The sequence below is a fragment of the Acipenser ruthenus genome, chromosome 36, assembly GCF_902713425.1.
Source record: "Acipenser ruthenus chromosome 36, fAciRut3.2 maternal haplotype, whole genome shotgun sequence".
In the NCBI taxonomy this organism is placed as follows: Eukaryota; Metazoa; Chordata; class Actinopteri; order Acipenseriformes; family Acipenseridae; genus Acipenser; species Acipenser ruthenus.
Window position 1 is genome coordinate 6,726,575 of NC_081224.1, and position 72,089 is coordinate 6,798,663.

A 72,089-nucleotide genomic window follows, 5' to 3' on the forward strand; every position below is an offset into this window, starting at 1 on the left:
AGGAGCCTGAGCGTCCACAGCCCAAGCGGGAGGAGCCTGAGTGTCCACAGCCCAAGCGGGAGGAGCCTGAGCGTCCACAGCCCAAGCGGGAGGAGCCCGAACGTCCTACGCCTGAGTGGGAGGAGCCCGAACGTCCTACGCCTGAGTGGGAGGAACCCGAACGTCCTACGCCTGAGTGGGGGGAGCCCGAACATCCACAGCCCAAGAGGGGGGAGTCGGTGCATCCACAGCCCAAGAGGGGGGAGTCGGTGCGTCCACAGCCCAAAAGGGAGGAGTCAGTGCGTCCACAGCCCAAAAGGGAGGAGTCGGTGCGTCCACAGCCCGAAGAGAGGGAAGTCGGGGCTTCCACAGCCCTAGGACCCAAGCTGCCAGCAGAGGGAGAATGCCTGCTGGTTCCACCTCCACCAGCAGAGGAAGAATGCCTGCTGTACCCATCTCCACCAGCAGAGGAAGAATGCCTGCTGTTTTCCCATTCAGAGGCAGAGCCGCACCAGTCCCCTGCAAGAGAGGCAGAGCAGCACCAGTCCCCTGAAAAAGGGGGAGACTACACGCTGCTCCCACCTCCGTCGCCAGGAGACTACACGCTGCTCCCACCTCCATCGCCAGGAGACTACACGCTGCTCCCACCTTCACCGGCAGGAGCAGAGCAGCCGGAGCTGCCTCTGCCTCTGCCACCTTCACCGGCAGGAGCAGAGCAGCAGGAGCTGCCTCTGCCTCCGTCACCTTCACCAGCAGGAGCAGAGCAGCAGGAGCTGCCTCTACCTCCGCCACCTTCACCGGCAGGAGCAGAGCAGCAGGAGCTGCCTCTGCCTCTGCCACCTCCACCGCTTCCTCCACTAGGAGCAGAGCAGCAGGAGCTGCCTCTTCCTCCGCCACCTCCACCAGCAGAGGGTGAATACCTGCTGGTTCCACCTTCATTGTTGTGGGAGGACTGCTTGCCCCTCCCACCTCCACCAGCAGAGGGTGAATACCTGCTGGTTCCGTCTTCACCGCTGTGGGAGGACTGCTGGCCCCTCCCACCTCCACCAGCAGAGGGTGAATACCTGCTGGTTCCGACACCACCAGGAGCAGAGGAGCAGGAGCTGCCTCTGCCTCCGCCACTGCCAGGAGCAGAACAGCAGGAGCTGTCTCTGCTTCCCGCACCTCCACCACAGGGAGTACGGTGGCCGGAGCCCCAGAAAGGGGAGCTACCGGCTACGAAGAAAGGGGGAGAGGTCAGGAGACCAGCATCCCCCACAGCAATTTCGCTGCAGGCGTGGACTAGCATGCTGTCAGCCACTACCGGCAGGGGTGCTGACAGCATGGCCAGCCATGGGCCCACTGAAGCCTCCCTTCCCAGCCCGAGACTTTGTCCTGGACTGCTGGGTTTTTAAGGGGGCAGGTGGCCGTTGAGGCCATGTGTGCTGCGCACGAGGGGGGGTATATGTGGCAATGTGCCCCGCCTCTGTGCATTTGTGTGTTATGTGTTGTATGTTGCGTGTGCTGTGTTAATGTTGGTGTATAGGCATTGGTACACGGGATATAAACGGGTCTGTGTTTCACGTGTGATTTAAAATGTATAATTGTATTTAGGCACGGGATTGCACATCACTTCACGTGCATTTAAAGTATATAATATGTGAGCACGAGGTTGCACGTAATTAATTCACGTGCTGGGATTCAAGTGAATAATTAATTAGTAATTGAATCCCAGCACAACAGTATATATAGATGCACGTTTGACTCACTCGGGGTTGGGTGTTCGGTGAGTGGAGAACGGGATTGGAGACGGAGGTAAAGTTAAAGTTAAAAAGAATAGATAAAATATCTGCTCACCGTGTTTGTCTGTCTAGTCCATTTTTGTTTGTCTTTTTATTTTGGCGTGAAGTGCCGTGTCCTGTGTTTTTGTGTTCTCTTATTTTGTTTATTAAATGCTGAGCACAACCAAGTGCTCAGCTTCACCAACCTCACTGTCTCTGTCTGTTGTGTGTTACTTCCTGTTTCTGGTCTGACGCCACCCACTCCGGCCGTCTTTGTGACACTAACTTAAAATAAAATAGTAAACGAACAAAAAAAGATCGATAGCAACAGAATTGATATCGATTATGTTAAAAGTTGTCGGAGCACCTATGTTTTATGACTACTCCATTTCTAGCCCCCATGAACTCAGAACTGGCACTTTGTTGGCATCCTCCTCACTGTCACTGCTGCTGGAAGATTCATCTTCGCAAACCCAGTTTGCTTCAGAGCCAGATTCGTCAATGTCCGTCCCTGCTGCATCAGAATCGTTGTTTCGCTGTCCTGCGTCTTCCGTGATCCATTTTCAATGTGTATTGGGGTAACAATAAATTTCTTAGAAAAACGAGTGACTTGTATAGAAACCAGAGTGCAGACAGACAGTCGGGCGCCATGAGCTGTCAAGGCTGATTGATGGGCTATCAGGAGGCTCATTGAAACAATAGAAATGTCAGAAGACCGCTCACTTAAGGAATGCAGATTGATATAATCAAACTTCAATACATGGCGGCATGTCCCGACTGATAAATACAAATAATGCTGCAACATTTAATTGTTATATGTTTTATATGTATCGGTCAATTTGACCGCTCCTGGTTGGAATAGGTATGACAGGACTTTATCTCCGTAATTTTTGCAGCTATGCAATTCTTTCTTTGTCAGGGTAATTAGTACATATATTTAGCAAAAGTCAGGAATGCACAGTTCTGTATCTTAAACACATGCACTGCAATTTCCTGTCCAACCACTCTCTGCTCGACCCTCTCCAATCTGGCTTCCGCTCTGCACACTCCACTGAAACCGCCCTCCTGTCTGTCACTAACTCACTAAACTCTGCCCGAGCTGCCTCTCTCTCCTCTATCCTAATTCTCCTCGACCTCTCTGCTGCCTTTGACACTGTCGATCACTCTATTCTACTATCCTCTCTCGCTGACCTGGGAATCTCTGGCACTGCTCTGGCCTGGTTCTCCTCCTACCTCTCCAACCGCACTTACCAGGTAACCTGGCATGGAGCAACCTCCACACCTCGCCCTCTCTCAACAAGAGTCCTCCAAGGGTCAGTCTTGGGTCCTCTCCTGTTCTCTCTCTACACCCGCTCCCTGGGCCCCCTCATCGCGTCCTATGGTTTCTCATACCATTTCTATGCTGATGATGCTCAGATTTTCCTCTCCTTCCCCACCTCTGACTCCACCATCCCCTCCTGTATCTCTACCGGTCTGTCTGCTATCTCCTTCTGGATGCACTCGCATCACCTCAAACTCAACCTCTCTAAATCTGACCTTTTCTTTCCCTCCTCCTCCTCCTCCCCCTCCTCTGATCTCTCTATCTCCATTCCTCTGGAATCTACCACACTCTCTCCCTCCTCCTCAGCTAAGAACCTCAGTCACCCTGGACCCCTGCCTCTCTTATTCCCAGCACATCTCCACTCTGGCACACACTTGCCGATTCTTCCTGAGCAACATACAAAGAATCCGACCCTTCCTCACCAACTACGCCACCCAGCTCCTGGTCCAGGCCCTGGTACTCTCCTGCCTAGACTACTGCAACTCCCTACTGGTTGGCCTCCCTGCGTCCACCACCCGTCCGCTCTAGCTCATCCAGAACTCCACTGCTCGCCTTGTGTTCTCTCTGCCTCGCTTCTCCCACACAACTCCACTGCTCCGCTCACTCCACTGGTTCCCGATCACCACTCACATCCAGTTCAAGACTCTTGTACTCGCCTACAGATGCCTTGACCAGACTGCACCCAGCTACCTCCAGACCCTCATCTCTCCCTACACCCCCACTCGATCTCTCCTCTCCTCCTGCATTAGAAGACTGGCTGTACCTCCTCTACGCTCCCCTGCCTCCAGAGCATGCTCCTTCTCCACCCTCGCCCCGCAGTGGTGGAATGACCATCCTACAGATGTCAGGACTGCCCAGTCCCTGACCACCTTCCGGCGCCTCCTCAAGACTCACCTCTTCAGACAGCACAAATATATATATATATATATATATATATATATATACAGTATATATACTTGTAAAAGTTGAATGGCTTCCCGCAATATATCTCAGTCTTCGGTAGATTGGAATCTCTACACAACATGCAATTGGATACAAATGTCACCTGACCCTGCCCTGACTTTCATTGCACATTCCACAGTACCAGCACTGCCTTAGGGAATGAAACCTGAAATGCTAGCCTGAGAAACCTCTCATAGAATACAATGGGAAACTTGACATACGCAGGTACGGCATGGTACTGTAAGTGGGTTTTCATTTGACGTACATGCGTACGTTGTGGTGTTGAAGTGGTTAAACTATTACCTTATTAAGGCTCCAACCACATTCCCACAATCTTTAACCCCATCCATTCCGACTACATTTGACAAGACCGGCATACCCGAAACGAATCCCTTGCAGTCGGCTACGGGGCAGGCAGCGATTGGAGAAAGGCTGTTGCCGGGCTGATTGCAGGGAGGAGCTGGGTAGTACAAAGGGGACGCTGCTACATGAGTACTGCCCCTTACGCTGAATGTTTATTACGAGGCCGGAGCCTGCATTTGTTTTGTTTTTTTTGTTGCAGAGGAGTAGGAGTAGAACGGAGCTGCACTGACCCTGACTCACCGCTTTCACTGCACAGCACAACAAAGCACCACCCGCACTCGAGCTGCTGCACTGACCCTGACTCACCGCTTTCACTGCACAGCACAGCAAACCACCACCCGCACTCAAGCTGCTGCACTGACCCTGACTCACCGCTTTCACTGCACAGCACAGCAAACCACCACCCAATGGTTCCAATGGTTTTTTCTTAAAATGCATTTGAGTGTGACTCAGTGTGGGAATGCTAATGCAGTTACTCAACATGTTACCAATCACAAGGACTATGATTTCCCAGTGTTATGTCCCTTATGGCCAGTCTTCGGGGAGAATTTGTCATGTGCTTAGTGATGTCATTGCCGATGTCATTGATGATGTCATATGTGATGTCAAGTGTGACAGGAAACATACATATAAACTTGCAATTTCCTAACCTTTTAGACAACAAAACCTTAACATTACTTTAACGAAGTTTTTGCCATTGAATATATATATATATATATATATATATATATATATATATATATATATATATATATATATATACACATACAGTATATACTGTAACCAACATTCCATAAGAGTGCTTTTTACTATTCCTATTTTACTATGTATTATTTGACTGCATATATACATATTTTACATATAAAATATATACAAGGTTTCCTACAGAAGGGTAGCTACAGTAATTCTGATCTTTATGGTATACAAAACAAATCCAGCACTTCAGGTTAACCCTTTGCGGTCCTATGTTGGACCTGGTCCAACATTGCAATTTTCCCTTTCCGGTCCAATGTCGGACCCTGTCCGACATCATCAAAAAGATGTAAAAAACAGGTCTCTAGTCGTTTTTTCTCCGGAAAAAGCCGAGAAAACCATTCAATGGCCGAGTGAGACCGATAGGAGCAGAGAGAAGCCGAAAAAAAAGAAAAAAAGAATATCACAGACATTTGCAGAGCTTTTTTTAGATTTTATAGTAATAAAATAACGACTTGGATCGCATTATTGAGGAGTTTGGTGATAAAACGAGTGATCAGGAGATGATTTATCGGTATGCACTGCTATGTAGAGGTATGTAAAAAATACAGCGAACAAGGGGTGGGGCAGGGCTGGAGATGCAGTACTGAGTGTCCTGTTGATATGCAGTGCCTTTTAAACCTGTTTTACTGTGAAAAAAATACTTTTAAACAGCGCATCTAAAATAAACTGCGCGTGTGAAAATAAATTGGACCTGACGCGCCTGAGACGCGCTGAATAAATGGACCGGAAAGGGTTAATGATATAAAAAATATCCAGTCAAAATGTTTAGTAGAGTACATTTTCAAAATACTGGTAGTAGGTCTACAATAGGCTACCCTACTCACTCACATTTCCCACTTCACAGGGCGGGAGCAAGGCCACCCGAGGTGATGTTTAACAACATGGAGTTAGTAACAAATGAAACATAGAAAGAGAGGGGCTCTGCCTCTTCGATGGCCCAACACATAGAAGGGGGGTTCTGTCACTGAGGAGACCCAACAAGCAAGAGAGGGGTCACCGCCTCTGAGGAGACCTGACATAAGAAGAGGCTCGCGAGCCAGAAAGGAATAAATATGGAGTCAGTAAATATTAAAACATATAAAGAGAGGGGCTCCGTCTCTTCCAAGGTCAAACATATAGCAGGGGGGTTCCGTCGTTGAGGAGACCCGACAAACAGGAGAGGGGTCACCGTCACTGAGGAGACCCGACAAACAGGAGAAGGGTCACCGTCACTGAGGAGACCCGACAAACAGGAGAAGGGTCATCTTCTCTGAGGAGACCCGACAAATAGGAGAGGGGTCACCTTCTCTGAGGAGACCCGACAAACAGGAGAGGGGTCATCTTCTCTGAGGAGACCCAACAAACAGGAGAGGGGTCACCTTCTCTGAGGAGACCCGACAAACAGGAGAGGGGTCACTGTCACTAAGGAGACCCGACATACGAAGAGGGGTTCCACCGCTTGGGGGCCTACACATAAATAGAGGCTTCAGAACTTGAAAGAGAGGAAGAAAAGATCATGTGATGCTGAAAGGTGGGGTTTGGCCGGGGGTCCCCTCTGACTCGAGTAGAACCCTCCTCTTAGAGGTAAATGAAGCACAGCTTAACAAAGGGTTGGAGAAAGTGGAATCACTAACCCCCCAAAGGATGGACCCCTGGCTCCCCACTAAATACTCCTACATGTGTAGACAGACAAAGAACCGCCAATGCATATAGAAAACAAAGAAAAAGAGAAAACATTTAACACAAGTAGAAAAGAAAACATTTAACACAACAAAGAGGTTAGTAAGTTGCTCCCTACTAACTATGTGTAGACCATCTGCACAGTGGAATGGGAAAACCCCCTTTCTTTTTAGGGGGAAACCTGTGGTGGCCCTGGCAGAAAGAACAAATGTAAGCTCAACTGCTGATGAGGTCCAGCGCCCCATATTTTTGATTAGGTGCTGGTTAATTTTCGCTCGTGTTGCTGATGTGGCTGCCCCAATTCTGAATGAATGAGGAGTGTAGAATTGCAGGGGAAGTCCTGTTCTGGAAACCAAAGTGGAGAGTTGAGAAGTGAACCAATGCCTTGATACAACAGACCGGCTTGAATTGATGAACAGGGTGTCAAAAGATGAAATGGGTTTGCGCTCTACATGGAAGCATATGGGCATAGAGGATAGTCCATTTTTTATTTATTTTTTGATGCATTATTATAGATGCCCAGTAGATGGCAAGCTTGTATTAGAAAATTATTAGATACTGAAATCCATATTAGCCGCCGTAATAATTGCATGATAAGATGGGAACAGGATTGTCCTTTGTTGATAATATGCACTGTAAATATGTTATTGCAGTAGAATAATATTGATTTCTTAGACCAAAGATGACCCCATAGCTGAGCTGCCGAGACTATTGGATACATTTTGAGAAGAGCTGTGGATGTTTGATGCAGTTTTCGATTTCTGTAGGCCATACACTGGAAAACCATTGTTTGTTCAAGAGACCTCCAAAACCCAAAAATGAGGCGTCCATAAGCATAGACCGGCCGTTCCAATTCTGAATAAGAGCGGACCACATTTTAATGTATTTCATAGCTTCTGATGAAATATTGATGTAGGAGTCCAAGTTTTTTGCTGACGATGCAAGAGCAAGTAATCGAGATATAAACGTCTGCCCCTGGGGGGATAATGTGAATTGCAAAGTTGAAATGACCCAGCAAAGAGAGCAGTGCACATTTCCTGATTGTTTTACTGATCTGGAAGTTCTGGATAAGAAAACAAATGTGATTGAGTTTAGATACGGGGAGGCTGGCTTCGAACTTTCCTGCGTTCAGTATGATTCCTAGAAATTCTAGAGAATGAAGGGGGGCGATTTGTTTTTTCTTCTAAAATCAGGACACCAACTTCTTTAAATAAACTCTTAGGATTAGTGATTGCTTCTGCTGGTGGATCTGAGGGAGAGATCAAAAGAAAATCATCAAGTAGGTGGAGCAAAAATTGAACATGGTATGCATTAAGAAGTATCCAGCATAACGCTCCTGAAATATTGTGAAATATCTTCAGGCTGCTGCGGCAGCCGAAAGTTGAATGAGTAGCAAAATAAAACTTTCCTTCCCAACATATACCAAACAGGTGGCAAAGAGAAGGATGGATTGGCATTACTTTAAATGTGTCTGATATATCTGCTTTTGCTAACCATGAACTGCTAATTTAATTGTATAAATTGCGTCTGATTGCATGAATTGCATCTGAGATGATAATGTAATGAAGAGAGAATTGATCATGAGGGATGAGCGATTTGATGATGCTGGTGCTTGATCCCCCAGGTGCTGATAAATCGATGATGAGACACTTTTTTCCTGACATTTTCAGAGCGGCAATGCCAGTAGGATTAATCCTGTAGATTGGAAATGGGGGAGCCTTAAATGGGCCGACTATAAATCCTTTTTTTATTTCTTTTTCAATGAGAAATTGAACTGACTCTAGTTCTTGATTAGCAGAATGGAGGTTTTTGCTTTGAAAGGAGGAAGAAGGAATTTGAGTCCGTTTGAAAAGCCGTTTTCCAGTCCACCGATTAAGTAACTGGTGAAAATCTTGTCTGGATGATTCAGAAGTTTTTGTGATAATACCTTAATGTTTATGGGAGTGGAGACTGTGATCATTGAGCATTGTCAATTTGGAGCTACTGGGCAGATTGCTTAGAGTGAGCATCCCTGCAAGTACTGCACATGTGAATATAATTGCGTTGTCTGTTTGAACAGAAACCGGTATTGAAATTTTTGCAGATTTGTCTTCCTCCTGCAAATCTGATTCTGCGCCCATATTTGCCTTGCCTTGTGGATTACCCGGGGGGGGGGTGAAGAGTGTATGGAGTTGGGGATGGAGATTCTGTTTGAATAGTGAGGAGGAGTGATGTTGACTGCTGATCTGGAGGAGGATGATGCTATGGCCCGAAATGTCCTGTTAGGTGACTTCAATATCCATCTCTCCAACCCCAGCCACTGTGCCGGATTCCTCCCTCTCCTTTACTCCTTCGACTTCTGTCTCTCTCCACCCCCTCTACTCACAAAGCTGGCCGTCAACTGGACCTCACCTTCTCCAGGGCCTGCTGCCCCTCCACCCTCTCTGTCACCCCCCTGGACCTCCCTGATCACTATTTCATCTCTTTTTCTCTGTCTCACCCTGCTCCTCCTACCCCCACTGTTACCTCTCGTCGTAACCTCCGCTCTCTCTCCCCCCGTCCTGCCTCCACCGCTCTCTCACCTCCCTCCTATCGACTCCTTCTACCAACTCTCTGTAGACTATGCTACCTCCACCCTCTTCTCCTCCTTCACCTCCTCCCTCGACTCCCTCTGTCCCCTCACCTCCCCAACCCTGGCTCTCCTCTGCGCTCCGCAAGAGCGGAGGGCTTTGTTATTTATTTATGGATTACATTTTTTGCAAAGGGGCTGTGTTTTTTTACTTTGTCGTAGTTTCAGTAGTTTTTTTTTTTATAACATTGCTTATGAAACTGCTAAATTATAACATACTATCATTATATGAGTTACCTGCAAATGGCAGTAATTTGAAACGTTGAATAAATGTTGTCAAATAAAAAAAATGAAGAGTTCTCTAAACCCCTTGTACTGTGTGATTCTATTTGGTCAATGAAGCTTGCCAGGGCTACTTTCAACGTATCTCAGTTGTTAATAAAGAACTGCTTGGTATAGCATATAGATCTTTTTTATCACTTAAGAATAAATACAGCAAATGTTTGCCTTATTGACGCACTACCTGTTACACTGCTAGGAACTTGGCAGCTGGTTTAGTTTGCTTCCGGTAAATGATTGAACACACTGCATAGAGCTGCATGATTTCTTTAAACGAAAAAGACACCAGCTGCATCAAAGACTGGAAACATTTCTGCTAAAAATCGCTCTGTCCAGTAGAAGAAGGGAACATTTCACATGCCCGTTGTTATTTTTACATATATTTTTGTTTTTATTTCGTTTGATAATTCACTGATTGTGAGAATAGCATGTCTTTAAAACTTGGACATAAAAATCTAAATATTCTACAATGAAGCATTTACTGTTTTTCAGGTAAGCATTTCAACATTTAGGAACAACTGTTGTATAATAACTCTAGAGAAAATTATGAATTTTGAAATATTATGTTTAATCATTCAATATCTTGAAATACCTATTTTTAGACTGAAATGCCGTGAAATAAGTCAATGTTTACAGTGAAAAAATACAGCACTAATTATACATTAGTCTAACACTGTCAGAAAGTAAACAAAATCATATACATTAAATGTTAATCAATTTCTTTTGATGTTTTTTTTTCTCGATCTGGTCGGCTACGGCGAGAGCCCCGGTCTTTTGTACTGAATGCTGGGGTAGAGCGTGGCTGCATTGGACTGCGTATGAAAAAACTAAATAAAAAACAAGTTGGTTCCAATTTTAAAGTCAGTGAAGGAAGTAATAAAGTAAACCACAGTACAGTAATTGCAGGCATCAGTGTGTATTAAAATGCATAAACAGATCTGTTTGTGTTGAGTGACAGCCAGCAAGCAAGTCAGCAAGCCTCCCTGTCTGAGCCTAACTGGTGGTGAAAACAAACGAAGGCTTGGCATTTGAAATTCAAAGGTGCAGAGCATCATTAATGTAAACATCAAGTTGGTAAGCAGTTTTATTCTACATTTTTGTATTTTTCAGAAAAAGCAATACATCAACTGAAGTATAAACATAAATAAGTTAATAAATGTGCCTATCTTGTACAAAAATAAATGAACAATGACTTCACCAGTAATAAATTCTTCAAGTCACTTTGTTGTCTCCACAGCCAAGGTATATGGCACTGTTGCAAATATTTTTGTTTAAAATCTTATTATGTTTTTTTTTTCTTTTTACAAAATAAACAGAACAATTTTCTAAGCATTATAACCCACAACAGAGTGTGCGTTAAGACATTCTTACCAGTATATGTTGTAAATATTACTGTCATTTTAGATTTCACATTAGTGGAGCTGAGAATTGGAAATGTTATAATTTGCACTGTTGCACAGTTGAGAATCCTCAGGCAAAGCGCACCAGCTTGAGGGCGGGGGAAGGGATTTGCATTGGAACATCACATCAGCTGCAAAGCTTAGGTGCAGACAGAAGTAAGACATCACTTAAAGCTTGATCTCTATTAGATTACATCATCCCCACCTGCAGGGGCAGTGTATACATTTGAGGAGGTCAAGCCTTTAGTCCAAGCACGTTCAGTGCTTACACATTCCTACAGAACAATGTGTGCAATTATTTAAAAAAAAACACACACATAATGAAATAGATATATTAACATCACTCTTGGATTGATACCCTAATGAACCAGTTGATTCAACTCTAAAATTGTGATTGACTATATTAAAAACAATGACAATAAAGTGTCTTAATGAATTATTAGTGCTTTAGAATGTAAAGCCTATAATTACCCAAAGCCTGCAAAGGATCGGTGCCATGAAGGAGGGCATGTAATGGAGACATTCGCATTTTGTGGATAGGCAGCTTATCACAATGTGACCTTATGTTACCACCTTTAAAAAATCAGCTTGGTTCAAAACAGAGACAAGTAAAAAATATTGCAAATTTGGGCAAAAAACATGGTTTGATTTTTTCAGAAATATATAAAACCTCTTAGATTTTTGCCTAAAATTTTAGAAGGGCAATTTCCCACTCATTCTTTAACAGTGATGTCTATTGACTTTCTTTACTCCATTGCACATGTACTCCCCTGAGCTTAGAGCTGCAATTATTGCTCAGTCTCTGTTGTGGTTCCATCCTGAAGAAGACAAATAAAGATGAGTTAGTCCAGACGATACTGTCAGACAATGGACCTTGAAGAATTGGGGTATTATAGTGTGCTAATGTACTAGAGTGGAGACGGACACACACTTCCCAGAGTGTCTAACCACTGCACTGGAGAGCCAGGCTGGTTCACAAGAACAGCGTCAGAGCTCGTCTCACCTGTAGGGTTCAGAATCATCACAGCAGATGCAAAGCATGTTGGGAGTTCTGGTTTGATTGCTGTGACTCTGGGAATAGCAGTGGATTCATTACGTTGTTTTATGTTATTAGAATTGTTATTGTGTATTAACTGTTATTGGTTATGATGGATGATACTTGAAAAGTTATTTTGAAAAACTTGACTATTTTGGGTGATCCTGATCATGTTTGTTGCCCTGAACAGGTGAAGCCGAAACATCTGTAACAGTTTTTGAAGACACCAAAAGAGTTCTTGGCATGTTCAAGTCCAGAAAATACTACAGTTTTTTTACTATGGTGTTGTCTGAACCCATCACTATCTCTTACCAGCTTATAATGGTCTTTACGCCATGGATAGATGGAGAGATAGACTGAAAGAAACTACATGGATATTTCAATTTTGGGTGTTTGTGATGCCTCAACAAAAGAGCCGGGAGTCTAGCTGTGGGAGTCCAGCAAGGGGAGTCCAGCGCTAAGACACTGGTCGAATAGATCCACACCTAACAGCGCTCTGGAAGAAGCCATCTACTAGTCAGGTCTGTATCCTCCACCCCACTGCTCCTACTGTGCCTTTTGTCTTGCTTGTCCTGCTATGACTGTCTCTCACATCCCTGTTCTGTCCTCCCATCCTCGTCCTCTGCCCTCCCTCCGCTGTTGCTCCTCCAACCCCTCTAACCTCATTTCTCTGCCTCTCCCCCCCTCCCGCACACTCTCTGGTGCACTCTGGAACTGTCACTCTTCTGCTAACAAAGCTGATTTCATTTCTGCCTTTGCCTCCCACCTCTCGCTCGATTTCCTTGCTCTCACTGAAACCTGGCTGTCCCCTGATAACACTGTTACTCCTGCTGCCCTGTCCTCTCTCTACGTCCTGTCCCATACCCCGCGTCTCATCGGACGGGGAGGTGGGACGGGTCTTCTCCTCTCTCCCTCCTTACTCTTTTCTGTCCCCTCCGATCTCACCTCCCTCTCTGTCACTACCTTTGAATTTCATGCAGTCCAACTAACCTCTCCCTGTCAACTCCTGCTCATTGTTCTGTACCGCCCCCCTGGGCCTCTCACTCACTTTCTGGATGAACTCGACTATCTACTCTCCGCCCTCCCCTCTCTGTCTACCCCGACTGTCCTGTTGGGTGACTTCAACATCCATCTCTCCAACCCCAGCCACTCTGCTGGATTCCTCCCTCTCCTTCACTCCTTCAACTTCTGTCTCTCTCCATCCCCTCCTACCCACAAAGCTGGCCGTCAACTGGACCTCACCTTCTCCAGGGCCTGCTGCCCCTCCAACCTCTCTGTCACCCCCCTGGACCTCTCTGATCACTATTTCATCTCTTTTTCTCTGTCTCTCCCCCCTCTCCCTGCTCCTCCTACCCCCACTGTCACCTCTCGCCGTAACCTCCGCTCTCTCTCCCCCTCTGTCCTTGCCTCCACTGCTCTCTCTCACCTCCCTCCTATCGACTCCTTTTCACAACTCTCCGTAGACTCTGCTACCTCCACCCTCTTCTCCTCGCTCACCTCCTCCCTCGACTCCCTCTGTCCCCTCACCTCCCGACCTGCTCGCCCCTCCCCTCCCCATCCCTGGCTCTCCTCTGTGCTCCGCTCGGCAAGAATCACACTGCGATCTGCTGAAAAGAAATGGAAGAGAACCAAACTCCCTGCTGCCCTAGACCTTTACCGCACTCTCCTCTCCTCCTTCTCCTCTACTCTCTCCTCTGCTAAATGTGCTTATTTCCAATCTGTAATCCAAGCCTCCACTAACAACCCACGTAAACTATTCTCTACCTTCTCCTCCCTCCTAAACCCTCCCTCCTCCTCCTCCCTCCTCTATCTCCCCTGACGACTTTGCCTCCTTCTTCTCTTCTAAAATCTCAGATATCCGCAAACTCTTTAACACCTCTCCCTCCCCCGCACCCCCTCCTGCTCCAACCCCTACACCCACTACATCCCCTACTAACTCGCCCTCCCTCTCCACCTTCTTGCCCCTCTCAGACTCTGACCTCTCCTCCCTGCTCCAGGGTCACAAACCCACCACGTGTGCCTTGGACCCCCTCCCCACTCACCTCTTTCAAGCTGCTGCTCCTGCTCTACTCCCCTTCATCTCCTCCCTCCTCAACACCTCTCTACTTTCTGGCATCTTCCCCTCTGCCTTCAAAAAAGCCTCTATCACTCCCCTCCTCAAAAAACCTACCCTCGACCCCACCTCCCTCCAGAGCTACCGTCCTGTCTCCCTCCTACCCTTCCTCTCCAAAACCCTCGAGCGGACTGTACACCGCCAGCTCTCTGCTTTCCTGTCCAACCACTCTCTGCTTGACCCTCTCCAATCTGGCTTCCGCTCTGCTCACTCCACTGAAACCGCCCTCCTGTCTGTCACCAACTCACTTAAGTGTGCCCGAGCTGCCTCTCTCTCCTCTGTCCTAATTCTCCTCGACCTCTCTGCTGCCTTTGACACTGTTGATCACTCTATTCTACTATCATCTCTTGCTGACCTGGGGATCTCTGGCACTGCTCTGGCCTGGTTCTCCTCCTACCTCTCCAACCGCACTTACCAGGTAACCTGGCGTGGAGCAACCTCCACACCTCACCCTCTCTTAACTGGAGTCCCCCAAGGGTCAGTCTTGGGTCCTCTCCTGTTCTCTCTCTACACCCGCTCCCTGGGCCCCCTCATCGCATCCTACGGTTTCTCATACCATTTCTATGCTGATGATGCTCGGATTTTCCTCTCCTTCCCCACCTCTGACTCCACCATCTCCTCCCGTATCTCTACCTGTCTGTCTGCTATTTCCTCCTGGATGCACTCGCATCACCTCAAACTCAACCTCTCTAAATCTGACCTCCTTTTCTTTCCCTCCTCCTCCCCCTCCTCTGATCTCTCTATCTCTGTTCCTCTGGAATCTACCACACTCTCTCCCTCTTCCTCAGCTAAGAACCTTGGAGTCACCCTGGACCCCTGCCTCTCTTATTCCCAGCACATCTCCACTCTGGCACGCACTTGCAGATTCTTCCTGAGCAACATCCGAAGAATCCGACCCTTCCTCACCAACTATGCTACCCAGCTCCTGGTCCAGGCCCTGGTACTCTCCCGCCTAGACTACTGCAACTCCCTCCTGGCTGGCCTCCCTGCGTCCGCCACCCGTCCGCTCCAGCTCATCCAGAACTCTGCCGCTCGCCTGGTGTTCTCTCTACCTCGCTTCGCCCACGCTACTCCACTACTCCGCTCGCTCCACTGGCTCCCGATCACCGCTCGCATCCAGTTCAAGACTCTTGTACTAGCCTACAGATGCCTTGATCAGACTGCACCCAGCTACCTCCAGACCCTCATCTCTCCCTACACCCCCACTCGACCTCTCCGCTCCGCCTGCACTAGAAGACTGGCTCCACCTCCGCTACGCTCCCCTACCTCCCGAGCCCGCTCCTTCTCCACCCTTGCTCCGCAGTGGTGGAACGACCTTCCTACAGATGTCAGGACTGCCCAGTCCCTGACCACATTCCGGCGCCTCCTTAAGACTCACCTCTTCAAACAGCACCTGTAGAACTCCTCTGTTGTATCCTGGGACACTATCACCCTTCATTTAAATATGCTTTATTTTGCTCTTATCTGCCCCCTATTTTACTGCATTTAATCCTGTACCTCAGAATATTGTAATCTGCCAAGTGTTTAATCTGTAGTATTTTGTACTTAATCATATCCTGATGTAACTATCACTATTTAATCATATCCTGATGTAACTTTCACTATTATCTGCTGTATTATTGAATTGTGGTTTGTCACACTTGAGAATTATTGTATTTCTTGTTTTTATTGTTGACTTATATTGTAACACTTGAATGTATTTGTATTTGCTTGCGATTGTAAGTCGCCCTGGATAAGGGCGTCTGCTAAGAAATAAATAATAATAATAATAATGCCTGTATTCATGTCTCACCATTAGGTTTCCCTTTGGAACTGCAGAAGATGTAAGCTCTGAGCTGTCCTTCTGTTTGTAGATGCATCCAAACCATTTCCTATACTCCATTCTCACCTGGTGATAATGAAAAAGAATCAACAATATGCCAGCGTGACGTTCAGTCCCTAGGCTGGGGAATATGGGTTTCTATAACGTTGACTGAAAAGACTGATATTGTATTGACTGTGGTACCAGTATTACCAGTCACTCTGCAGAAACCCATTCAGCGTGCTTCCTGTCTTGGCAGTCATCATTGCGCAAACCATTTTTGGGGATATAATGAAAAACAAATTACATGGCCGTTAATAGATACTTTGTGGGCTACTTACGGCCCAATGAAATGGGATGGGATGGAAAGACTATCTATTCCAATTGCCCGTAGATGCCTCACTTCCAATGCATTTATTCATTAGTCCCAGTAATAGTTGCAGAGCAGTATATAATGGTCATTGCAACTTGCAGGACCAGTGATCCAACTCAAGGATATCCCTGCAAAATACTGGATAGTAGCATGGCATAGGTAGATGCGGACAATGGCTTCTTACCTGCTGGTTTAGCACACAGTGCACCAGGAAAATAAAGGGACCCTGCAGTGAGTTAATAATGACAAACGCAAATCTGAAGAACTCCAATCCTTGAAAGAATCCCAGGATCCAGCTGCAGCCCATGATGAAGCACTGTGCAATGGCTTTGAAAGTCAGCAGTCTAAAGAAACACAAATCCACAGAATTAGTTTTTTATAATACAGATTGTTTTAACTTTCAACCAAGCTGAGACTATTCATCCCATTCATATGGGAGAGAAGGAATCTGCGATGTAAATCTCCCTCCTGACCAGCAAAGGCACTGTGTAAGGGGGGTAGTACGCTTCCCCATAGATGGGTGGACTCGACGGAAGGTGGTAACCGGAAGTCGGCCATTTTGGGGCAAGCACGTAGCTGCAAAATTGCTGAACAACTCCATTGTGGTCATTTGTGGGATAGGCGGCGATTGGATAAACCCTGGTGCCAGGCTGATCACGGGGAGTACAAAGGGAATGCAGTTACGTGAGTACAGCCCCTTACGCTGAGACGTGATTCTCAACTGGAGCGTGTGCATGTTTGTTTTGTTATTGTTTGTGTTTGTCTTGTTACGGAGGAGGATTGAGGAGTTTGAGAGCTACTGCCACTGAGCCAGCACGTACCCCCAGATCACTATCCCATTGCACAGCACAGCATGGACCCAAGCACCACTTTCCCCGTGAGTCTAGGAGCACAGTTTTTGTGCTGAGGATTGTGGATTAAGGAGTGTGCAACCTGCTGCATTGGTTTCCCCTATACCATTGCTGGTATAGGGGCGACTTCTTATATTTGTGTGTAACTTAAATAAATACGAACGTTCTTTTGGTAGATAAACTACTGTGCGGACATTCACTTATTCACAGAGCACATGTCATCCTGCCACAGGGTGTATAATACTAACGAAGACTAGTATCAATGACTAGAACAATTATTAATGCCCACTTTAAAGGTGCACTAACATTATCCCTGATGTTGTACTGTAGATCTTTTAGTTCTGAATATATATATTTTTCAAGGACAGCGCTAAAAATTCCTGTGCGCTAGGTTACATAGTTCAGATTTATGCAGTTCTAGTGAAGGTGGCGCTGGGTCGCACGGTCCAGCAGAATGCAGTTCTAGTGAAGGTGGAGCTGGGTCACACGGTCCAGCAGAATGCAGTTCTAGTGAAGGTGGCGCTGGGTCACACGGTCCAGCAGAATGCAGTTCTAGTGAAGGTGGAGCTGGGTCGCGCACTCCAGCAGAATGCGGTTCTAGTGAAGGTGGAGCTGGGTCGCGCACTCCAGCAGAATGCAGTTCTAGTGAAGGTGGAGCTGGGTCGCGCACTCCAGCAGAATGCGGTTCTAGTGAAGGTGGCGCTGAGTCACGCAGTCCATCAGAATGGAGTTCTAGTGAAGGTGACGCTGGGTTGCACAGTCCAGCAGAATGCAGTTCTAGTGAAGGTGGCGCTGGGTCATGCAGTCCAGCAGAATGCAGCTCTAGTGAATGTGACGCTGGGTCACGCAGTCCAATAGAACGCAGTTCTAGTGAATGTGACTGTCACACAGCTGAGTTGCAGGGATGTGGTGGGTGGATCGAGACAGTGAAAATGGTGGACTTCCACAACCTTTTACAGGGCGTATAGTACAAAGAATAGATACATTCATTAAAGGTAAACACAATAGAATGTGGCACCCAAAAGAATATGAATCACTGAAGCAACAAAACTATTTACAGTAGGGTACCTTAGTGTGGTAAGTAAGGGGTAATATGTCTTTAAGGCAGGGAAAAAAAGAGATTTTAGGGAACCACCTTTAGCCCCGAGGTGGGGGGGGGGGGGGAAGTGGTTACATTTTTTTAAAAAATAAAAGGCAGTTGGTACCCTAGAGTCGGCCTGTGTTGTTAGTATATCTGTCAATGGCCCTGTATTACATAACATAAAAGGGTGCCCCCATTACATTAGTAGCATGCATCTCCCAGCTCTGTGTAGCTTTGTATTGTTCAGAGTCCCATTTTAAGGTTGTTGTTTCTACGAAAAAGAAGGTTCAATATTGATGATGTACGGAACAGAATTCAGCAGCGTACTTCAGAAGTAGACAGAGATACCCACCTGGTGTCTTTCACTTTGGACACGTCCGCGTTGAGGCCACACATTTGCGATCTCAAAGTCCAGAGAATTGCAATGAAGAGAATGGTGTTTACCTGCAGGGCAAAGATGCATACAGTTTAAATCTCTGCAACACCTGTTCATTTTACAAAACTAGAACAAGCAATTATAATAACAGAATTCAAAGGGTCTATTCAATTCAAGGGGTCTTATCAGATGTACTGTGAATACCACCATTGTTTAAATATTAAATAAGGATACATGGAGTCTTGAGAGAAGCTTTCATTGAACGCTGGATGAGCACGATGGTGCACAGGGGCTGGGCTCAGGGACGGGTGCTCATTTTCTTCTTGGCTCAAGTTTCTTGTTTATTTTTTCAGTGTGAAATAGTGGAGGTGGACGTCCATACTGTATGCCACTCTTTGTCTGTCCAGTTGTGATTAAAGTTGCTCTGGACATTCTTTGACACAGGGTTATAGAGAGCGCCTGTATTTCTTGCTCTTATTGTATTACTTGTATTGTAACACTTGAAATGTATTTGCTTACGATTGTAAGTCGCCCTGGATAAGGGCGTCTGCTAAGAAATAAATAATAATAATAATAATAATAATCTGTGGGTATGTGGAGGCTGTCTGTCACACTTGAGATTGTGCATACATCATGAGCACGGCATGGATATCTACTTACAGCGATTGTGACACAAACAGGACCAAGAAAACTCCAGACAAATCCTCTGTCACGACTCAGCCAGCAACTGAGGAGCACAATAACAGTAACGATTACACCTACACTACTTTCCCTTGTAAACGTTTATTTTTGCACTTTTACCATGGGTTTCCTATCATTATACTATGCACTTATAATAGTTTACACTGTTTTTTAATATGCTTTGCCATGCTTTCACTGTGCTTTATTACACTGCTGTGCTTTTATAAGAGTTAGTTGCCAACAACAGGAACTGGAGCACAGTTTATACAAGAAAATCAAAGTGCACTACAAACAAAAACAATTATTACGTCAAAAAATAAAAAGCTATAACATTTGCGGCTGGTTTCACAGGCCCTGCTTAGCACTCATCTTGGACGACCTACTGTATTGTTATTTTAGGTCAGGTAGTCCACAATCAGTACTAACTGGGGTCTGTGTAACCAGCCGTTAGATTGTTTGCTAGCTTGTAATAGACACCACTTCTCTGTATAGTCTCTGTACATTCAACACACACATTTTGAACAATGCTAAACCAATTTGTAAACATTAAGAGAGTTGTGAGAATCGTATGCTAATGATGGAGTTTAGGCAATATAATGTTTGGTTATTACATTATCACACAGCACCTGTTAAAAATAAAGAGGTTGAATTAATACTCACAATGTGTCGGTCCCATACCCCTCCTTAAAGACTCCAGCAGACACAGCCACGATGAGAGCAGGAGAGCCGTACCCAGCCAGCAGCAGGTACCTCCTTCGCAGCCCCTGCCTGCTGCTGTACTTCACCACATTCAGGTTTCTCACCAGCAGGTAGAGCTGCACTCCCTCCAGGCACATCCAGGCAAAACTGGCTGTGAAGAGGTAGTGCAGGAGCCCAGCTATGACTGCACACAGCACCTGAGAAAGGACAGGCAGTGGGGCAGGTCAGCTGAGGGTTAAGAGATATACAGCATCCCGCGTGATGATACCATAGACTGCAGAAAGGCAGGAGTGACTAGTTTCAATGTGGGACAAACACAGGTGGTGAGACACGTTGGTTGATAGAAGTGAACGCATCCAGAAAAAGTCTCTCATTTTAAAACAAAACTGAGAGTTTCATTACAAAACTAATCATTTCAGGGGATCAGCCTGATTGCCCTTCTCTGCTCCTTTAAGTGTCTTCTTTTATTCATAGTGAGGTGAACTGAATAACACTCAGTATTCTAGCATGGTCTAACTAAAACTACCTAGGCTTGAATACTGCTATTTTGTCCATGTAACCTAACATTCTGTTTGCCTTTTTGTTCTCCATGCTGGTGAGATCGTATGAAGTTTTCAGACCACAACCCCCAGATTCACAAAGGTAACCACGTCAGGTTACCTTTCATTTGAGTGTTGTTGCAGGTTGAGGCAATGCTAAATCTGGAAAGCTATGTTCCCTGTTTCTCCAAGTTTTTGTCATTCATTACAAGTTATTCATTGTAGATGCTGATGTACTGTAACAGCAGACACTCAAGCAGGAAAACACCACATCAGCTTTATGTGGAAAAGTAAACTAACCTTTAACCTGGCATTGCTACAAACTATACCGTTAAAGTGTGTGCTTTTTAAAGTCTTCTATTGTTCTGTTTCCCATTTGTTTTGTAACTTGAAAACCCCTCTATATCAACACAACCTCAACCCTGCACTGCAGGCAGTGACTCACCTTATTTTCGGTTCTGGACACCCCAACTAGAAACAGGAAGTGAGCCAGGAAGAGACAGACACTCAGGTGCAGGTGAATGGTGGTGTTGGCTTTCTGGATCGAACGGCAGAATAGGAATGTAAAGATAGCCAGGCTGAGGCAGACCAGGGATGCGATCACTGCAATGTAGTTGATCACTGTCAAGGCAACATTTTCTTGCATCTGAAAAAAAAATGTGGTGATTAGGACGTAATGTCTTCTCAGTGTTATGTCTTTTACATGGAATTTTCTCTTTAAAAAAAAAATAGTATGGAACAATGTGTCTCAACTATCAGTTACATTACTGATAAAACCTGTTGTTTTTGTATCGAACCGATTTTAATTATTACTAGTAAGTACACACTTGGTTACTTTTGACTTTCAAGGTTGTGCAGTTGCTGTGAAAATGATTTCTGTGTAAGGTAACTGGCTACAGACTCTAGAATACAGATTACATTTGCTGCTTCTTGCGATAATGAATGGGTTTCTTCTTCTAAACACGTACCTGTTGGAATATTAATATTTATCCAAGAACTACTGTTTCATTTGTGTGATGTAAATACCTGTGATTCGTCTAGTGCCATTAATACAGCGAAGCTGGAGAGGTGGTCACAGCTGCACACAGTGTGTGTTTGGTTGGAGTGTAACTTTGTGCAGCCTTCGGTGGACCAAGAGCTTTCCTTCCCTTTATATTTCCAGTAGACACATATCACCTCCTCTTTGGTTTTCCTTAACTAGAAAAAAACATTGCAAAACTGTTAAACCACAAACTGTGTACATTATGTGTCCACAAGGGCTTCCATGATTACAAATATTTGTGAACTTCAGTAAACCTAACAGTACACTTTACACAAAGAACCAACTCAAAGATGTAACATTTACATTCAGAAATTGTGTAATTAACCTCTGTAGTAATAAAAGTGTGCTCTCCATCTAATAAGCAACACAGAATGCTCTAAAAACTGTTTAAGTGACAACAAAGCAAATTTTAATAGAGTGCCAAATTAACTTAGTGGGTGGTGTCTGAGTTTAGCACAGAGAAACTAGATTCATTTCTATTGCTTTTTTTATATTTCATTTACCAAAGTATGATGTTTGCCTGGCCCGTGCCGAGCACCAAGTACAAATGAGTACTTGTAACAAGTACTTTCCTGAGTTCAATTAATACAGCATTTCTTTATTTTAAACAGCTCATGGTTCCAATACTGCAGTGGTTACAGTCAATCTCAAGTATAGAAGTAGAGAGCCAATCCAGGGGAGAAGGAGGACGGGCCATCAGCTACTGCTTTCTTCCACTGTGCATTTTGTTAAAAAGCACAGGAATAGTAAAGTATCCCTCCTGTAAGAGGACAGTGTTTTATCTTAACAAAGGTAAGGGGTTTCTTGTGCTGTTAAACAGGGTACTTTTTCTTGCGGCGTCTTTAAATTCAAGACCTCTGTAGCAGGGTGATGAGAGATGAAAGGAGTGAAATCTGGCCTCCAGACAGGTGGAGGCACTAGAGGACCCCCCTGCAGGGCCTCACCAAGATGGAACATGCCTTAAGCATAAAGGGCCAAATATTCAAATGTCTTGCGTGTGTCGCAAGGGGAGTTGTAGAGATTTTTTTCCACAAGTCTTTTTTGCAAAAAAAGTAGCGTTTCTGAGTGAGAGTCAAAATAGATGCTGCACTGGAAAAATTGGGTTTGTGGGTTGTTCTTTCGCAAGTGCTTTTCCCACAAATTTGGGGGAGGTGTTATGAGTAATCCTGCAAGTTCACCACCACGAGCTAAATTGAAAACTTAAATTGCTCGCAAATCACAATGTTGCATGTAAATCACATAAGACTGGTTAAACTCCTCTTAGTTATTTCATAAACATAAACATTTTGGTTTATTTCCAACTCAAACATTTAATTTATTTGTGGTTTATTTTAAACTATACTAATTACCAGTGCTTAATTTGTAAAGAAAGAGGTGTCGGGGCACAAGCAATGACAATAATAGCGTTCTTAAGAAGCGCACAATTCAAAATCATAATGTTTGAAAGAGTATTGTACGTACTAGCGTTAGCTTTTATAATTACGTATTCTACATCATATATGCAAAGCAGTAGTATGTGCAGAAAAATAAATTAAAGGCAAATTCAGGACAAAAAAAAAAGAAATATGCCTGTATACATAGGCACGGAACCCCATAGGGCGGAGGGGGCAGTGCCTCCCGCTCTTTGGGGGGGGCGGACGGATGACTCCAGCAGGCCGACATTGATTAAAAAAAAAAACATACATGCACCCGACACAAACATTGGTTTGACCCATGGTCCACGCTGTAGTAATATCCAGCTATGTCTAACATTATCAGTGCTGTGAATGCAACAGAACCTGCAGTTAATGGAGATTGCAAACAATAAATAAATACTGTACATAAATAAATAAATACATTTCTGTTTAGGCTAGATAGTTGTTAGCTTGGTTTGTTTTTATTCTCTATCAATTAAATTCTATTCATTGAAAGAAGGAAAGAGAGAACCAGACCGTTGTTATTGTTTTTATATATTTTTTTAATTGGGGAAATTAGCAGGGCAATGTTCCTGCGTGGGGGTAGGGGAACAGGCAGGCATGAATGTGTTTAAGTTCAACACTAACCCTAAATAAAATGTTGTTCCTGTTATTAAGCAGCAGTACAATAGGAAGCAGTGGTATTTAACCCTTTGCAGTCCATTTATTAAGTGCGTGTCAGGTCCAATTTATTTTCACACGTGCAGTTAATTTTAGACGCGCTGTTTAAAAGTATTTTTTTTCCACAGTCAAACGGGTTTAAAAGGCCCTGCATATCAACAAAGCACTCACTAGGCATCTCCAGCCCCACCCCACCCTTTCGTTCGCTATAGCTTTCACATATGCTAAGAAATAAATAATAATAATAATAATAATAATAATAATAATAATAATAGTCGTACATACCGATCAATCATCGCCTGATCACTCGTTTTATCACCAAACGCCTCAATAATTCGATCCAAGTCATTATTTTATTACTATAACATCTGAAAAAAGCTCTGGAAATGTCTGTGATATTCTCTGAGCGCTGACGAAGTAGCAGCCAGCTTGTTTCCTTATGGCCGCCGTTACCTGATGCCAGGGGCAAGTATGACTATTCATGAGATACGCCTTTTGTTTTTTTGTTTTTTTTTTGTTTTTTAGATGTCTCAGCTCCTGTTACTCCCACTCGGCCATTGAACCTGTTTTTTGCATCTTTTTGATGATGTCGGACAGGGTCCGACATTGGACCGGATATGAATAATTGCAATGTCGGACCAGGTCCAACATAGGACCGCTAAGGGTTAAAAGTAACAGAAGCTAGCTTTCACTTTAGTGAAGTAGGCTACAATATTTGTTTTAATTAAAAATGTGTTGTTTATTCTTTCGCAGCCAGTGTCATCTTTATGGCACGTAAATGGTAAAGTAATTAAATGTCCCTGGCAGTGGACTGTCTGTGTTTAGCGCAAGCAAGAACTTGCAGAATGGATAAAACTGTGTTGAGAATTGTAAGAAAACGCTTTTGAGAGCAAAATATTTAATGACATTTTTAACTTTCACAGCTGAAGAGGTGCTGCAGCTATGCCTCGTCAAGCACAAATATGCGTCTTCATTTTGCAAAAACTTGCGATGGTTATTTACCGCGAGAGAGAGTTGCGGTTGATTTCCTGTGTTAATTAATGTTAATTTATTAATTTCTGCAGCGCTGAGATAATTGCAGTTTCTCTGCAACTCTTTTAGATTTCACTTGCGATTTTACGCAAAACATTCACAATGCAAGCAGAGCTGCGAGAAAGATGAGAAAATGTGCAAGATCTTTGAATAGTCCAGTTGTGACAGCCATCTTGGGAAAGGCAGAAGCACAGGTGCTCCAGGTTGCACTGATGTCAAAGCCGGATTAGGTCAGAAATGTAATCGAATAGCGATTGGCTGTGATGGATTGATAGAGGCGGGATCTGGGGTACATAAGGGGTCAGTGTGGAATAGCAGGGGGCTGAACGGTGGAAGACATAAGTCTAGGCAGAGACGGGACAAAACAGAAATCGAAATCAAAACCGAAACAAAAATACACAGGCTGCAGGATACTGTGTTGCTTTTCTCTCTGGGATGGGAACTGCACTACAGGGCGAGTCGAAGAAGTGGTGGAAGGGGGAAGGCTGAGAGACAGAGGCACCCTGTACACAACAACACTGCTGGTGAGCGAGTGAGAGCCCTGACGAGCCCTGGACAACACGAGGGAGACGGCAACAGAGCAGTTATTTGTGTATATGTGTACTGTGCTTGTAAATATATTTGTAAAATTGAATGCACGTGTGGGGTTTCCACATGCATTATCCTATCATTGTTAAATACAAAGTACTGAAACACAGTGTGACTGGACTTGTGTGTGGTTATTTATTAACACGTAACATTTACACCCTCTTTTCCTTGTTTTGGTTGAACTAAAATAATCTCGTAGCATTTGAAAATGATAATCCTTTTTAAGCAGGTTTTGTTTCTAAAACTGTTTGTTTTAGATCAGGTGTCTAAAAGGGTAACACATTTATTTGACCCTTTTGTCACCAGACAGTATCGCATTGCAAATGTTTTTAAACCGTCTGTCTGTACATTGTAAAGGTTACAGGTTTCTATATATTGAGCTTTAATCGCGTTTTACAAAAAACAGCCATTATCTTTTCTTTTCTGAGTTGTCTCTCCACCTGCTGTATATATAAAAAAATACATCAAAGAACACCTGAACCCCCCAAATAACTAATAAATAATAACATCTTGCAGATTTGTTGTTTTCTGTGAGCACACAAGAACCTCCCCATCACAATAACCCAATGGAATCCTCAAATAGCTGGTAAATAAATAATAGATATATCTTGCAGATTTGCATTCTGCTCTAAGTGATCTCATCACACTTCATCACACTGTGTTCATTAAGCACAACCTCCATCCAAATAAACAACTGAAATCCACAAATAACTAGTCAATAAATAATAATACATTCCAGACAATCAAGAATGAAGCATTACATCAGGACTTCAAAACTATCATCTTTGTTTCAAAGACAGAAAAAATACAAACTCATTATTGGAGAAACAGATTCCAGAAACATTCAACATGATTTCAAACACCATAAGCAGTCATGTAAAAAGCAATTAAAATGAAGCTACTTACTCTTATTATTTTAAAACCTTGATTAGCTTTCATTAAGTGTTGTCCACCTACCTCATTGTGATGGAAGGTTAAATGGACTGGCTCTGAAAGTTTGTGGTGGTTTCTGCCTATAGTAGCAGTGACCACTTGTGAGTTTAACTGGATAGATGATTGATTCTTGTAAAAGCTCCCATCCAAGACAGACTCCATCCCAGTGTATGAGACAAACCCAACTGTTACCTGACCTGTGGACACAAGCAGTTTAGGATTGGGTTTTATGATTTTTAGATTTTACCCAATATAACCCCATTCACCTGAATGGAATGTTTAAAATGTATGTCAGTAATGACACCCCCCAGTTAGACTAAATACAGAATCAGAGCTATCAGTATCATGACTATCACCATGACGACTTGGTTTACTGTGTATGTAAATGACTGTCACAAGGTTGGCTGAGTGGTGACGTCAGACCCAGGAAAGGAAACACACACAGTACTGAAGTGAAATGAAATGATGAAGGCGCTTGCTTGTGCAGGTTTATATCCCATGCAGCAATATCTATACACCAACATTCATCATATAACACAAATACACACAAGGGCGGGGCACACTGTCACAATGACATACAGACCGACAGGTTCCTCTGTTAAAATTCTGACACCCTCAATAACTTAATGTTCCTAATAAAGCGGCCAACCAGTGTAAGTAAGCAAGTGTGATATATGGATGTTTGACAGACAGTTTTATTTTACAGCAATTGCACAGTCCTGCCTTTAATGAGATACAAACCTTGACAAAGTAAGGAAATGGAATTGCTAGAGGTATATTATCAGCCATTACCTTGCTTATTCTCTTCCATAAATTTTCCCAACTTAATCTCCAGTGTATTTTTATTGGCTCGTAACTGTTCCTCTGACGTGTTGTGTTTGAATGGTATAATCAGCAACTCCATATCTTGAAGGAAAAGGCAATTTGAAGTAAGGGAATTGCTAAGTGGGTTTCCTACGAAGTAAGTTGTGTTGAACACATTGTACATTAAAATAACAAAGTTCATATCTGCCTGGTGGGTGTGGCTGGAGCATCCTTTCCATGCCATTGCCATAATCCCATCATGTATCTTTACTTACCAAATAGTTTCAAAAACGTGAATGCATTTGTATGGTTGAGTACTGACCCAGCACTTTCCACACTGTATATACCACACCTCTGGAAAGTTTAACCAAAGAGCACAGAGATTCCACAGGCATGTACTTTTTATTAAATCCACACTAAATGAGCTGCTACCTCCTGGTCACAATATTAGAACTTAGAAAATGTATGAACGAGAGGAGGCCATTAGGCTCATCTAAACATAGTAGCCGATTGATCTCAGAGTGTTGTCAAGGTGTTGTGTTTCTGCCTCAACTACGTAACTAGGCAGCCCATTCTATACCCTCACCACTCTCTGTGTGAAGAAGTGTCTCCTTTCCTCTGTCCTAAGTCTTTCTCACTTAATTTCCAATGGTGTCCTCTGTTCCTGGTTTCTGTACTGTGCTTAATTGGTTCAGGTTAACTACGTCATTCCCTTTCAAGATTTTAAATACTTCACTCCCCCTAACTCTTCTTTATTCTAGGCTAATAGATTCAGCTCTTCATAGCTCAGTCCTTTAAGCCCTGGAATTAGTCTGGTTGCTCTTCTTTGGACTCCAGGACAACAATGTCCCTTTGATCCTGCGGTGACCAGAATTGGACACAATATTCTAAGTGCGGTCTCACCAGTGCATTATACAACCTCATCATAACCTCCTTGGATTGATACTCTACAGTTGTGTCTATATACCCAAGCATGCTGTTTGCCTTGTTGATTGCTTCCCCGCACTGTGTGGTTGCTGGCAGCGATGAGTCTATTACAACACCAAGGTCTTTCTCTTGCTGTGCCTGTTCTAGTTCGATCACTCCATGTTCTACTTCTATTGATAATGGGTAAAGGACTCCTCCTTACCTAGATTGTCTGAGCGCACATTTTTCCTTAACAGAGCATCTGAAGGCTCAGTCAACTGCAGCACTGCCCTCTCTACAGTGTCCAGGTATGCTTCAGCTGCAACAGACTTCTCACCTCTGGTCAGGTTATTCCACAAGGAAGTGTCGTTCAGAGCAGAGCTTAAAACAACAGCCACTTGCTGAAAGAAATGGAAGTCCATTAATTCCTTAAGGGGGCATGCAAAATTACCTTCATTGTCAGAAAATGTACAAACTGCACACTGGGAGGGGGGGCTTGTGGTCTGTGTACATTATTTGATAATGATGACTGTGACAGAGATCGAATGGTGCTTGGTGTTAGATCTCCCTCTTGACCTGTGAGGGCACTGTGTAACGGGAACAGAGTACCCTTAACTAAATGGCACGACAATTTATTCCGTAGGGTAGGTGGAAGTTGGTCATTTAGGAAAGGGGCGCAGCTACGGTATCCAAACTCAATGACCCAGACGGTAAACGGTGTGGCATCTGAGGATTGGAGGAGCGGATGCGCTCGTTAACCTAGGGGTCATGAGCAAGGATATAAATAGTGGTCATAGCTGACATGATCGGTTCCTTGGTAAATGGTTAGTGTTGAAAACCTACAAGGAGTCTGTGCTGTTTCGTGAACCGTGAGTTTTGTCTTGTGTTTGTTAGTGTTTTGTTAACTGTCGTCTGTTTTTTGTAGACTACCAGTTGCACGATCTGGAGCTGTAGCGAAAGCCAGCATAAACCCGGACATCACTTTCACCCCTGCATTTCACGGAGAACTGTATTACACCACTTGCACGTATTCACTATCACTAAGAACTGTGTTTGTGTTTTGTGTTTAGTGTTGGTGTGTGAAACTGGACATTTTGGTAAAGGGTCAAACCCGGGGAATTACAAATACCAAGTGATACACGCCACTATATCAATAAAATGTAATAGCGTTTATTAGGGTATTCAATGGCAGATTTCAAAAGGGTGTTTTCTATAGCTTGCCAGGCATGAAGGTAATAATAAACAATTGACTTTAAAATGACGTGAGCGGCCTCTCTCGGTGGACAGAATCCTATGAAGAATATGTGAAGCCAAGTACAGTAGTCTCCTCCTTAGAAAACACCCTTCAGGAAGCAAGCAAAGTGTTCTCTTAGCTTAAGATGGAGTTGACCTCCCGATACAATATGAATCAATAAATAAAGACATATTTATTATGTGTCATGACGCACATGCATCAACATATGAAATGAACAGAATAAGTAAGAGAAAAGCAACAGGCAAGTGTATGTTAATAAACTATAATAATAAAGTAACAGACAAACTAACGTTAATAAACTAACTATCAATGAATACCTGTACAGAAGCAATCAAGACATGCACAAAAATATTTTATAGAACAGTACTGTATCAGTTGTGAATGAATAGCTATCGGTGCCAAAAAGGTGTTATTTTAAGTTAAATTCCTGTTTCTTTAGTCGGCGCATTTACAATGGGAAAAATCTGTTTCACCACAAGGGTGTTCTCTTAGGCGAAGTGTTCTCTTAGGAGGTGTTCTTATACGCAGAGACTACTGCTTTCTGCGCATTGGCAGTGATCAACAGAGGTATGGAAACAAAGGAAAGCTATTGGCCTGTCAGAGTGCCGCTAGGAACATGGGAGTGAGGCAAGAGCATGGAGCTGACCTTCAGCACAGGTAGTGATAGTGCATTGTGACTCGTTTTTCTAGTTGTAAATAAAGCTAATTGTTAAAAGGGATAAGCTGCAGCTAGCTCTCTAGCTCTCAGCTGCAGGCGCTGTCTGTTTGAGCCGAGGTGGACAAGCGGTGTGAGTTTTAGGAATGTGGCTTTCTGATTCCTGTCATCTTGCACCGTTTCTGGTCGAATTGGGTCACCCTCAGGCTTAATAGGCTATGTTGAGGCCTGTGCTCTAACTGACTAAACAACAAAGCAGTCATTCGCAAGGAGAGTGAGCGGGGAGAAATGGACTGGCTTTATGTTCTTTAGTCCTGTGCAGCAGAAGGTACTGAGAGCTCGTGGGTGGAGAGGGAGGGTTCAGGTTTAGTAAGCTGTGTTCAGCTGCACTGATAAGGGTAATTGAACTGTGATTCTGACCTGCACCTGATATCCAGATGTAAACTTAGTGGAATTGAAGTTAGTGATGAGACAAAACCAGGCCGAGGAACTGTTTAGGTGACTCGATGTCCCTGTCTGTAAAAAAACAAAGACAAGCACATATTACCATTTATCTTAATAGCAACAGAATGGAAACATTCCATCTCCCAGTATACAAGCCCGGTAGATGATTAATTTAGGACGATTAGCTCTGAAGGTAAGGCTAAGGAAATGGTATGTGATGAATCGGTGGCATTTGCTAGTTTTGCTGCATGTTGTGTTACAGTTTACAGCACCAGTAACAATGTCAGCACCTTGGGTGAACAAAATGAGCCTCCAAGCAGCTTTTAAATCTCTCCATGCAGATTCCATTGCCGTGGATTGATACTCAATTATATAGATGAGGCCAAACAAAGGAAAGGCTGCTTTTCTTTTTGTGAAATGATCACATTTTCAACAGGTTCATTTAATATCTGCCAACAAAAAACAGGTAATCTGCATGCAGTACCACTATTTAATATACACCTCTCTGAATACAGCACCCCTACTTAATATACACCTCTCTGAATACAGCACCCCTACTTAATACACAACTCTCTGAATACAGCACCCCTTTTAATATACACCTCTCTGAATACAGCACCCCTACTTAGTACACACCTCTCTGAATACAGCACCCCTACTTAATATACACCTCTCTGAATACAGCACCCCTTTTAATATACACCTCTCTGAATACAGCACCCCTACTTAATATACACCTCTCTGAATACAGCACCCCTATTTAATATACACCTCTCTGAATAGCGCTTAATTGTTTGGAGCAGTATAGATGTTTTTAACAAACTGATCACCTACATTAATTGGAATGTTGCAGGTTTTCCCATCTTGGATCTTTGTTAAATCTGAAAAAACAAAACAGCACGAGAATAAGTTTCCGTGTAACAGGAACTAACACAAAATATAATTAGTGGAAAGTAGGGCTGTAACGAAGGGTACATTTTGACCTTCAAAGGTTCGGAACACATTACTGAATGAAGGTTTGAGCCTTCGATGGTACTAATTTGCATAATTTACTAGGGACCATCACCGTAGCTACTAGATCATATTTTATTGAAAATCTTATTATTTTACAGGTAATCCATATAAATGGAATACAACATTCACATGCCATTTAAAAATACGTTCTACAGAACAGTAATCATGTTTTAATTTAAATAAAAATACACATTGTAAAAAAATACACACGTAATTGATGCTGCTTGCGATACTTATTGATACATATACAGTCGTGTTGGACCATAATGCAATTTTCTACTCTCGATTATCAGCTGTAAATGATCACGATGATTGTGATTATTGGCTTAATCAATATATAATTTATTCTGCGGCAGGGCAGAAGCTGCTGCTGTAAGTAGTGTGTGTGTGGGAATGTAAGGTTGGCAGGTATGTGTTAAATCTATCCCTGCCAGCAATCACAGGTGTGGCCATTCCCCAATTAGGTAATTGGTGCTAATTGGGGAGTGGCAACATGTATAAAAGGAAGGAGAAAAACTTAGTCTGGTGGATGGAGTTGGGTTAGTGTTTTGGAGCTGTGTTTTGCTGTGTGTTTAAATGATATAGTAAATGTTAATGCCCAGCCTATACGCGGTTGTATTGTTTTGTTTGAACCTTTTATTTTGGCCCTTGTGCCTGTTTATTTGTTCTTGTTTTTGTATTTGTTTGTTTATTAAATGTGCACTCTAGTGCTTAAACTGCAGCTTCCTTGTCTCTGAGTCTCATTCCTGCCAGTAACAGCTTGGGCCGGGACGCTACCCTGTCACAGTAACAGTTTTTGTAAGGTGTCTTGTTTTTGCTAACTTGTTTACAAAAGAAAAATGAACAGCGTTTTTAAAAAATGCTTTCTAATTCATACAAGTTCTAAATTGCGATTAACAAATCTCAGCTGTTTCAGAACAGTTTCCCATTCCAAACACAGACCGGATGTTACTGTAACCTCCGGTTGGGATCTTAAGATAGAGCTCTTGCTAATTTATTTTTAACCCAAAAAGTAGGGTTGCAACCTTTATAGAATAATGATTAATTAATACTTACACTTTATTGCTTGCTGTGCAACTTTTTTTGCACAATGCAGAGCACCCCGATGTATCTTTATAAAATGTATTCCCCTGGTCCCTCCCTAGCCTGTTCAAAATAAATGCAAATTTTCTCCAAAACGAAACACAGCTCAGCGAAATACTTCAGGCTGGATGAACATCTTTCTGCAAACTATAGATAAACAAGAGGTTTCCTGTTCTCTTTTTTTCTGTCTTCTATCTTGTTTAGTTTTGTATAGATTTGGCAGTGGATTTTAATACAACAACCTTTATTTAAGTAATAGGCATTATACAAATCAAAAGATCAAATTCTGCATGTGAGTGACATTTAATGTGCAATTTATTGTATTCACACATTGATGAACCTTCAAGGTTTAGAACTACCTTTGAATTCCTGGCTAGCAAACGAACCTTCGAACCTTTGAACACAGCCCTAGTGGGAAGTGTATTCTGCTCTAGTAAACTCCAGTGAAAGGCATCTTCTATATACGTACCTTCACACCGTGTTTGATTGAGTATCCATCTCAATCCAGTATTAGGAAATAATCCAGGATTACAGGAGCAGGTGTAGCTGCCGACAGTGTTGGTACATTGTGCATTTGGACCACAGAGCCAGGGGGTTTGGGAGCACTCATCAATGTCTGCATGAAAACGCATTTGAAATTTCAGTTAGTAACCACTTTGTGTTTCCATTCCCAATACTCTTATTGGGCAATCAGTTGTTAAAAAACATTGTATTTCATGCAATATTACTATTAGCTTCATCTTCATACTGCCCTGTATGACTTCATTGGTAATTAACCCCAAGGAGACAGTAACACGTGTGCAGTTTGTTGATTCGTCCGGTGCTAAATGCTCTGTTAGTTAGGATTAAGTTAAAGGTTATGGGTATAATTGTGATTAAGGGTTAGGATATGATCCTGTGGATGCTTCTGCAGTATTTGGTTCTGGACAAATGGGACACACTTGTGGCGTCTGTTTTAATGCAAATTTATGAACGAGAGCAGGCCATAAAGCCATTCTAACCATATCCGGTTCCTAGTAGCTGAATGATCTCAAAATTTTGTCAAGTCGGGTCTTAAAGGATCCAAGAGATTCTGCTTCAGCAACATGACGAGGTAACCCATTCCAACCCTCACCACTCTCTATGTGTTAAAGAGAGAAAGGATCAATGCTGTAAATCTCCCTCCCAACTAGAAAGGGTGCTGTGTAAAGGTGAGGGTATGCTGCCTCCTAGATTTGCCACCTCGGTGGTAGGTGGAAACCAGAAGGTGACCATATTAGGAGGGGCACGTAGCTGCAAGTACTCCGGACGGTTCCATTGCAGTCAGCTGCGGGGCAGCCCTCTATTGGAGAAACCATGGCGACGCGTTGACTGCAGGGAGGAGTTTGCTGGGTACAAAGGGGAAGCAGCTACGTCAGTACCTGGGCTTTTGCGCTGACAGAAATGAGCCACCAGCCGGAGCTGTTCTCGTTTTGTTTTCGTGTTACGTGCTGTCTGTGTTTGTTTTTACAGCGGAGGAGTAGGAGCGAGGGGCTGCAGCCACTGAGCCAGCACAATCCCCGGAGCACTCCCCTCACAGCACGGCACCAACCACTCACCACAATCCCTGGAATAACAGAGCACAGTTTTCGTGCGCGGAGGATTGTGGATTAGGAGTGTTTTTCTTTTGTTATTTTTGTTATTTTGTTTCTTATACTTTATTAAATAAATCACAGATATTTTGGGAGAATCTGGTTTGGACATTGTATTTATTGCACCACGTCAATTGCATCCTGTCACATTTATGTACACGTAATTGATGCTGCTTGCGATACTTACCGATACATATACAGTCGTGATGGACCATAATGCAATTTTCTACTCTCGATTATCGTCTGTAAAGTAAGTAGTGTGTGTGTGGGAATGTAAGGTTGGCAAGGATGGGGTTAAATCTATCCCTGCCAGCAATCACAGGTGTGGCAATTTCCCAGTTAGTTAATTGGTGCTAATTGGGGAGTGACAACATGTATAAAAGGAAGGAAAAAAACTTGGTGGATGGAGTTAGGTTAGTGTTTTGGAGCTGTGTTTTCCTGTGTGTTTAAATGGTATAGTAAAGGTTAATGCCCAGCCTATACGCGGTTGTATTGTTTTGTTGGAACCTTTTATTTTGGCCCTTGTGCCTGTTTATTTGTTCTTGTTTTTGTATTTGTTTGTTTATTAAATGTGCACTCTAGTGCTTAAACTGCAGCTTCCTTGTCTCTGAGTCTCATTCCTGCCAATAACAGCTTGGGCTGGGACGCTACCCTGTCACAGTAACAGTTTTTGTAACGTGTCATGTTTTTGCTAACTTGTTTACAAAAGAAAAATGAACAGCGTTTTTAAAAAATGCTTTCTAATTCATACAAGTTCTAAATTGCGATTAAAAAATCTCAGCTTGTAACAGGGCGAGGAGCCCTGTACAGTTATTGTTTATTTATTTTTAGAACGGGGTTTCCCCCTCCGCCCCTGTGCAGTGTGTTATTTTGTATTTGTTTTGTTTTATGATTTATTATTGTATGTGTTTACATGACGGCGAAGCGCCACGGGTTTTGTTGTTGTTTTATTTAAAATGTGTTCTGGCAGAGGCGAGAGTGGGTACTCGTCCTCTGCCAGGAATAATTAGAAAACCCATGCAGAATGTGACCGGGGGATTATTAAATAATTGAGAGGCAGTTAATCCCTCGGTCACTAATATAAAAGCCTGCAGCTCTCGGCACTCGGGGTGGGTGTATTAGGAACGAGAGAGAAAACAAAACGAAACTTAAGTATACAGGGAAAGTGACAGCGACTGCCCAACCTGACCTGTATGGTTTATTTTGTGTTTGTGATTTGTTTTATTTAAACCTTTTATTTTCGCTCTGTGAGCAAGTCTTTTTGTGTTTGAACTTTTTATTTATTTTTGTTATTTAAAAATAAAACGGCGCACGCCGCCTTTAACTGCAGTACTTGGTGTCAGTGTGTTTATGTTCCTGCTTCTGCCATGACGTCACCGCACAGCCACCCTGTCACACAGCTATTGAAGGGGTTCCCATTCCAAACACAGACCGGATGTTATTGTAACCTCAGGTTGGTATCTTAAGATACAGCTCTTGCTAATTTATTTTTTAACCCAAAAAGTAGGGTTGTAACCTTTACAGAATAATGATTAATTAATACTTACACTTTATTGCTTGCTGTGCAACTTTTTTTGCACAATGCAGAGCACCCCGATGTATCTTTATAAAATGTATTCCCCTGGTCCCACCCTAGCCTGTTCAAAATAAATGCAAATTTTCTCCAAAACAAAACACAGTTCAGCGAAATACTTCAGGCTGGATGAACATCTTTCTGCAAACTATAGATAAACAAGATGTTTCTCTGTTCTCTTTTTTTCTGTCTTCTATCTTGTTTAGTTTTGTAAAGATTTGGCAGTGGATTTTAATACAACAACCTTTATTTAAGTAATAGGCATTGTACAAATCAAAAGATCAAATTCTCCATGTGAGTGACATTTAATGTGTGATTTATTGTATTCACACATTGATGAACCTTCAAGGTTTAGAACTACCTTTGAATTCCTGGCTAGCAAACGAACCTTCGAACCTTTGAACACAGCCCTAGTGGGAAGTGTATTCTGCTCTAGTAAACTCCAGTGAAAGGCATCTTCTATATACGTACCTTCACACCGTGTTTGATTGAGTATCCATCTCAATCCAGTATTAGGAAAGAATCCAGGATTACAGGAGCAGGTGTAGCTGCCGACAGTGTTGGTACATTGTGCATTCGGACCACAGAGCCAGGGGGTTTGGGCGCACTCATCAATGTCTGCATGAAAACGCATTTGAAATTTCAGTTAGTATCCACTTTGTGTTTCCATTCCCAATACTCTTATTGGGCAATCAGTTGTTAAAAAACATTGTATTTCATGCAATATTGCTATTAGCTTCATCTTCACACTGTCCTGTGTGACTTCTGTGGTAACTAACCCCAAGGAGATAGTCACACGTGTGCAGTTTGTTGATTCGTCCGGTGCTAAATGCTCTGTTAGTTAGGATTAAGTTAAAGGTTATGGGTAAAATTGTGATTAAGGGTTAATATATGATCCTGTGGATACTTCTGCAGTATTTGGTTCTGGACAAATGGGACACACTTGTGGCGTCTGTTTTAATGCAAATTTATGAACGAGAGCAGGCCATAAAGCCATTCTAACCATATCCGGTTCCTAGTAGCTGAATGATCTCAAAATTTTGTCAAGTCGGGTCTTAAAGGATCCAAGAGATTCTGCCTCAGCAACATGACGAGGTAACCCATTCCAACCCTCACCACTCTCTATGTGTTAAAGAGAGAAAGGATCAATGCTGTAAATCTCCCTCCCAACTAGAAAGGGCGCTGTGTAAGGGGGAAGGTACGCTGCCTCCTAGATTTGCCACCTCGGTGGAAGGTAGAAACCAGAAGGTGACCATATTAGGAGGGGCACGTAGCTGCAAGTACTCCGGACGATTCCATTGCAGTCAGCTGCGGGGCAGCCCTCTATTGGAGAAACCATGGAGGCGCGTTGACTGCAGGGAGGAGTTTGCTGGGTACAAAGGGGAAGCAGCTACGTCAGTACCTGGGCTTTTGCGCTGAGAGAAATGAGCCACCAGCCGGAGCTGTTCTCGTTTTGTTTTCGTGTTACGTGCTGTCTGTGTTTGTTTTTACAGCGGAGGAGTAGGAGCGAGGGGCTGCAGCCACTGAGCCAGCACAATCCCCGGAGCACTCCCCTCACAGCACGGCACCAACCACTCACCACAATCCCTGGAATAACAGAGCACAGTTTTCGTGCGCGGAGGATTGTGGATTAGGAGTGTTTTTCTTTTGTTATTTTTGTTATTTTGTTTCTTATACTTTATTAAATAAATCACAGATATTTTGGGAGAATCTGGTTTGGACATTGTATTTATTGCACCACGTCAATTGCATCCTGTCACATTTATGTACACGTAATTGATGCTGCTTGCGATACTTACCGATACATATACAGTCGTGATGGACCATAATGCAATTTTCTACTCTCGATTATCGTCTGTAAAGTAAGTAGTGTGTGTGTGGGAATGTAAGGTTGGCAAGGATGGGGTTAAATCTATCCCTGCCAGCAATCACAGGTGTGGCAATTTCCCAGTTAGTTAATTGGTGCTAATTGGGGAGTGACAACATGTATAAAAGGAAGGAAAAAAACTTGGTGGATGGAGTTAGGTTAGTGTTTTGGAGCTGTGTTTTCCTGTGTGTTTAAATGGTATAGTAAAGGTTAATGCCCAGCCTATACGCGGTTGTATTGTTTTGTTGGAACCTTTTATTTTGGCCCTTGTGCCTGTTTATTTGTTCTTGTTTTTGTATTTGTTTGTTTATTAAATGTGCACTCTAGTGCTTAAACTGCAGCTTCCTTGTCTCTGAGTCTCATTCCTGCCAATAACAGCTTGGGCTGGGACGCTACCCTGTCACAGTAACAGTTTTTGTAACGTGTCATGTTTTTGCTAACTTGTTTACAAAAGAAAAATGAACAGCGTTTTTAAAAAATGCTTTCTAATTCATACAAGTTCTAAATTGCGATTAAAAAATCTCAGCTTGTAACAGGGCGAGGAGCCCTGTACAGTTATTGTTTATTTGTTTTTAGAACGGGGTTTCCCCCTCCGCCCCTGTGCAGTGTGTTATTTTGTATTTGTTTTGTTTTATGATTTATTATTGTATGTGTTTACATGACGGCGAAGCGCCACAGGTTTTGTTGTTGTTTTATTTAAAATGTGTTCTGGCAGAGGCGAGAATGGGTACTCGTCCTCTGCCAGGAATAATTAGAAAACCCATGCAGAATGTGACCGGGGGATTATTAAATAATTGAGAGGTAGTTAATCCCTCGGTCACTAATATAAAAGCCTGCAGCTCTCGGCACTTGGGGTGGGTGTATTAGGAGCGAGAGAGAAAACAAAACGAAACTTAAGTATACAGGGAAAGTGACAGCGACTGCCCAGTCTGACCTGTATGGTTTATTTTGTGTTTGTGATTTGTTTTATTTAAACCTTTTATTTTCGCTCTGTGAGCAAGTCTTTTTGTGTTTGAACTTTTTATTTATTTTTGTTATTTAAAAATAAAACGGCGCACGCCGCCTTTAACTGCAGTACTTGGTGTCAGTGTGTTTACGTTCCTGCTTCTGCCATGACGTCACCGCACAGCCACCCTGTCACACAGCTGTTGAAGGGGTTCCCATTCCAAACACAGACCGGATGTTACTGTAACCTCCGGTTGGGATCTTAAGATACAGCTCTTGCTAATTTATTTTTAACCCAAAAAGTAGGGTTGTAACCTTTACAGAATAATGATTAATTAATACTTACACTTTATTGCTTGCTGTGCAACTTTTTTTGCACAATGCAGAGCACCCCGATGTATCTTTATAAAATGTATTCCCCTGGTCCCACCCTAGCCTGTTCAAAATAAATGCAAATTTTCTCCAAAACGAAACATAGCTCAGCGAAATACTTCAGGCTGGATGAACATCTTTCTGCAAACTATAGATAAACAAGAGGTTTCTCTGTTCTCTTTTTTTCTGTCTTCTATCTTGTTTAGTTTTGTATAGATTTGGCAGTGGATTTTAATACAACAACCTTTATTTAAGTAATAGGCATTATACAAATCAAAAGATCAAATTCTGCATGTGAGTGACATTTAATGTGCAATTTATTGTATTCACACATTGATGAACCTTCAAGGTTTAGAACTACCTTTGAATTCCTGGCTAGCAAACGAACCTTTGAACACAGCTCTAGTGGGAAGTGTATTCTGCTCTAAACTCCAGTGAAAGGCATCTTCTATTTACGTACCTTCACACCGTGTTTGATTGAGTATCCATTCCAATCCAGTATTAGGAAATAATCCAGGATTACAGGAGCAGGTGTAGCTGCCGACAGTGTTGGTACATTGTGCATTCGGACCACAGAGCCAGGGGGTTTGGGCGCACTCATCAATGTCTGCATGAAAACGCATTTGAAATTTCAGTTAGTATCCACTTTGTGTTTCCATTCCCAATACTCTCATTGGGCAGTCAGTTGTTAAAAAACATTGTATTTCATGCAATATTACTATTAGCTTCATCTTCATACTGCCCTGTATGACTTCTGTGGTAATTAACCCCAAGGAGACAGTCACACGTGTAAAGTTTGTTGATTCGTCCGGTGCTAAATGCTCTGTTAGTTAGGATTAAGTTAAAGGTTATGGGTAAAATTGTGATTAAGGGTTAGGATATGATCCTGTGGATGCTTCTGCAGTATTTGGTTCTGGATAAATTGACAACGTGACACACGTGTGGCGTCTGTTTTAATGCAACTTCCATATTCACAGAACATTTCAGGAGGATTATTTAAATCATGTTGAGTTTCTAAGAATGAAAATGTGACCATGTTTAGAACTACCTTCGAATTCCTGGCTAGCGAACGAACCTTCGAACCTTTGAACACAGCCCTAGTGGGAAGCGTATTCTGCTCTAGTAAACTCCAGTGAAAGGTGTCTTCTATATACGTACCTTCACACCGTGTTTGATTGAGTATCCATCTCAATCCAGTATTTCAGTTAGTATCCAATTTGTGTTTCCATTCCCAATACACTCATTGGGCAGTCAGTTTTACAGAGGTGAAAGTCTAGTGTACCTCTGTGCTACCTAGCAACCTTATACTGCACAGCAGTGGTTAAAAAACATTATAAAATATTAATATTTCATGCAATATTGCTATTAGCTTCATCTTCACACTGTCCTGTGTGGCTTCTTTGGTAACTAACCCCAAGGAGACAGTCGCACGTGTGCAGTTTGTTGATTCATCCAGTGCTAAATGCTCTGTTAGTTAGGATTAAGTTAAAGGTTATGGGTAAAATTGTGATTAAGGGTTAGGATATGATCCTGTGGATGCTTCTGCAGTATTTAGTTCTGGATAAATTGACAACGTGACACACGTGTGGCGTCTGTTTTAATGCAACTTCCATATTCACAGAACATTTCAGGAGGATTATTTAAATCATGTTGAGTTTCTAAGAATGAAAATGTGACCATGGTAAATTTATACCCTGCTCCATCACACGGCACCATATAGAGTTGCTACGTATAACGATTTGGCAGTGGATTTTAATACAACAACTTTCGTTTAAGTGATAGACATTATACAAATCAAAAGATCACATTTTGCATGTGAGTGACATGCAATGTGTGATTTATAGTATTCACACATTGTCAAATGGTTTCTGTTAACAGAGAAAAAAAGAAAAAAACATCTGACAGTGCATGAATGCCACCTGACGAACCTTCAAGGTTTAGAACTACCTTCGAATTCCTGGCTAGCGAACGAACCTTCGAACCTTTGAACACAGCCCTAGTGGGAATCGTATTCTGCTCTAGTAAACTCCAGTGAAAGGTGTCTTCTATTTACATACCTTCACACCGTGTTTGATTGAGTATCCATCTCAATCCAGTATTAGGAAAGAATCCAGGATTACAGGAGCAGGTGTAGCTTCTGACAGTGTTGGTACATTGTGCATTCGGACCACAGAGCCAGGGGGTTTGGGCGCACTCATCAATGTCTGCATGAAAACGCATTTGAAATTTCAGTTAGTATCCAATTTGTGTTTCCATTCCCAATACTCTCATTGGGCAGTCCGTTTTACAGAGGTGAAAGTCTAGTGTACCTCTGTGCTACCTAGCAACCTTATACTGCACAGCAGTGGTTAAAAACCATTATAAAATATTAATATTTCATGCAATATTGCTATTAGCTGCATCTTCACACTGTCCTGTGTGGCTTCTTTGGTAACTAACCCCAAGGAGACAGTCGCATGTGTGCAGTTTGTTGATTCATCCGGTGCTAAATGCTCTGTTAGTTAGGATTAAGTTAAAGGTTATGGGTAAAATTATGATTAAGGGTTAGGATATGATCCTGTGGATGCTTCTGCAGTATTTGGTTCTGGATAAATGGGACACATTTTTGGCGTCTGTTTTAATGCAAATTTATGATCAAGAGGAGGCCATTCAGCCAATTTAACCATGTCCGGTTCCTAGTAGCTGAATGATCTCAAAACTTTGTCAAGTTGGGTCTTAAAGGATCCAAGTGATTCTGCCTCAACAACATGACGAGGTAACCCATTCCAACCCTCAAAACTCTCTGTGTGAAGTATCTTCTCCTTCCCTCTGTCCTAAGTCTATCTCCACTTAATTTCTATCTGTGTCCTCCAGTCCTGGTTTCTGTATTGTGCTTAAAGTATTGGATAGGGTTAACTTTGTCAACTCCTTTTAAGATTTTAAAGACTTCAATCATGTACCTGAAATGTAGTTTAAAACCCTTTCTGTAAATCACCTCCTATTTCTTTAGCAGTGACTGCCATGAATGTCATTTTTTGTATCGGAAGAGATTTTAATGTGATTTGCAATTGATCACATCAGGGAGCTTGAAACGTCTGCATCCACATCAGCTATGCTTACGTGTGGTGCATTTATCAGTTTTCATTAAAAGAATGTCCAGAGATTTCAAGACCTGCGCTTGAGAGTGGTGACACAGTGTGCCAGATAAGGTTTTGAGTCTGGGAGTAACTTAACCTCTAATTCTAACACTGAGGGAATAAAATGTATTTTCAGGGGGTAAAATGCAACATTACATTGAAGTCATGAGTAATCTCGATAAACACTGTACAATCTTTTATGGTAATTGGATAGGCATTAAAAAAAGCCTTCAATTTTAGCTGCAATGTTATTTTGAACTACTGTACAACCACGCGTGTGTTCTACAAGGTTCTTTATTGGCTCTGCAAATGAATTACATTATTTATATTTTAACATTCAATTCTTAAACTCAGTGAACATGTTAAAGCTTCAATATAAAGCCATATAGATAAATAAAATTAGGAAATGCATTAATAAGTTATAAAACATTTTATATTATAGGCACCTTTTTTTAGCGGCCTCTGACAATGGTTCTGGATGGATTATTTGTAGCTGGACTCGGGTGTTTACGCTTCAGCTGTGTAAATTCGAATTTTTCTTATTCTTACTGTGATTGACTGCAAAGACAACAGGACTAGCCAGAGATTGGATATTGTTTGTTGGGTTGGTTTTTCTTGTGTACAATTTCCTAGTAACTGAAGACATTCTATTCTGGGAGATGTAGTTGTTAGTGGAAGTTTTAGGGGATACAGGTAAGCTGTGAAGCAAAATTGCTATGCGTATTTTTACGCATTAAATTAAAATTCCTATCGGTCTGATAGAAACAAGTTAGCTGGCTGACAGGGTGGAAGCCCTGCACATGCAAATAGTGTGTTTGCATGTATTGTGTGTAAATAAGATTTATTATTTTTTTATTTCAGTTTGGTAAGGATTGGGTTTAATTCCATTCCTGCCAGATGCACGTGGGGAATGGTGGCTGGGTCTTGATATTATGTCCTATCTGATCCAATGGTCTGTAATGGAACTTTTTTGAGAGAATCGTAGAATACATCTTGTATAGACACTGTCTGAAAGCAAGAAGTCTGCATCATTAATATGGTCAGAGGTTAAAACTAAGTGGCAATGAAACAGTTAATGTCCATTGGACACTTCCTGTAATGGAACTTTATTTGAACTGTTTCAAAGCATGTGGTCTGTATCATTGATAAAGCCCAGGTTAAAACAGTGTGGCGTGAAAGGGTTAGTTTTTATTGGACAACACTGGGACTAAGGAAACCAAAGAATTAAGAACCATATTCATGTAAACACGATCATACTGAAGTGTCATTCTGGGCCTGTGATCGGGTAAACACAGTAAATAGCACACTTCATTTATTTGATGGGCCTACTTTGCAGTGCAGGTTGTAAACACATATCATTGGATAGGGGCGGGATTGCATTTCACTGCCTGATTTGTTTGTTTTTTTGTGTGACGTCACTGAGACGGGCATTTGATTTTTAAAGGGCGGAGACAGTTTACAACAGCACGCAGAAATAAAACAGCACAGGAACTTGTTTAAAAAGACAGGAAAACACTGTAAATCCAACGTATTTGACTTATAATTATATTAGAACATTTATTCTGTCTCGTGTTTTAATGTATATATGTTGTTACAACATTAATACATATCAAGGAACGAGTGGATATAAGCAGATAATGTTTCATGAACTACATTTATCAGATTTTTTTTTTTGCAACACAGGAGGCTGGCAGTGCTTATGGGCACACTGTGTATGATACATGCACTCAACTGAGCTGAAAGAGAATAGAGCTCCTTACCTGTATAGCAAAAGAAGTGGAAGGGAATGCTGCAATTCACATCTGCCCATTGACCGTTCGCTAAGTGAAGCATGATTACACAGTTGTCGTCTTCCTGGTATTTTGGGCTCCCTTTTTGCCAGTGCAGAAATGATGAAATCCCTCCATCAGACCACTTCCAGGGTGTCTGTTTAAAAAAGCAACAGCAGGTTTAAGAGGCGGTGAAGGTGGCTCCTCCGCCCCCTAATCCTGGTGCCCCTCCAGCTAAGCTGTGTATTGGAATTATTATCTGTTAGGATCCCAAGCCGAAATACGACTCCATGGCCATTGGATCGACCCCACTGGCTTGGGCTTAATTAACATTTTTAGAAAGCCGAAATCTTTTCCTGTTTGACTTGGGGTTGTCTTGCGAATGACCCCATCACAACGGAAACAATTCACTTTATCCAGAAAATCATCCCCTCATGTCGAAGTGAGACTACTTTGAATTACCGATCTAAATCTTCATCCCTTTGTGTAAAAGTGAAACTAGTGAAATACAGTCTTCTAGAACTACAGCCATCTCAAGCACTATCAATTAGTTACCATGAGGGGGTGTAACTAAATTAGCAGCGATGACTTCTGGAAATGATGCTACTGAAGATACGTTTTTGTTGCTGTGCCTGACTATTTTGACGTGATTAATGCTGCTCTCGTTAAAGTGGGCCACAAGATAATGCGATGCATGAAAAAAAGAACTGAACCAAAAATATGCAAATGTCACCAGGGCTGTTTTGGAGATTTATCTACACATGTGTAAAGAATGCCAACTAAAAAAGCAACATGCTAAGAAAGGGCTGGTAGTGAAGCCTATGTTTTTCCGATGTATGAATTCCTACTGCCAGGTATATCATATCGACATGCAGACAGAAAAGCATAGAGTACTCTCTTACATTTTAAACTATCAAGACCACCTGACAAAATTCAGCTTTCTCCGTTCTTTGAAAACCAAGCGAGCTGAAGAAGTAGCTTATGTAATCATTGATATTTTTAGCATAATTGGGGTGCCTTGCAGACTTCAAAGTGACAATGGTCAGGAACCTGCCAATAAAATAATTGAAAACCTAAAAGAAGTGTGGCCTGAAGTAAAGATAGTGCACAGAAAACCTTGCCACAGTAGAACAGGCAAACCAGGATGTCAGAGACAGGCACCGCAGGGATGAATCAGAACACTGTGTAGACGGCTTGCGTTTTGTTCAGCTTCAGAAAGATAGTGTCAATCAGAATTTAATTAAGCGTTCTCCATATCAGGCTATGTTTGGGACCAGAGCTAGGGTTGGTTTGGCAGATGCAGAAATCTTGGACTCTTTTTGTCATCGAGGAAGACTTGGAAAATGTCCTTCCATCTACCACTGGGAACCAGGGAATTTGAGTTAGAGGGGGTTTTATTTTATTTTGTTTTGTTGTTTCCCTTCAAAAACAATAAGGCTTCTAGTTTTCTAGTTTTTAACTTACTTTTTCTGACTAGTTGTGGACAAAATTGCATCTGTACTGTTCAGGAACAGGAGGAGGAAGAGTTTGGTTCTCAGGTTCTCTGTGACTGCTGCAGCAAGAAACAAGTATGCAGGGTTATAGAGGTAGAGGTGACTCACGAAATGTCATGGCTGTGGTCCTACAGGAAAAAGACGGATTTTACAGTCTTGGGACAACTTCGGGAGAATTGAAACGGTTATACTGTCGGAAGGAGAACCATTTCTTGCAGGGATTGTTATGTAACTCTAAATGTCATGGTAGCTCGACGACCTGCTGGAAAGTAACCTTTCTGCCTCTTGTTACTATTTTAGTATTTAAATTGTTTTCTTTAATTTCAAACATTTTTATTAAGTTGATAACATGACAATAAAGGCATTCATTCAGCATTCATCCATCTAAGAAAATAAACAGGGTCTATGGGTAGAATTGTATATAGTTTAAAAAATATGTAGTTTTTGTGTAAGATTTATAATTGAGTGTTCAAAGTTGTGGATGAACATATGCTAAATAAAATATGTTCCTTTCTTAAAGTAAGTTAGCTTTTATTTCTCTTCATACAGGAACATCTTCAGTTTCAAATAATATTAATGTAGTATTTCGATGGTATAGAGGCTACTTGCTTTAGCATTTTGTTTTTGCACTGTTCCTTTTTTTGGTGCATGTTTCTAAATTTGGAATGTTGATATTTGTAAGCTTCTTGCAATATTGATTAATGATTAAACATTACTAAGTCCACTTTTGTACTTCTGAAATAAAAATAAATAAATACATCGGACAGTTTGATCATTGTATTTAAAAGCGTGGGTCTGCAATGTATTTATTACCGTGTTAAGTTTAAAAAAACTTTTTTTTATTTCCAAAGTAGCCCAGATTGACACATTTAGAGCTACCCTGGAGATTAATCCAAACTAGTGTCACTTTAACATGAAGGGATGAAAATTCAGATCGGTAATTCAAACTAGTCTCACTTTGACATGACATGACATTTCTGGTATTGGATGTTCTTCTTTATATTGGCTTCGGGTAAAGTGAAGTGTGTCAAGACAACCCCAAGCCGAACGCGAAAAGGTTTCGGCTTTATAAGGTCAATTAACCCCAAGCCGATGGAGTCAACCTGATGGAGATGGGGTGGTATTTCGCCTTGGGATCCCAACATATCAATTAGAAAGAGCTGGTCCCTCCGTAAGGAATTAGGAGTAAATAGCACTCTTCATTCGGATTAGTATGTTTCTGGCAAGGGATTATTAGTACATATTGCTGGTAAAAGGAGGGGGAGATGGTAAAGGAGAGGAATTCCTCAAAGGTATATCAGTCAGTGGAGTAGCTAGGGAGTGGTTTTAGGGGTTTGAACACCTCCCCGAAATGAATTATTCAACTACATGGGACAATAAAAATAAGCCATATGCAAATATTCTCGATCCATCACCAGAACCCCCGTTTGGGTCGGAATGTGATCTTTTTCACGGTTTGGGGTTCGGGTGCGGGTCAAATAATTTTCGGGTCAGGCTCGGGTCTGAATTTGAATCACCAAAAGCGTTTTCTGTCCTTTCAGAGTACTCGTCTGTAACCCTTTCCCAATTCATGTATTAGAAGGTAAATGTATTTCCTGCACCAAAGAAGGAAGCAATTAGGGAGGAGTCAGATGACTAAGCAGTGTTCTCGGATTGTTTGATACGTCGCAAGATCCTTTTATCACATCTGCTTGGTGATATTAAAAATGCCTGTGGATGAGGTGAAACAAAAGATAGCGCAGGGTTAATATCAGGTAGTGGATAATAGTTCAAAAGGTAAATCAGAAGTGTGGAATTCTTTTGGAATCAAAGCGAATGAAAATAATGAACATTTGACTGGATTCGTTGCTTGTAAAACCTGTCATTATGTTTTTGTGAACGACAGCCACAAAACTGGAATCTCTGTGAAAGCACAGGTGTAGCTCCCTTTCAACTGGAAAGCAATAGACGGATATTTTATAGTAAAGTAAGTAGAGATATGTTAATGTTACAATGTTAAAATATAACCAGACAACTAGAGAAAGCTACCACGCTATATAGCCTACGTGTAACTCATGCTGCTGAGCCTGTCATAGTGATTGGGCCCTGTTCGCCTCCTGCACTAGCAGCAGCACAGAAAATGACTCTTTTTAATACTAGCCTTCCAGTTGTCACGATGCAGCCCGATCCAGATGCGTCCAGCCGAAGCATTTTTCGTTATATTGTACAGGTGCTCTGCTTCTTCCTTGGTGTACACAGTGACCAGGTCTGTGTGATTGCTTCTGCAATGGTTCTGCGCTTCAGTCCAGGTCTTCGGAGTTGTCACTAAATGGTATTGTGTGGTGTCACAGGAGGGGACAGTACAGAGCGCTGGAAAAAGAAAATACTGCTTAGAAAAGCTGTTCATGTATAGAAAACAAAGGCTACTATTCAAAACATTTCTTCACACAGAGAGTGGTGAGTGTATAGGAATGGACATGCTCATTCATATATTTTCTTACTTTTTTTTATATTCACGTATTAACTGTCAAATGAACATGTAATGTTTGATAAATCTCTGAAAGCCATTAAGAAGCCTGTCTTTGTTTCATTCTTTCCCTGGTACCTGTTGACGGGTTAGTTGTGGGTCTTTTTCTGATGTAATATAAAAAAAAATAAGAAAGAACAAAAATTAAAGTGTTCTTCATTTCCTCATGATTAAAGCCCTGTGAAAATCGTGGAAATTTCCTTTAAAATTCACGACAGTGTCACGGGTAAAGTATCGTATTTCACGGAATGTGCATGGAAATATGTTACAAATTATTATGATTTTTTTAAACAGCAAATATACAGATAAATGCACTGACATCAAAATTAACATCAAAGTTACTCAAGCACTTTACAATAGCTTGCGAAACGGTGTTTTGTAATTAACTGCCGTAGGTAATGTGTATCTGCAAGGACAGCTTTCAGTTCTAGTACGTCAGGTGCATGTTCACCATTTAGGTCTTGCAAAACAAATACAATGTTTGTAACCTACACTGATCTCGTGCATCAGTCAACTCGTCAGTGACCACTGACAAGCAACCAGGCTGTTTTACCAATTCCATAATCTGCTGCTTGTGATACTCGGCAACTTTAGTTAAGTATTCATGTCTCAGCTGGGCTGATGAAGGAATCACTCCACCATTTGCTACACTCTGTCAGAAGTATTTACATAACTTACGTCCAATTTTTCAAAAGGGATATTTGCGCACACAAACGCCTCTGTCAGGTCAAAATTTAATAAGTGGACTTTTGGAATATGGAAGTCACTGTTTTTTTGTTTCTTTGCAAGTAAAGCAGTCACAGTACTGGTCTGGAATTCTGCCTTTCTCTTTTCGGTGAATCTAAATGCCTGTCAGTCTTGGTAGTGATCTACAGTAACGTTGCAGGACGTACAGAAGAGCTTACCTCCATCGCTGTGTAAAACTCCTGCTGGATACTGCTTTACATTATCTGCTGCAGACACATTTTTAGCCTTTTTAGAGACATCCATTTTCTTGTTTACAGTGTGTAGTATTTTAATTTCCCGTTTTGATTGCATATAGTCACATGACATAATCATGTGCATGGCGAATATTACACACAGGATTTTTTTTTTTGTATAAAATACAAATAATTATTAAATTATTTTTATTTCTTAAGAATATTGTAAAAATCACAGTATTGGGCTAATTTCCAGATTACTGCGTAGCCCGAAACCGCGATTTTCACAGCGTCCTACTCTTAATGTCCTGATGTTGATTTTTTTTGTGTTTATTTTTATTTTACCTTTGTCTCCAGCAAAGCCCATTTATATTGTTTCCACACTTCAGCAAAATGAATCCAGGAGTTGAATCTGCTATCAAATCTGGGAGTAGTTAATGCGGCTTTGCTGCCTGTTCTGTTCACACTAGAACCTAATCCCAGATTTGATGGAATTTATTTTTATGATGCAGTCTATTGATCATTGATTATTATTTTTATTATTATTATTATTATTATTATTATTATTTATTTATTAGCAGATGCCCTAATCCAGGGCGATTTACAATCGCAAGCAAATACATTTCAAGTGTTACAGTACAAGTAATACAATAAGAGCAAGATAAATACAATGACTTTGGTTCAAGCAAGTACAAGTGTGACAAAATACAATTCAATAATACAGCAGATAACAGTGACAGTGATAGTTACATCAAGATATGATTAAATACAAAATACTACAGATTAAACACTTGGCAGATTACAGTACTCTGAAGTACAGGATTAAATGCAGTAAAATAGGGGAGCGAGGGTGGAGAAGGAGTGGGCTCTGGAGGCAGGGGAGCGTAGAGGAGGTAGAGCCAGTCTTCTAGTGCAGGCGGAGCGGAGAGGTCGAGTGTGGGTGTAGGGAGAGATGAGGGTCTGGAGGTAGCTGGGTGCAGTCTGGTCAAGGCATCTGTAGGCTAGTACAAGAGTCTTGAACTGGATGCGAGCGGTGATCGGTAGGCAGTGGAGTGAGCAGAGTAATGGAGTTGCGTGGGAGAAGCGAGGCAGAGAGAACACCAGGCGGGCAGCGGAGTTCTGGATGAGCTGGAGCGGACTGGTGGCGGACGCAGGGAGGCCAGCCAGGAGGGAGTTGCAGTAGTCTAGGCGGGAGAGTACCAAGGCCTGGACCAGGAGCTCGGTGGCATAGTTGGTGAGGAAGGGTCGGATTCTTCAGCTCAGAAAGAATCGGCAAGTGCGTGCCAGAGTGGAGATGTGCTGGGAATAAGAGAGGCAGGGAGGGAGAGAGTGTGGTAGATTCCAGAGGAACAGAGATAGAGAGATCAGAGGAGGGGGAGGAGGAGGGAAAGAAAAGGAGGTCAGATGAGGTCAGAAAAGGAGGTCAGATGAGGTCAGATTGATGAGCTGGGACAGGAGTGAAAGGAGTCCCTCTTGTAATTTGCCCTCCCGACTACTGGCAGCGCTGTGCAGGAAGGACCGAGACACAGGAGAATGGCTGAGTCATGGTTGGGGCAGAAGCCACAGTGGTGGTGGCCATCTTAACTTGGGGCAGGACCTCATGGTCGACCCCCATTATTGCAATCAGCTGTGCTGCGCTCGACGATTGGCAGAGGTGGGGCAGTGCACTGATTGCAGGGGTGGGACTCGGCACTATTTAGGCTGTGGGGTTCTGCCATTCGGTCTCCTTGTCCTGGACTGAGACGGTTGTGCTGCGTGAGCTCTGTGAGTTTTGTTCATTTGTTTGTTGTGCTTATACCCAGACTGAGGATTCCCAGGCTGGCTGCCTCCAAGCCCGGAATTCCCCCTGTGATCCTTGGCATCTCCAGGAACTACTTATCCTGCTTGGGAGAGGGAGCCCAAGCCACCTGCTGTGCTGTGTGGATTATTGAGATACTACGTGGCAGTGTTTCTGTTCTGTGTAGACTATTTGTTTTCATTGCAAGCCTCTGCTTACCATAGCTGGTAACAGAGGCAGTTTTTTTGTTTGTTTGCTGCAATTGTGTGGAAACCCACTGCTTGGGACTTTGTACTTTTGTGGGTGTTGTAAATAAAATCCAACCCCAACTACGTGCTTCCTGTCTCCATCACTTCTGTGTCACATCACTTCCTCCCATAACCCACCACATGAGCACATTGCTCTTGATTGAAAATATGAATGTGATGATTGTCTACTGCTCTTTTCTGTACTTGGTGAGGCAGCCTGGCTTTTATTTAACAAGCCCTCCGTTTTTAAATTCCATAAAACACACCCATCAGATCATGCATTCATCTGTGTTTCTTTTTTTTTTTTAAAACAGGGAGAGGAGTTTTATTTGTAATGTTTATTGAATGGAATTCTATTAAAATACTAGCTTCCTGATGTTTTTATGGTGTTAGTCTGTTTAAGGGCAGCAGTGTGCAGTAGTGGTTAGGGCTCTGGACTCTTGACCGGAGGGTTGTGGGTTCAATCCCTGGTGGGTGACACTGCTGCTGTACCTTTGAGCAAGGTACTTTACCTAGATTGCTCCAGTAAAAAAAAAAAACTGTATAAATGGGTAATTATATGTAAAAATAATGTGTAAAAAATAATGTAATTGTATGTAAAAATAATGTGATATCTTGTAACAATTGTAAGTCGCCCTGGAGAAGGGCATCTGCTAAGAAATAAATAATAAAAATATCACACCAGTGTTAGTATGCTTAATAAAAATATGCTTTGTGTTATTATTATTATTATTTTGTAAGTTAAAATAGATTTCTCTTAAACCTATTTTTACTCAGTTAATTTGCTGGCCACACTCCCCCACCGGTGAAAACAAGAATCAAATGTTTGGAACGTTCTTCATTGTAACTTACCAGCACATGAACCATTTAACAAGGTGAATCCAGCTTTACAAGAACCGTCTGCCAAGGAACAGCACCAGAGCAGCAATCCCACAATGATACCTGAAGACAAGGAAATGGAAAGCACGTTTAGACACACTGCAGCAATATGGATAGCACAAGAGATATGAATTCACACTCTCAGGGAATTCGTGTTCAGTGAATTTGTACTATAAGAAGTCATTTTCAATAAGAAACTGCTACGTTTGTCTGGAGCCATGTAGAAAATGTGGTCAAGCATGCTGGTGTATTGAACCTGATTGGTTTCAGGGTTCAGTTCCTTGTGTGACAGCTTTTACATTTCTGCCGCCATGCTGGGTAAATCACTTCAGTAATTTTAACAAGGAGCTGACTTACATTCTTTTGTAAGTACTAAAAGAAATGTAATAAAGACAAAGACACACAGCACAGATGGCAACAAGCTGCAAAGCCAAGCAACACAGTTGGAAACAAGCTGCAAAGCAAAGACACACATGGGAACAAGGTATGTTGAACCCTCCACTCTGCATGATGTTTTCTAGCTTGTGAAAACCATGTTGACCCCTAGGGTGGCTGAGTGGTCATAATGAAAAACCCGGACCCTGACTCTCTCTGTGAGGGTGTGCCGAGTGGCTGATGTTAAACAGGGAGGACGCATAACCAAAAGTTCAGTTAAAAAAAACAAAAACTTTATTTGTAAACAAAAGCAAACGTGTTCTTTCAACAAATAACTATATACAGTAATCCTTGATAATAAAAATTTTAAAAAAATTGGCCAGAAAACAAAATCATTATATACCTCTGTGACGGAAATATAATGAGTTCTGGTTTTCTTTTAGCGCTCCTAAATTACGGAGTGCTCTGCTTTCGTTCGTCAGGGAAGCTGGGCATTACAATATTTAAGTCAAGACTGAAAACATACTTTTATAAAATGGCATTTTTATCTTCGTGGGTTTTAATGTAACTTATTTGCTACTTTTTTAATTTATTTATTTTGTCATCTGTTATTTTGAATATGTTTTTATTTGTGGAAGATAATATGTCTGGGGACTTTTATTTTAGTGTATTGTGTTTTTTGTTATGTACAGTGCTGTGTGGTACTTCGGTATGGAAAGTGCTATATAAAAGTAATTAAAAAAAAAGTAAATAAATAAATAAATGTTCATGGTGTAAGGATTTTAGATGGTATTCGTATATGAATTACATGGAGAACCACCACATTGTGTGCAAATCCTCAATTCACCATTATCAAATGACTGCAGTAAATACTGAAGAAACAGGCAACACTACCTCTAAACACAGCTACGGGCTGAAATTGATTGCAAAGCAAGACACTTGAGAGGAAGTTATCTGGTATGCTGGTGAAGATAAGGCATATCATCTTGCAATCTGGCAGGTTAGTCAGGAAGCGGTAGAAGAATTTACACACACACTGACACTCACACGCACACACGTTTGTATTCCTATATTTGTGGGGAATTCTCACTGACTCAATATATTTTTATTTACTATTTTTAACTCCAGTCAGACAAATCTCCACATAGGATGAAAGTCAACAACAAACTAAATATTTTAAGGCATATTTAGTTCTTAAAAAGGTGTTTTACCAAGTGGGGACGTCCCCACAACGTCGTTTTTTCAGGAGTTACTATCTTTGTGGGGACATTTTCTCAAATTTTGTCCACACATTGATAGTAATACCCAGGGCCGGCGCAAGGATTTTTGCCGCCCTTCCTTTTCATTCTTTTTTAAAATTCTTACAAACATATATATATATATATATATATATATATATATATATATATATATATATATATATATATATTAGTAATGAACCGCTGCGTTGGAAGTGAAACAAGACTCAGGGAGACCAGTTGGGATTCCAAATGTGCTGCTTTTAATTACTGCACTAAATAAAATAAAATAACACAAAAAATCGTCACAAAATGATATACCATATACAATCATTACGGGTTACAAACGGCAGTGACATCTACTGTCAGCTCTACAATGACAATATTTATGATCAATGGATTCTACCACCATGCATGAGTGCAGAGTTATAAATGACAATTGATACAGTATACGCAGGTTACTTCAAACACATCGTATTTTCATTGTACCTTATTTGTACAGTGCTGTATTGCGTTACTTAAACTACAACCACAAGCCTGTTCCCAGGGGAGACCAGATTCTGTACCGGCATGATCACCGCGCCGCCCGCCCCACCGCGTTCCCGTACTTCCAGATTTAGGACTACACCACTGCTCATGATATGGTTCCGTGACATCAGCAAGTGACATCAGCAGAACAAGAAACAGTGATCTAAGATGTTGAACATTTTACGATTAAAGAAATGTGAAGTATGAAATGTAATTATGTACCGTTTTTGCCGCCCCCTTCAATGTGCCGCCCTGTTCTGCCGATATGGTTACACCGACCCTGGTAATACCTGCTCACACACACACTCTCACACACACACACACACACTCACGCTCACACACTCCAATAATCCATACAACGGATATACTTTCTAGATACCATAGTATTGCTGAAAAATAGATTAGTCAAAATCAGCCTATATGTTAAACCCACTGTAGAGAAATGTGATGATCATGTATACCAAGGGGACCAGTAACTGGAGTGAGAGAGTTTTACAGCTCCGAGTGGAGAATAAATTGGGAATACGTGTGAGTTTGAATAATGTGCTCCGTGAACTATGTATAGAAGGTAAAAATGTCAAGTGGAAATGACTGAGTACCAAAGATAAGTTCAAAGACATGGTGTGACGGGGCACACCCGCCCCTGTGTGCATATGTGTTATTTTATATTATTTGTATTCGTGGTATTGCTGTTATTATTATTGTTTACAGTCTAGATGGGGTTAGAATTCCCTATTAATAGTAGGGTCAGCATGTAAAATATCACGACATCTGTGCTACATCTGCTGTGCTGTATGTTGTTCATAAAAAAAACTGTAAACTCGTTTTTATTTATTTATTTTTGTATAACTGCTTGCGAGAGCGGTGGGGAGGATGATGTGAAATTAACCGCTGGCAAGAAATGATAAAGTTGATAACACTTTCATTTCAACATTTAAGCACAATTACTTCATTAGTCCAACAGCATCTGCTATAAATCGAGTGCAGGTTCTGGGTGTGTATAAAACACAGACTGGATTATTTTACTAGAATCTGTAAAACCTTGCCAAACTAGCTGCTCCGTTTCTAATCTCATGTGCTAACCTCTAATGTTTCAGTTTTTGGAACACAAAGTATACATTTCACAGAAAACACGTTTCTCAGGTGTGATTTGAGATACACGAATAACTTAACAGGTATCAGTTGAATTCTTAAAGGAGAGTGTAAAAGTCAGAGTAAAAACACCAAAAATCAAAAGCCCATATCATAACTAATAATATCATTCTATTTTTGTTAAACAATCATCAACTATCTTTCAATTGATTGGACTATATTAATTTAATGTTCAAATAACATCTAACACGTTAATCATTGGGGTCTGTTCAAAACAATAGAGTATCTACTACTACTGTCTAAATACAGTGTTTAACTATGAAGAATTGGAGTGACCTTGTGTGACAAGAAGGCTGTAGTGGATGACTTCAGACCAGAAAGGAATACACAGAGACAGTAGTGAAGTGTGTTGAAACTGAGTCGCGGCAGCACTCAGTGTTTTAATTGAACAAAATAAAAGGTTTAAACAAAACAGAAGACAGGACACGGCACTTGCACCAAAATAAATAGACAAACAAAACGCATTAACACTACACAGACGGTGGACGGACTGACGGACACACAAACACGGTGAGTAAGAATAAACAAACAAGTATCGTGCCTCTTGCACGCAATAGCAATTATTACTACACTTTATCTTTCTCCTCCTCTCTCCCGTTCACTACTCACCGAACACCCAACCCCGAGTAAGTAAAACGTGCATCTGTATATACTGTTGTGCCGGGATTCAATTACAAATTACTTATTCACTTGAATCCCAGCACGTGAATTAATTATATGCAACCTCGTGCTCATATATTAAATATTTTAAATGCACGTGAAGTGATGTGCAATCCTCGTGCTTAAATACAACTATACATTTTAAATAACTCGTGCTGCACACACCCATTTATATCCCGTGCAGCCATATCTATACACCAACATTAACACACCACACGCAACATACAACACAGAAATGCACACAGGGGCGGGGCACATTGCCACACCTTGTCATTTTACTTTTTTAAAGAGGAAAATGCAATGATTTAGAACCGTTTAGATCAGCGGTGGCCAATACGTGGATCGTGATCCATGGGTGGATCGCAAAAGATTTTCAGTGGATCTTGGGACAAATCAGAACAAACACTAGCATATAAGCATACAACAGTTTTTATTACAGCTGATGCGCAGAGCCTTCTGTGTCGTCCAGTAGCACAGCTGAAAATACCCCAACAGTTTCTGCATGAGACTAACAAAATGCTTGCGCGAACATACATTTTAATTATGCGACTAGAAATTCCTAAAGGTTGACTATAAACAATAAACGAGATTTATTTTTTCAGCTGAAAATTATAAAACAAAAACAAACAAAAAAAACTCACAGTCGGATCTAAACTCATAGCTCAATCATAATGTATACTGGGAATGTAGTTTACTGGTGTCCACTGCCCACTGGTAATCACACATTAAAAGCTACAACTCCCATAACCTGCCAATTTCACTGATTTATCAGTGCGATGGCGACTCGTTTCCAGACAGTTTGTCAAACCAAGATGAGGAAAATAACATTCATATATGTCGGCGTCTTTACAAGAAATGAGCAATGCAGCTATGTCAGAAGATGAAAGCGAACAGGGAGCTTCGAGTTAGCTACAGCGTGTTCACAGTTGTAAAATACAAGTTCAACCAACAGTGGCTAAAAGATTTTCCCTGGCTTAAGTCTGACAAAAAATAAATAAATAATGTTTTGCACATTTTATCAGGATGCAAGGGAACTGATGGCAGACAAGACTGCATTTTTAACAGGGAGCCAGAAGTTCAAACATGAAAATATATTAAACACAGTGCTTCAAAACGGCACACAGTGTGAGGAGAGGCAGCCCAGCCCGCTACCATAAACAGCAAGCAGCACATTCTGAGGAACATGCGAGCAGGCAGCTAAAAAAAAGTTGTCCATTTTAATTTTGTTGATGCACAAGTGTTATGTAAGACAGGAAGGAAAAAGAGACCTGTAGATATTCAACAATACATTTGAGCAAAAATTGTATTATTATTATTATTATTATTATTATTATTATTATTATTATTATTATTATTATTTATTTATTTATTTTGTGTGTGTTTGCGCCCCTAAATTTCAGTGCACGTATATCTTTTTTTTTTTTTTTTAAACTTAGGTGCACATGTTACTGAAAAAGTTAGCTGTAGAGCGTTTGTTATGTTTTTGTTGTTGTGGTTGCTTTATTTTATTATTGCTATTACATATTGGACACTATTATATTAAATCCCGCTGATAATTGCTGGTCATAGCTTACTGGTGGATCGCGGAGCCCGTTGAGATCCACCAAAATGGATCGCAGTGTTTGGTGAGTTGGCCACCACCGGTTTAGATCAATTAAACAGAAAACAGTAATTATATTTATCGGGTTTTTTTGACAGAAAATTGAATTTCAGTTTCTCAAACATGAATTGGGAAAAAAAAAACAATGTTGTTCACAGAAAAACTTAAGTAAGCTTCATTAGATTTAGCTCTGTACCTTAACCCCTCTTCAATCATAGGTTATGTAGTTCTTTGACAAGAGTTTCAACGAGAAGTCTTAGAAATATTGAGAAATTTCTTACTATGTAAAACATTTTTATATCCATGTGTAGCAGCATTTTAGATTTGTATTGTTTTAAAATTAGGTCAAATTTAGTATATATTTATAAATGCAGTATTAAAGGTTTTTCGATTTATTAGCTACTAAATTACATTCTTTAACCACAGTAGTTATCTTATTACTGTCCACAGACCCTGATTAATTTAATTTAGGTAAAGTATGGTTAGTGCTGATCTGTAAGCAGCCGTCAGGAAAGCAGACTAACGTTTCGGCTTGTGTTCATCAGAGTACCTGCATTGCCGGGCATGTTGACACACACATGTGACCGAGCACCTTGAAAATAGCTCTGCTTTCACACCTGATAAAAGCCTGTCCACAATATAGACAGAATGGTTTCCTACCTGCTTTCACACAGTAACAGCCTGTCTGCTGTACAGAGAGAATGATTTCCTACCTGGTTTGCAGTGAGCCTGCATGTCTGCAGTGTTTTCAGGAGCTGCTTTGAGCACGTCCTCATGAAACTCTTTTAAGCAGCTAGTCTTGTTAATGCTTCCACAGTTTCCTTTTATAATATTGTGCTCAAGTTCTGCAGGAAGGAACTTGACACAGTCTTAGCATGATTCAGCTATATACAGCACTGTGACAGAGAGCGAATGAATCAGAGTCAACCATCTCCATCCCGACCTGTGAGGAACAGGAACAGTGTGCTCTGGACTGGATGGTTTGACAGTTCATTCCAGGGTCAGTCGGAAGTCAGCCATCCAAAAAGGGGGCAAAGCCACAATACTAGAAGTCCGCAGATTACTGCGGTAGGTGATGTGCCAGTCATGGATTGCAGGTGACGTGATTGCACTCGCTACCAAAAGGGGCGTGACTGAAGGTATATCGGGATGTGGCCGAGCGATCTGTTCCTTTGTTATGGTCACTAACTGTTATTTGTCATTGTAGATGGCTAAATATCTGGGAGCTGTCGCTGTTAAGCAAGCATCAAACCCGGACTGCACAGCACTGCTGTAATCACTGTTAATATGTATTCACAACACCACTTGCACCCGGAGCACTCACTGTTGGACTGGTGATCATGCAGGTGTTTTAAAGTATGTGTTTATTATTATTATTATTTCGTGACTGAACCCTGTGGTTTTGACTGGCTATACACATGGTTGTGTATAGTCAGTCCTATTATTTAAAAGCAATTAATAAAGCTTCATTTTCACCATTGAACTGTTGTTGGACTGTTGTTACTGAGCACTGCATCACCTCTACATCTGTGCACTACAAACCACTTTGCCACAAGCATACATGATTAGGAACTCGAATCCTACCGTATGCAGTCTTAGCATGAATCAGTTATAAACTGCACAAGATTCTCAAGATTCATGTAGCCCCATTATGTGCTACCAGTATGGTCTATTTAGTCTGTCTATTTGGTAGGGATATATACAACAATACAACAACATACAATTGTCATGATGTGAACGTGTGGTTTGCAGTGCTCAGGGGAATAGGTGATACAGGTGCTCCAACAACGACAGACACAAAGTTACATTTCAAAACAGTTATTTATTTTGTTCTCTGTTTGAGACCGTGAAATAATAATGCTGACTCTACCCAACTATGGGTATTGTCAGCGTTTAAACCATGGGGTCCCAAAATAATAATACACAAAACAACACAGACACGGTCACTTCTCCTGACAGTGTATGTGCTCCGAGTGCAGGTGCGGTGCAAGGTAATTACAGTGACAAGTGATGCAGTGTAGTCCGGGCTCAATGCTGGCCTGTAGTGACAGCTCCCGGTTCGTGTTAGCCGTCTATCAGTGACAAACACAGACAGTTAGTTTCCACAAAACAAACAAAACACTTAACACTCACGATTGTTTTTTACATAGTCTGTTTCCTTTTTGGTCAATCTCGTAACCACATCAAAGGAACAGATTACATCGTCACATCCCAAATTATACCCTTAGTGACGCCCCCTGCAATAGCTAGTTCAGTCACGTCTCCTCCAATCCATGACTGACACATCGCGTACCGCTTTAGGGCGATGATGTTGGGCATTGTGACTCTGCCCCCTTCCTGGCTGGCTGGCTTCCGACTGACCCTGGAATGAACTGCCAGACCAACCAGTACGAGGCAACAGAGTTATATTCCTGTTATACAGCGCCCTCACAGATCGGGAGGGAGATTGTTGACTAGGATTCATTCGCTCTCTGTCACACATGATTATTGGAAAAAACATATAATCACTACTGTCAAGAAAGGGTGCATATTCCAAGCATATATAAATTATGTCAGTGAGTGAAATTATACTCTGAATAACAACCATATCTTTTGCCATTCAAAGCAAAATGGAATGAGGCTTTCCTCAGTCCATTCACACTTTCTGTTTTAGTGCATCATAGAAGTCATTCACACAGGTAAACAAAGTGATGTACAAAAATTGTGGAAACCTTTGACCTCCCGGTCAAGGGCACTGAATACCAGGCCCTTCCTGTTTTTGCCTTTCAAAGCAGGAGTAGAGCTGATCCTCTGATTTGGAAACAATTTTGTACAAATACAAAGTTAGGTGTGAACTTCGCGTGTGCCATTTATAAAGCAACAATTACAGATACTGCAATACAGTATTCTAGATGCTAGACTCAGTGACTGTTTAAACTTTTCAAGCATATACTGTATATTATTCCGAATCCCAATTCCAGGCATTTTAATTGGCCCTTAAAAAATAACCCAGTAGAATCTGTCATATCTGATTTAATTGGATCCAGGGGTCCATCTGATATGTCAAAATCTTGTATCTCAGAGGGAGCCGTTACATTGTGTGAACAATAACCCACGACAGGGTGTGTGCTAAGACATTACAGAAGTGCAGTGTGTCAGGGCAGGGCCCTGCTTGTAAAGTGTGGTGTTTTAGTGATGGTTGGCAGGGATAGGGTTAATTCCTATCGCTGCCAAAAACATGTGAGAATGTGGCTGGAGCTAAATTGAATGATTTTTGGATAATTAGGCTCCAGCCACATGGTATTTAAGAAGGGGGAAATCCTTTGTTTGGGGTGAAGGGGTGGTTGTTCAGAGGAAAGTACGAGAGCGAGCAGAGAAAAGCAAAAACTAAACCTAAAAAAAGCAAGCAATTGCTACTCGTGCTGGGCAGAGCAGCATGGTATTTGTTTGTGTTGTGTTTGTGATCTATAACAATGTAAAATGTCAATGTAAAAAAACAAGTTAGAAAAACGCAACAGCCGTTTAAAGGGGTGATATCAAACACAAAAGCCCAAGTTAGGAGAAGCAATTGGGTCAACCTTGTCAAGCATCAAGCAAATAGGCACAATTGGAAAGATGCTGGGGCCCAACATTCACACAATTGTTGCTTCTAACTTAGGCTTTTGTGTTTGATATCACCACTTTAAACGGCTGTTGCGTTTTCCTAACTTGTTTTTTTACAGTTTTTGTTATAGATACAAGCACACAGAGTGATTGCACAATATAAGCTGAATCAAAAATCTGTTGATTTAAAAATTGCAGAATGCTCAACTGTGTAAAAGGAAGGAGACATCCTTTGTGTTGGGAGGGAGTTAGGTTAGTGAAACTGTGTGAAACTGTTTTGTTCGTAAACTTTATAGTGAAGGCAAATGCCCAGCCTTCATTTTTTTTTTTTTTTTTTTTTATTATATTGGGGTAGGCGGGTGGGGGGGGGGGAGATTAATAAACATTTGGAAAATAAGCGATTGGTTATGTAGAACCAACTTCTGGAAGAACTCAAAGTGCCAGCAGCCTCACAGACTGGCTGTTTCTATGGCTTGCGTGTTTTCATTGTGCTCCTTCATTAGACCTGTGAAAGCAGAATACCTGACCCTCCGGAAGTGAAGCAATACAATATCTTGAAAGAGCGAGATCAGTGCAATCAGTGATCAGTTTCCAATAATAGCTTTGAAAAAAAAAATCAAAGTACACTTACCATCTTGCATCTTTTATACAGAAATGTAAAACCAATTCTGCTATAGCAAATAGATTTCTGCAGTATGTTGTTATACTGTATTTATATTCTTTCCCCATTAATAAACAATAATATGTTTTAAAATGAATTTAAAAAAACAATATGATTTTGCGAATATAAAATATACAGTGTAGGGGCTCCCGAGTGGCGCATCCAGTAAAAGCACTCGCTAGAGTGCAGGATGCGCTCTATAGCCTGGGATGTCGCCGGTTCAAGTCCAGGCTATTCCACAGTCGACCGTGGACGGGAGCTCCCAGGGGGTGGCACTCAATTGGCTGAGCGTCGTCTGGGGGGAGGGAGGGTTAGGTCGGCCAGGGTGTCCACGGCTCACCGCGCACCAGCAACACCTGTAGTCTGGCCAGGCGCCTGGGCGCTTGCCTGTAAGCTGCCCAGAGCTACGTTGTCCTCCGACGCTGTAGCTCTGAGGCGGTTGCATGGTGAGTCTGCAGAGTGTAAAGAAGAGGGTGGCTGACAGCACACGCTTCAGAGGACAGCGTGTGTTCATCTTCGCCCCTCCTGAGTCAGTGCAGGGGTGGTAGCGGTGAGCTGAGCCTAAAAAAAAATAATAATTAGGCATTTCAAATTGGGGAGAAAATAATAAAAACTAATTGGCAATGACTAAATTTATAAAAAAAAATAAATAAATAAATAAAATATACAGTGATATTAAACAATTTAACAGTGGCATCAGGAAAGAGTTTGATCTTTTCTGATTTATACAAGTGTGACGGGGGACTGCCCCGTCTTTATGATCATGGTTGGGACTGGCAGGGAGGGGGTTAAAATTCCTCCCTGCCAGGAAAACATGTGAGAATGTGGCTGGAGCCCTAATTGAATAATCAGCAATTATTGATTAATTGGGCTCCAGCCACAGGGGATAAAAGCCAGGGGAGAGGCCCTGGCTGAGGAGAGTAGGAGAGTTGGAGGAGAGTTCTAGTAGAGTAGAAGAGTAGAAGAGTAGAAGAGTAGAAGAGTAGAAGAGTAGAAGAGTAGAAGAGTAGAAGAGTAGAAGAGTGTTTTGTTTGTGCTGTGTTTTTGTAAGTTTTTGGTTCCAGTGAAGGCAACGCCCAGCCTGGAAAGCTTATTTTGTAAGTTTTGCTTTGTGTTTATTTTATGTTTAAAACCTTTTTGTTTGGCCCTTGTGCTGGTTTATTTTGTATTTTTGTTTATTAAAAACTTTATTTTTGAACTTCAAACTGTCTCTGAGTCTCAAACCACGGTCAATCCTGTCACAACAAGATTTATTGTTTACCTCCTTGGCAAATGTTTTTTCTTTGTAGACCCTGTTACCAATAATAATAACAACAACAACAACAACAGCTAGTATTACTTAGGGTTCACTGGGGTTATGTTTAACAACATGGAGTTAGTAACAGATTGTCACGAATTCTGCGTGTTCAGATTTCTTTACGTACTCTTTTTATTTGCTCAGCATACACTCTTATCTCAGGGGAGACGTTAGGAGGACAGAGATGTTATTACTCCTAGTGGGGTATAGTTCGTGCTCTGGACCCGCAATATATCCAGATGACTAATATAGTACCCAAGAAATTGACAGACTCATGTATCTAAAGTGTTTTTTACGAATCAGAATATGATCAGTACTCATTCGGTTTATTAACGGTTAAATATTGGATTGAGTAGCTACAGGCTACTTCATATCCCCAGCTGACAGACGTTCTGGGCAGTCCAGTGTCTTAACAGATATTAACATTAACACTTTAATACATCTTTATGTATTCGTGCAGCCTGCAGGCCGGCCATGACCACGACACTAAAAACACCCAGTAGCCTATTTCAGCACATTCAACAAATGTTCTCCTATTTTCTAAACATAGCGTGAGTCCCTTATAGCAATACATGCAATACATGTGAGATAAAATAATAATTGATTAATGCTTACCCTTTAATATAAATCGTAAAGGAATATGACTGTCTTCACCAGGCAAATGAAACTGAGTTCAATCAGCTCAATTGTGTAGGTCTGCAGATAATGGACCACCTCACCCTGCCTGGTGTGAGTGTGGTACTCCATTGTAATTACTTAGGAGTTATATAGGTTTTTTGTCTCATTGGAATACATGGCACGCCTCAATTAAATCCAGTCATTAATCTGTTGAGGCAGCTCTTATCCCTTTTACAAATAATAGTTTTCAAAAGATCCGGACCAACTTTTCAAAATTAATGGGAGTCATGTACCAATAAATTCAAGACTTCACATTTGTCCAACTCCAAACCTATGATCTCATTCCTTGCTTTCCTCCGAGCCCCTCCTTTATCTGAAAAGTCAAGTGAATCAAGGTTCCCAGGATCTTGGTTTATAATATAATATAAAAACACTACTGTTATGTGCATGCAAACATTATTCTTTTTATATGTGTTATATATGAGAGATGTTCTTAATGTGACATCATCTTCTAATTGATTATATTTTGCTAAATTAAAGCTATGTGTTTCTTTTAACCTCATACTGTGTTTCATCATGTTTTTAATTAGTCAGTTTTGATTCCATATACTATTGTCTAACAGAGTATTTGACAAAAGATTGCCTTATACAACATTCAAGTCAATTAGTGGTAATAATTTCCATTACAATTATTTATCCCTTAAAAGATGCACTAACCAGGCTCTGACCTGTACCTGACTCTGAGAATATGCTATTGCAAGCAATTTCCACAGTCTCTTGTTTTTTCAAGGCCAAAGTCTGTGCAAACACTTTTTTAGATATATGACCTATCAATGTCTGTTAAGCCATAACTTTTGCATATTATTTCAAGATATATTCTTATCTGTGCTAGGCCACTAACTCCATAAACCTTAAATTCCAAATCTATAAGACTTGCAGCTTTGCTGGAGTGGAATGTAAGAAGATCCCTCCTTTCTCTACAGCCCGTACATTTTGATAAGGAGAGAGGCCCCTTTTTCCATGCAGCAGTTTCAAAGAACCACATTATAATAACTCTTATCTACCATCATTAGACAACAGTATACTGGATTAACAACAAGGTACATTATAGTATATTATTACAAACTTACAAACAAAAACATAACACAACACCTTTTTATATTCTATAATTCAATGGATATCATAATGTCTAGAGGTCTTTTTGTTCAATAGAAGGAGAAACTGTACCACTTTCCCAATTAATTAAATCGAATACTACTCCAGCTTTTAATCTTCTTATCAATACAGTGAAGTCATGAACAAGCAATAATACTCGTCAGTTTTAAATAATATGTTTTCTTATTATAGCAAATACTTAAAACATATTATTAATCTTATGAAATCAAATGATTATTTTTAGTTTCAACTATCGTGCTGTCTAAAAAAGGGGTTAATCATTTATTTTATTAATTTACAATACCTTTGTGTCTAATTTCTATTCTTTGACCATTATAAAATATAAACAGTGTCAATTAGCACTGAACCTTTTTTAACTATAATTGTGGCATTATAAGATAAACTTTTAATTAATTTACTTCAGTTTAACAGTTGCTCCTGGAATTTATAATATCACTTTATTTCTTTGGTGAATCACTCTAAGATTTAAATCCAAATATAGGCCAGTATAAACGCATTCAACTTTTTCTATATTTTATAATGACTGAACTAAGCTTGACCCTGTCCTTTGTTCATACAAAATCCATTAGCCGAAACAGGTTTTTTCTTAAGACCTTGGCTGCTAAGTTTTAATGTTGATTTATATGTTGCAAAGAATCCCTTTCTTATCTTGTTTTTGGAAACATAAATTTATAGGTGTGATTAACGTCCACTTTTTTTAGCCGGAATGGTGCATTTTTATCAAGTGTCATGCTTTCTGAAGATTAGATATACAAACAGTAAATCGTTTATTATATATTTTCTTAGAAACTCCCAGATTACTAAATACCTAACTAATTTCTTGTCAAAACGAGTAGACTGACCTATTTCATGGAGCAAGGGAGCCGTCTACTGACAATACAAGGATACTCTCTCTTTATCCTTCCTTCAAAAAACCTCTAACCCTTTATTTTTTTTATCAAAGTATATTCCATATTTGAAATTGCCTAGTCCATGTCCAGCATATCTGCCCGTTCCCAGCAGGATTCAGCTTCTGTACCAGGTTCAGCTCTAGTTGGTTCCACAAGAAGTCCCTTGATCCAAAGTTTAGCATCACAGGTGTGGATTTCCATGGTCTGACTTCATTCCTATAATATACTTGGACACGTTTAGCTGTACATATTATTTCTATATATTTCCTTTTGTTCACACAGGGTCATTTTGCAAGGTATGCACTTGTGACAGTCTGGCTCGCAGTGGTGAGGTGGATGACGTCACGGACCAGGAAGTAACTGACACCAAAACAGTGGATGGGCGGGTGAAGCTGAATGCTAGTGCACTCAGCGTATTTAATAAACAAACAAATGATTTTAACGAAACACAAAACAAAAGGGCACGAGGGCCAAACGAATAAACAAACAAACAAGTAAGTGTCGTGCTGGATAATCCAGCATGTTTTAGCAATTGTTTTTTTAAATGTGACTCGCTCTCTCCGCTCCCCGTACTCTCCTCTGTACACTCAACCATGAGTGCAGAGAGCTGCAGGTTTATATACTCTGGCCGAGGGATTAACTAGTAGTTAATTATCTTATTATCCCTCGGCCAGAGTCTGCACGCGTTTGGTAAGGATGCATGACTGTCAGCTAGTTAAATAATCAGTAGCTGATCAGCCATGCATCCTCACGGGGTTTTTAAATATAATAAAAGATGCAGCGCTTTTATCTTTTTATCAGCGTCACCTGCGACAAGATGAAATGTAAAAAGAGAGGGGCTCCACCTCTTCGAAGGCCCAACACATGGAAGCGGGGTTCCATCACTAAGAATATTGTGTAGGCCTTACTTTACCCCAGTGAATTAACTACAAAACAACGGATGCCAAATAGCAGTTCAAGTTAAACGTTGTTTTGTTTATTCCCGAAATAAATAGTACATAAAGTTGACGCCGCATTTTATTATATTACTTTTTTTTTCATCCATTGCCGTTTCTTCGCGGTAAACAAGGGCCATCGACACGTTTTCATGAAGTAATAACATGAGGTTTACTTGTGACTTTCTGTAGCTAAACAAGCAAACAAAAACTGAAATGTAACTTTAAACACTTCAAATAAAACAAACGTGGAAATGGCGTTGTAAAATGAAGGGGGAAAAAATTACCTTTTGGTTCTCGTTTATTATATTCCATATAACAGAAAGTCGCTACAATAAATATATAATATATACAATTTATATAATTCACTATACAACATTTCCAGCACGTTGGGCACTGTTTAAGTGAGGCATTTCAGAATTATTATTATTATTATTATTATTATTATTATTATTATTATTATTATTATTATTATTATTATTATTATTATTATTATTATTTGTTTATTTAGCAGGTGCCTTTATCCGAGGTGACTTACAGAGACTAGGGTGTGTGAACTATGCATCAGCTGCAGAGTCACTTACAATTACGTCTAACCCGAAAGACAGAGCACAAGGAGGTTAAGTGACTTGCTCAGGATCAGAATGGCGTACTTGCCTTTTTTTCTGCCCCATGAGATTCTAGTTTGCTCTAAAGCAGCACTGTGCATTTTTGTCCCAGATGGCTTTCCATAGAGATCACTATGCGTGCGCGCATAATCTGGTTTGTTTACTTTTTGCTGTTTAAAACTTTTAAACAGAGGCTCAAGAGCTGCTGTGTTGATCCTGCATTTGTTTTTTGTTTTTGTTTAATATTTTAATCTCACATATTACTCTATTCATTTGCCATTTTTGAAACTGTCGCGCAACTTCTGGTGAGGTGTAAATAAGTGCAAGGTATTTTTGTAATTTCTAGCGAATACGAACATCTGATTTTTGTATCCGAATACATGTCAAAGAATATTCGCTTGAGTATTCGGATATTTGTCCCAGCCCTAGTTATAGTAGCAAGTTGCGTGAGTTTACATCACAAATGGGCTCTCACTGCTGAAGTCTCATATGGTACAGCTGTTGAACTTATTGCCATGCAAAAAAAACACATTTTGGTCCATTTGCACATATCTTAGCATAAGATGGCAATGCTTTGGCCTTACACTTCCCATAGTGTGAGGAGTGTGTGTGTGATATGTGCTGCTGCGTCACATTGTCATGACAATGGAGATAGAATGTGGAGTTTCTAACTGCATGTAAACCAAGTCAATGACTGCTGTGTGTTTGTGTATGTTTATGACTAAAAGAAATCAAGAACAAATGTTATGCATGTTGCTATATTTCAAATTTAAAGTTTATGAGGCATTTACTTTCAAAGTAGGATATTTGCAAGGCAATTTGCACGCAGTAAGCAATTGAGACATATTGTACATGACAGGAAGTACAGAAAGGAAAGATTCTGTAACTACTGACTTCCTTCTCATGAATTGTAATGCCCTATTCTCTGGTACTCATAGCAATCTTATATCTCAACTGCAACTTCTACAAAATGTTGCACCTAGAATCTTAACCGGGACTAAGAGACGAAATCGCGTCACTCCTGTACCATCTCTGCACTGGCTTCCAGTCCCATTCAGGATAGATTTTATTTAAATTATCTTTTAATACCATATATTCCTAGCTCAGTAAGGAAAGCACCAAGTGTCACTGCCAGCGCTCCAAATAAAGTTTTGCATCTGGGAGTAACACCCTCTAATTTAACACTGAGAGAGTAAAATGTATTTACAGGAAGTAAAATGCAACATTACCTTCAAGTCATGAGTAATCTTGATTTAATAATGTACAATCATTAATGGTAATGGGGTAGGCATTAAAAAATAGCCATCCATTTTAACTGTTACTTTGAACTCCTGTACAACCACGCGTGTGTTCTACATGGGCCTTTATTGGCTCAGCGCATTTTTTTCGAGGTATCACACCGACTGCAAATTAATGATGTTACCTATATTTTAACATTCATTACACTCAGTAAACATGTTGGGAGGTTCTGCCATAAGGCTTGGGGAGGCTCAAGATTGTGTAGATAGCTACATTACTGAATTACAAATGGTACATTGAAATTTCGTTCTGTTTGATATTTTATTTTAAAACACTGAAACTCAAAATCAATTATTGTAAGGTGACATTGGTTTTATGTTGGAAAATATTTTTAAGAAAAATAAAAAACTGAAGTATCTTGCTTGCATAAGTATTCAACCCCTGTGCTGTGGAAGCTCCCAGTTTACACCGATGAAAGAAATTGCCTTAACGAGGACACAATTACCTTACCATTGACCTCCACCTGTGAACCATTAAAGTTGCTGTCACATTTTCTGGATAAAAACCCCACTGTTGAAGGATCATTGGTCAGGCTGTGAATCTGAAGGAAAATGAAGACCAAAGAGCATTCTACAGAAGTTAGAGATAAAGTAATAAAAATGCATAGATTAGGGAAAGGGTACAAAATAATATCCAAGTGTTTGGATATCCCAGTGAGCACAGCTGGATCAGGAAGTGGAAGCTGCATCACACCACCCAGGCACTGCTGGGAGTGGAGTAATGGTGCACCAGTCAACCATATCAAGAGCTCTGCAGAACACTGGCCTGTATGAGAGGGTGGCAAGATAGAAGCCGTTACTCAAAAAGTACCATCTGAAAGCACGTCTGGAGTTTGCCAGAAAGCATGAGAGTGACCCAGCTGCGATGTGGGAAAAGGTTTTGTGGTCAGATGAGACCAAGATAGAGCTTTTTGGCCAAAACTCAAAGCGCTATGTGTGGCGCAAAGCTAACACTGCCCATGCCTCAAGACACACCATCCCTACAGTGAAGTATGGTGGTGGCAGCATCATGCTGTGGGGATGCTTCTCATCAGCAAGGGCATCTTGTTAAAATTGAAGGAAGAATGGATGGAGCAAAATACAGGGAAATACTGCAAGAGAACCTGCTTCAGTCCGCCAAAAAACTGAAGCTTGGGAGGAAATTCACCTTTCAGCAGGACAATGATCCCAAGCACAAGGCCAAAGCAACATTGGAGTGGCTCAAGAACAAAAAGGTGAATGTCCTACAGTGGCCCAGTCAAAGTCCTGATCTCAATCCCATTGAGAATCTGTGGTACTATTTGAAAATTGCGGTCCACAAGCGTCGTCCAACCAACCTGAACAACCTGGAGCAAATCTGCCAAGAAGAATGGGCCAAAATCACTCCGACACTGTGTGCACAGCTGGTACATACTTACCCCAAAAGACTTAAAGCTGTTATTTCAGCGAAAGGTGACTCTACCAAATATTAATGTGTGGGGGTTGAATACTTATGCAAGCAAGATATTTCAGTTTTTTATTTTTCTTAAAAATATTTTCCAACATAAAACCAATGTCACCGTACAATAATTGATTTTGAGTTTCAGTGTTTTAAAATAAAATATCAAACAGAATGAAATTTCAATGTACCATTTGTAATTCAGTAATATGAGAGAATTGGCACTGTATATATATAAGTATTTGTACCTTTCTAAATAGCAAAGGGTCTGACGATTATTATGATGCCATGTGTTTTCATGATCAGCGCCGCCATCAAAAAATAATTTCTGATTGGTTAGAGGCTTAGTGAAATGGATTTTTATATTATTACTGAAGTTTCTTGTAGGGATTTTTTTATCATAGTATGTTGTTTCTATTTTAGAACATAAGAAAGTTTACAAACGAGAGGAGACCATTCGGCCCATCTTGCTTGTTTGGTTGGTAGTAGCTTATTGATCCCAGAATCTCATCAAGCAGCTTCTTGAAGGATCCCAGGGTGTCAGCTTCATCAACATTACTGGGGAGTTGGTTCCAGACCCTCACAATTATCTGTGTAAAAAAGTGCCTTCTATTTTCTGTTCTGAATGCCCCATTATCTAATCTCCATTTGTTTAAGTAACAAATCAGATGTGTTAACGATGTGTGTAAAATGCATTGTACTTAAGTAAAACTTTTTTAACATTGTGTAACAGTAGTAGATGGCCGTTTTTAACCATGTACTGTAGGGAAATCATACAAAGCTATTCTATTATTATTATTATTATTATTATTATTATTATTATTATTATTATTATAAGGCAGTAGCATAGTACATTGCATCTCAATTGAAAACGCAGAAGCAAAGAACTTTGCACTGTTGTTTTTCTTGCAAAGGGACAGCATGAAGGTAGTACTAAGGAAATGACTGTGACTTTAGAACAGGCAGGACACAGCAATGATGAGCCATTAGCTACAGTAGGTGAAGAGGACCCCTCAGTGCAGAATGTCTTCAGGTGTACAGGTAGTGGACAATAAAATGGAAACACCTGGGTAAATGAGGGACACCAAGTATATTGAAAGCAAGGGCTTCCACACAGGTGTGGCTCATGCGTTAATTAAGCAAATAACATCCCAGCATGCTTAGGGTCATGTATAAAAATGCTGAACAGGCCTGGTTGCCTATAATTATGGCTAGCATGGCTGCAAGAGGAGACCTCAGTGACTTTGAAAGAGGGGTGATTGTTGGGGCGCGTTTAGCAGGAGCTTTCAGCGACCAAGACAGCTCAACTTGCTGATGCTTCATGAGCAACGGTGTCTAAGGTGATGTCAGCATGGAACTCCGCGGGAAAGACATCATCAGCAAAGGGCAACAGTAGGCGGAAGCGCATACTCCAGTATCGTGATATCCGTGCATTAATTCGAAGTGCAAGGCAAAACTGTCGAGCAACTGCAGATCAATTGACTGCAAATTTCAACCTTTCATCAAAAATGGTCCGTCGAGAACTCCACAGAGCAGGATACCATAGTGGCCCAATGCCCTATTAAGTGACTTTACATTGGTGTTTCCATTTTTTTGTCCACTACCTGTAGCTCAGTCAGTAATGGTCATCCATAAGACCTAGGAATGGAGATGGATGGACCAAAGCAACCTACTCTTTCTACATTTCCAGCAATGAAAAGTGGTTGTCAGAATCGCTTTTTCTGCAGCAACTGGTATAGTGCGTTTCCATGGGTTGAATACAGCATTAAAGTGGATGCTGCATTTTGTTTCTGTTGCCGTCATTTTGTTGCAAAAAGTGGTTCTGTAGAACCATGCTTTGTAGTTAGTGGATTCAGAATATGTAAACATGCAAAATCTAAATTGACAGCCCATGCAAATACAGAAGCCCATAAAGCTGCTGCTTCACTTTGGGAGAACTTTAAATGTAGTTCAAAACATGGGTCAGTTGCAGCAAAGCTATCTACTGCACACCAGCAGTCTGGTAGAAAATAGGAAGCACCTTGCTAACATTTTGGATGCTGTAATATATTTGTCCAGCCAGGGTTAGCATTAAGAGAGCATGAAGAGGTGCATGATTCTTCAAATAAAGGTCATTTTTTAGAACTGATTGAACTTTTAGCCAAGTAGGATTCTTGTTTAGCTTCAAAAGTAGCAATGGAAATATACCAGCAAAGAAATACAGAACGATTTAACTGAAGCTAAACCCTCTGTACTGATTGAAGGAATTGCTGATAGTGTCAGGAAAGAGTTTTTTGACGTTGTGGCTGATGAGACTATAGAGATGGTTATAAAAAAAGAACAGTTTTGTATATGTGTATGTTTTGCTGATGAACAACTAAAAGTCAAAGAACAAATTCTGTTCTTAGAGCATGCCAAAGATCTCACTGCAGACTCTCTGTGTAAGCTTACTAGCAATAGTCTTCACAGCCTTGGACTGGACAAAGCAACTGTAGAGCACAGTGCAATGATGGGGCAAGTGTAATGGAGGACAGGCCAGGCTGGCCCAGGCT

The 72,089-nt window shown here is 41.2% G+C and overlaps 1 protein-coding gene across 3 annotated transcripts; it reads right to left on the bottom strand.

Moving 5' to 3' along the window:
• Nucleotides 1–10,738: 10,738 nt before the first annotated feature.
• On the bottom strand, nt 10,739–57,932 carry LOC117965577 (adhesion G protein-coupled receptor E3-like). Of its 3 annotated transcripts, XM_059008030.1 has the most exons (21): nt 57,790–57,929; nt 51,497–51,586; nt 47,334–47,542; nt 43,692–43,857; nt 40,873–41,019; nt 39,276–39,422; nt 36,103–36,249; nt 32,918–33,064; nt 31,186–31,232; nt 30,328–30,423; nt 28,221–28,398; nt 27,080–27,193; nt 26,312–26,484; nt 21,644–21,814; nt 21,063–21,263; nt 20,040–20,275; nt 19,359–19,425; nt 18,675–18,766; nt 16,575–16,734; nt 16,009–16,104; nt 10,739–11,885 (listed from the first exon to the last, which is right to left on the bottom strand). In XM_059008030.1, exons 1-21 carry the CDS (start codon nt 57,809–57,811, stop codon nt 11,856–11,858), a joined length of 2,736 nt encoding a protein of 911 aa, XP_058864013.1. In that variant the 5' UTR covers nt 57,812–57,929; the 3' UTR covers nt 10,739–11,855. The 3 variants fall into 3 exon arrangements, with proteins under 3 accessions (XP_058864013.1, XP_058864014.1, XP_058864015.1); XM_059008031.1 differs by lacking the exon at nt 30,328–30,423 and having other exon boundaries at nt 57,790–57,932; XM_059008032.1 differs by lacking the exons at nt 32,918–33,064; nt 36,103–36,249 and having other exon boundaries at nt 57,790–57,927.
• Between the last annotated feature and the right edge of the window lie 14,157 nt (nt 57,933–72,089).

Coding starts and splice junctions, on each gene's coding strand:
- LOC117965577 (XM_059008030.1), bottom strand. CDS start 57,811: ATGCAGGCTCACTGCAAACCAG. Junction 31,233..32,917: donor CAATCAAACACGGTGTGAAG/GTACGTATATAG, acceptor TTGTTTTTTCAG/ATTTAACAAAGATCCAAGAT. Junction 20,276..21,062: donor TGTCCAGAACCGAAAATAAG/GTGAGTCACTGC, acceptor GTCCTTTCTCAG/GTGCTGTGTGCAGTCATAGC.